The sequence below is a fragment of the Rattus norvegicus genome, chromosome 4 (assembly GCF_036323735.1).
Source record: "Rattus norvegicus strain BN/NHsdMcwi chromosome 4, GRCr8, whole genome shotgun sequence".
Taxonomy (NCBI): Eukaryota; Metazoa; Chordata; class Mammalia; order Rodentia; family Muridae; genus Rattus; species Rattus norvegicus.
The window spans coordinates 96189970-96262058 of record NC_086022.1 but is presented as its reverse complement, the minus strand read 5'-3'; the positions used below and the strand labels follow the sequence as shown (position 1 = coordinate 96262058).

The following is a 72089-nucleotide window of genomic DNA, read 5'->3' as shown; positions in this document are numbered from 1 at the left end:
ATGGTATCTGTCTTATGGTTTTACTACTGTGAACAGTCACCATGACCAAGGCAATTCTTATAAGGACAACATTTCATTGGGGCTGGCTTACAGGTTCAGAGGTTCAGTTCATTATTAGCACACCTTGTGTTTTTAAAGACCCTCCATGGGGTAAACTGTTGCCCTAGCTACCTGACCAGAAAGGATCAGTAGAGCAGCAGCTATAGCTTAACTTGGCTATCACTTATTAATTCCTGAGCATGGAATTAATGAATATAACAGTACTTCACTGAACACTCCTATTGACACATCAGAAGCATAGAAAAAGCTGACAGTGTCAACATTTCACTAGTAACAGAAAGTCCCCAAGTCTGCCTAAAGCAAAAAAGAAATAATTTGTTTTAAACTTTATTTCTACTTTGGAAAGTGTCCTTTATTTATTTTATGTTTATGAGCTCTGTGTGATGTGTTTCTGCATTGCCGGCTCTGTTAGAATTTTCTGGTAATGGGTGGATGGAGGAGGAATGAGGCTGGAGGAAGGAGGAGCATATTCCTTCCATTGGATTCTTGAATCTGTTTTTACTTCCTGCTGCCATCTGCCTCTCTATATCGATGGCTTTTCAGGCAGTGGCAATATTTTGTGGACACAGTAGTTGGCTACAGTTGATACTTTTTGTTTGTTGTTTGCTTCCCAGCCTCCTGGGAGTTCCTCAGAGACTTCAATAACAAATGACCAGTGCCCTCTCCTCAGAGGCCCAATGTTCTTTCCAAGGTCAGAGATAACAGAGATAGATAAACAATGCCCTAGCCTTGAAAATCAGAGCTGCACCTCACAGGGTCTCCATCTCTCTCTCTCTCTAAGACTCTGGGTTCTGGCATTTTCTCTCCTTCATCACACAAGTTGCAACTGCTTTCCTAGGGTCACCCTGTGTGGCTATGTAGTGACCACCTTTTTCTTTTTAATTCTGCTAACAAATCCTGTCTTAAAAATGGTTATGCCTTCTGTCTTAAGATTGGAGTCCAATAGATATGTATTATTTACTATATGAACTATGTTGTTAATAAAACAGAGTACAGTAAGGCATTAAGACATAAAAATGCAGAGGTGAGAAAGGCACATATCTGACTGATCTTCAACCAAAAATGCCAAGGTTACATGGTAGAAAATAGCTTTATTAAATAGTATTGGGAAAATACATATGGGAGAATAAAATTTGACTCATATGTCATATCATATACTAAAAACCTGTAACTAAAGTTGATTGAAAATACAAACAGAAATCTTGACACTTTTTTGTAGATATATTTATTTTCATTTTATTTGCATAGGTGTTTTGGCTGCCTGCTTATCTGCATACCACCTGTATACAGTGTCTATAGGGAAGACATTGGAGACCGTGGAACTGCAGTTACAGATGGATGCTAGCTGCCGTGTTGGTACTGGGGATTGAACTCAGGTTCTCTAGAAGAGCAACTAGTGCTTAACTACTGAGCCATAGCTCCATACCCCAGTCTTGAAACTTTAATGGTACTATAAAAATATAAAAGGACAAATTTTGACATTGATATGATCAATGATGTGGGGGATATGACCTTTCCAAAGAAGGGCAACAATAGCTAAATTGAATTGCAGCCAATCATTTGAAAAACCAAGTAAAAACATTCTGTATAAAGGGAGAAAAATGTACAACTGATAAGGAGTCAACCTTCAAAATATGCCAGGAACTCAAAAATCTCAATAGCAAGATGATATGTGACCCTATTAAACATGGTCAAGGGGCTTGATGTTTCTCAGAAGAGTGGGACCGTACATGATCAACAGACAAGCAAAGATCTGAACAGAATTAATCACTGAAAGAAAGTCCTGAGCTCAAGAAGATACCATCTAATACTCTTTAAAATATCTACTATGAAAAGCAGACAGTAATAACCATTGGCAAAAACATGGGACAAAGGAACCTCACAAAATTTAGCACTCTCACTTTTGTAGCACCACTATTTACAAACAGTCAAGACATGGCACCAAGACACAAATAAAGTAAATGTGAACACACAAATGCCCCCCACAATAAAATACCATGCAGCTGCAAAAATGAAATCTAGCCAGTCATTCACAGCAGCCTGGATGATCCTCTGCTGTTGTTCTAGGTAGTGATGTGAGCCTGGGGGAACGGGGTCTAGAAATGAGACAGACTGAATTCTCATGCAATAGCCAACTTTATTCAGAGCATCAGACATTTTATACTCTGAGAGTTAAGAATCTTCACCTGAATAAATTTTAAGATCACAAGGACAAGGCCACAGGTGACAAAAACATGCCCCCCGCAGAGGCACATGAATAATAAATATGAATAATAACTGGAGTAAGCTCCTATCTGCTACATCTATAAGGAGCATGGATGTACATTCCGAGAACAGCTCTGCAGTTTGAAGAACCTGAGGTCACAAGACTCTATCTAGTCTTGTGTTCTTGGAGTTCCCTCATAAGCTCTCAGAATACTCCTCACACAGCTTCATACATGGGCCATGTTCTAACAATCCCCCAGAACATTCTACTAATTGAAATAAGCCAGAGATGATCTCACTCATATGGAGCCTGTAAGAACACCAATGTTTCAATGAGAGAGAAGTTGTAATAAAATAGTAGAATGGCTGCTCCCTGGGACTTGGGTTATGGTGGGAAGGAGGAAAGGCTGGCAAAGGATACAGAGTTTTAGTTCAGTGGAATGAATTTGTTCTGGAGCTCAGTGCATGCATTGCAAAAAAACGATACACAACTTAAAAGGAGCTAACATAGGAGATCTTAAATATTCTCAACACAAAATATTTGAGATAATATGTGTAATGAAATGAGTCTTGTGTAGTGATTTCACAATGTAGAAGCACATTAAAACCTGATGTTATACTTTGGTGAACTTTTTTTATTTGGTAACCATACACAGTTAAAGGGAAAGCAATGAGACTAAAAAAATTCTAAAAGTGTTTTATGATTAGATACACTGTAATATTATAGTCACACACAAAACATAAGGGTAGACTGCAAATCTGCTTATTACTCTCATGAATATGATGTGAAATAAATAGGATCCCATAAACCAGGACTGTAACTTTAATTTTTTTTCAAAGGCCTATTTTTAATGATGGTTCTTAAAACTTTTAACAACCCTTTTAGCCCACCACCCACCAGAGGAAGTGGAAAAGAAAGAATATGGGGGCAGGGGAGTGGAATTCTTTAGAAAGGTTCTTTGGAGCAACTCCCATCTGTGTTGTCTGGAAATTCAAAGCTCAGTTCACAGGTTAGCCGTGGCAACTTGGTTCACTTGCAAACACTTCACAGATATACAAGCAGTCCAGTTCAGTAGAATTGAGATGTCAAACACGAACTAGCAGTGGTGGTGTTACCTAGCAAATACAGCCAGGCCTTAGCCTCAGCATAAGTCTGCAGAAGGGACCAACAGAAATGCCAGGAGAAGTTCTCAGCTGTGCCTCTCTCAGTAAAGTGAAGATCGATGGAGATGTGAGACCAACAAGTGTTGCATAGTGAGCTCTATAAGCAAGCCTGGCACAGCCTCTGTCACTGCCCACCAAGCCCTTCTTATACCCTCCAAACACCACATGTTCTCTGCAGGTCTTCCCTCAGTCTGTCTGTCTCAGCTGACATCACTCTGTCAATCATCTTGAGTACTAGAAGAGGCAAGGAACTGCAGCACACGACCACAAGTTTTTTGGTATGTTTCTCTCTATGGAGTCCCGACAAATGCAGCTCAGCTGCACAACATAAGGTAGATCAGTACATGCATGTAGTTAGCAAGGAATCCTTCATCACATATCCTTCATCATCATGTGCTTGCTTTAGTAGGACATTCTTTCTCATGTGTCTACTTCAGTGAAACATTCCTTCATGTGTCTCCCTACATCTTGTGTCCACTTCAGCTAAAAGTCAATTCATATGTTTGCGCAGTAAAACATCCTCCAACTGACTTTTCAAAGAAACCTTAAGTTTCGACTTCACAGGACAATATTAAAATATAGTTTCAAAAATGTTTTGTTTCAAGCAAGTATAGCAGGAAATACAAATATATAATTTTTATATTCAACTAAGTCAAGCAAGGGCATATTGAAGAAAAGAGTCTGACTTCTGGAGACTAAGGTTCACTCACCACTGGAGTGTGTGGGGGAGAGAGACACAGCTTAGTTATAGTTCCAAGCAGAAGAGATCCACCGTGTTGGGTTTTCTTGACCCAGTTTCCTGTGAGGTTGGGGATCCTGTGTGTATTGAATAATGTCTTTTGCAGACAGATTCTGTCTTCTTGACTGAAAAGCTCTTAACAATAAATGAGTTGACCATGTAAGAAGACCAGCTGTGGGTGTCAGCCATGGGTGTCACCCTTTAAAATTTGGAAGAAGAGCCCCAGGCTGGAGAAAGATGGAGGGGGCATTAGAAGTGTTTTATGAAGAATTCCATAGTAACTTGCATATATGTAGCCCTATGGGAGGACAAACAAGAACATTATCACTTGTCTTGTCCCAAGAGAGCCTATCTGAATGGCTCAGAACTCACAGGAGAGACTTGCCTACTATTTGGTTTTATTCTGCAAACCTGGAAGTTTATGCAGCATTAATGTGTGTGTGTTATCTCCTAAAAGTAAAATAAACCATATGTTCAATTCATATTTGGGTTGCTTTTTACAGTTTCTAAAAGCCTTTCATACCCATAATTCCCTCTGGGACTAATAAGAAGCCTATGAAACAAACACCGCAGGCACTGGGTTTTATATATATTTTGCAGATGGAGAAATTGAGGTTCAGAAATGTCATATAACCAGTGTGTTAGGTTAAAACAGGTAAAGCATGCCTCAGTGAAAGTATATTTTGCTTGCCTCAGTGAAAGTATATTTTGTTATATCAGTCAATTTTGTGCCCAAGGGTAGCACTTGACTGGTTGGGTAACAGAATCCAGAATGTCTGTGAGCAGATAGCCTCTTCTCTAACTCTCTATTTTCAGAATTTTCTCCTTAAATATCTGGGTCCTTTGGAAGCGCATTGAGTGAAGCTGTACTAACAAAGAAGATTTATATTTCCTGAAAAAAATCTGCTCATTGACATTCTATTTTATATTGCAGTTCAATATAACACTTCATTATCTTTGTTTGTCTGCTTACGACCCCACAAAATATATATTAAAAACATCCATGTTGTCACAGAAATTGTAACATGAGGGGCCAGCAAAGGTTGTCTCACAGACTATGGGAAGGGAGTAGTCAGGAAAGCAACAGGGTGTAATGGACATCACACAAGGGAGTATGAGTGACAAATGACACTGCACATGCTAGATGGGGAATCTACTACTGAGCTGGGAAATACTTTAAAGTGCTACTTACCTCTCTTGGACCTCTCTTGGCCTTATGAGTAAAACCGGGAAGTGGAAGAGATGACCCTGTGTCTAGCTCTTGTCCAGGTTAGGACAGACACTTTCAGTAAGTTGCCAAACTGCTGTTCATTGATTTGTATTATGTGGTTAATTATTTCAGATAATTGAGATGTGTTCCATTTGATGTGTGTCTTTAGGCTGAACCACAATGACCACTTTAACTTGTGAATGATGAGAGCAGTTCAGCAGGGAGTAAAGGGATTTCTCCAAGAGTTCCATTTAACCAATGAGAAATGCATATTCTTAATGTAAGCGTTAAGATATGTTAATACATGTGGGCCAATGCACAGACTTTTTCTGGGCCAGTGCATCTATTCTATCACTTCTAGAATCACTGTTGGTTACCTGAGAATGACATAAATGTCACGATATGACAATCAGCATAGATACACCATCTGTGCACTTACAGAAACAAAATGTGAAAGAATTGGTCTACACATGCGACTTATTACTGAATTGCTTACATGGCATTATAATTGGTTTACAGCAATAGAGTATAAAATAAGAAACCATCTAGACAACCATGGAATTTCTTTTCTCCAAAAAGCTAATAAATGTGATCACTATAAGTATTTATTAAATATTATGTACATGTGCATATATAATATATACATATTATATCCCCACAGAGTTTTTAAGTATGTGTTTTTTGCTGTGTTCAAAACAGTTTGATAGTTGCTGAACATGAGATAGACACAGTCTTTAAAAACAAATTTATTAGCAGATGGGGAGGAAATGGATAAAACCAATTACAGTCTATAAAGTGTGGGATGCTTCTGGAAGGATACAGAACATTCTGGACAAAGATACAATGCTAGTAGCTGTGGAAGATGTGCAGGCTCAAAATTCTGATAAATGAGAACTTAGTCATGCTTAGCATTGAGAACTGTGACTAAGGGTGGTTGATATGTAAAGACCCAGGGCTGCCGAAGTCCACTGTAAGTTGAGGAAAGTCAAGCTAAACACACATGAATATTGAGCTGAAAATGGCTGAGGGTAATGGGTTTTGGTCATATTATGCTCACTCTTAAGAACCAGCTGAAGGCATTTGAATTTAGTCCTTTAAATCATTAGAGTAATTAATGTGTTCAATCAAGGAATAGTTAGAGTAGTATTTATCAAGCTCATTTCCTTTATTGTGGAAACTAGACTATTTGCAATTGTTACTCAGTTTTCTTTCTGTGGATGTGATAGACACCATGACCAAAACAACTTGAGGAAAAAAGGAGTCATGTGGCTTACATGGCCATCTTGTCACAGTGCATCATCAGTGGGAAGTCAAGGTAGGAGGACAGGAAGAAGCCTGGAAGCAGGAAGTAAAGCAGAGGCATGAGACAGTGCTGCTAACTGGCCTGCTCCTCATGGATTACTCAGTTTGCTTCTCTATACAGCCCAAAATTGCCCACAGTTAGCTGGGTCCTCCTACTATTTTTAGTTTTAAAAATGCCCAGAAATAGACCAAAGGCCAATCTGGTGGAGATCATTCTTCAACTGAGTTTCCCTCTTCCTAGGTGACTCCAGTTTGTGTCTAGTTGAACTCTCACTAACAGCTCAAATAGAACCAATAAGTGATCTGAAAGGCAACTCAAAGCTGCCAAAGATAAAGACTGGAAAGGTGTTCCTGACTAGAAATTGAGTTGAACTTTATTAAGAAGATGGGATCTAGCCAGGTAAGGTGAAGCAAAGCTGTAATGTTAACATTTGGGATGATGCAGATTCCAGGCCAGGATTGGCTACATGGTGAATACCAAGAAAGCCAGGCCTGTGATTCAAGATCTTATCTCAGATAGATGGATAGATAGATAGATAGATAAATAGATAGATAGATAAATAGATAGATGATAGATAGATTGATAGATAGATTGACAGATATGATAAACGGATAGATAGATATAATAAATAGAACAAGGCAAAGAAATACAAGGAGAAAGAAAGACAGAAAGAAAGAAACTTTTGAAAAGTTTTAAAAGATATGATGTTATACTAAAAATAAAAACATAGAAATGTTGAGTGTTTATAAAGCCATAAATAATTGAATAGAAATGATTAATAACTGGTGAGGCAGCTGGATGGGTGAGAAAGTGAGTATCGTACTCTGCCTGCTGTGGCAGAGGCCTATATCCTTTATGTCCTCGGTGCTGGGGACTCCAGCCAGGACCTGCTGTCTGCATTCACAGCAATGCTGTTCTCAGGAGTAACACACTGGCCTCTGAGTTCTTAGGACACCAACATCTAACCCAGAACGTGAGCTTCTAGTTTTTTCAAAGCACAGAATGGATAGAGAAGTTTACTGAGTGCCATTATTTTTGTTTTTGTGTATAAAACAACAAATGAAAATCTTATGTTCAAAATTCCATTTTGACAAGTGATTTAAAGGGAGACTGGAGAATCCCTGTTAGTTTTTAAGAATTTTAGGTTAAACTGGGCAAACTATTTTGACTGCAAGTGTAAAGGAGACTATACCTTCAAACTTAAAATATAAGAGCTTTAAAAATGTTAAATATTGTCAAGTATTTCAATTTAATTTACTGCCAAATCTGGTAAATTTTAGTAAGGGAGAGGTTTTCATATTCAGGACAGAAACTAAAAATAGGAACGAAATGCACTCTGCAACTTCGCTGTTTGCCCTTTGCATTAAGTAAGATGCACAATTTAAGTAACTTGTGCACTGGGTACGAGTGTGTGAATGAACGCACAATGGTATTTTGTGAGGATTTGACAGACATGGGACAGACACTAGAATTTGCTCTTCTGGGTATGTTTCCAGTCTTGAGGACTTCCTCAACTTTTTGGTTGGTACTTCGTATTTCTATTTACATGTCTGTGAGCCTTTGATTACTGTCTTATTAAGGAAGTTGCCAAAATTCTAGTTTTAAGGTATAGTTTCTAAGCAAAGTACTTTTTATTTTTTATTATTAAACCTAAGAAACACAGTAGTGCCATGAAGCGTTGAGCATTGGGTCATCTTAACCGAGGTCTTCATAGAGGTGCAGTTCTGACTATCAGCTGTCCGACGGCATGCATTCTAAATGCTAATGTTGCTTATATTTAAAAAAAAGAAAGGAAAGGAAATAACCCTTTAGATTTTATGCCCTAACAACAGGGAAAGTTGGAAATGGTTTTTCTAGTCTCATTCGTTTGAGACAATAGTTCCACCTAGTGGACATTTGACGTAGAAACAAACTTTTCAATCCAAATGTTTTCTCTTTGATGAAATCAATATGAAAGGAAACTAATACAGAGAATATTAGATATATAATTAATGAAAAGTCAAAGGTATTAACAGAAAAACAAAATGATTTACCTATAAATAAGAAGTTCACATATTTAGGAATAAACCGATACTTAGTATAGATTTGTATAATTTGTGACTAAAAATAGTCAAACCCACACAAAGGCCCAGTGGGACTGTGACCAGAAACAAAGGAACTTGTTTAAAATGTGTCTTGTCTAAAAACTTCAGGACAAGATTGTTTCTTCATTACTCACTTGGACAGTGTTTACTGTTACTGTGTGGATACTAAAGTGTGCTCTAGCAGAGTGGTTCAAGTGTGGCTCTTTATGCTGAAACTTGACTCTGGTCCAAAGTGAACCATGGAGAAGCATACAAAAGAAAAAAAGAAGAAAGCTCTTCGCCTCAAATAATCACTGTTCTTCGAAACCGTCAATTGGTTCAGATGTTTAAATCAAACACCAGCCATGCCAATGACTCTAAATTACTAACCTACTTGAAAAACTTAGGTTGGTTCTGGTGAATGTTGGTTGTCTCTAACTACTCTAAAAGTCAACTGAAGTCCTGTAGTATAACTAGAATGCTGGGAGTATAGAACCCTGCAGCAACAGGAATTTTTTCTTTATTTCCCCCTGTCTTAACCCACTGTCAGTGAACATAAAACCTAAACTCTGGAAGAGTGATTCAATGAAACAGATACAGAATTAATTCTATTCTGAAAGTTCAAATGGTTAGTTAGATTATTATTTACTTCTATTTTGTTTCAAAATAGAACAATAGAAATAGATTGTACAAACCTGAGTTCTCTTGGCAAGATCTGGAGGAGACATGATGTTTCTTGACTCCGTTGCTGGACAAAGATGACTCAAGCCACAGCCTGAAACCTGACCAGAAGGGCCACCCCAGTTTAAGGGAAAAGTTATGGCATCTGTTTTTTATGTACTGAGAACAATTATAGCCTAGGTTTAGGCTTATTGAGCCACTGTTTCTCTAAGGATCCCTCTATCTGCAGGCTAACAAAAAAAACCCTGCAAACTTACATTCCTAATGATATGGTCCTTGGATATCTTTTCTATAAGCTTCAAGAGTTCAGCCCAGTCCTTTCACTGGAATGGACAATATGTAGCTAGATGGATGTCTTTGTTACTGGTTGGTACCTTTCCACATATGAGTTGCAAAGAAACCGTCATGAATACTTCTGAATCCTGAAAACATCTCATTAAGTGATGCCATTAGAAGAGAACTTTGAGGGAAATGCTACAGATTAGTGAATTGGAGGGAGATGTGGAGGCACATGTAAGTAAATAAAATAAAATCCCCAAGAACCAGCAAAACGAAGAAAAGAATAAAATCCAGATGTGACAACAGAGTGAAGAAAACAAGTTGATTCATAGGAAAATCTAGTGGTTTAAGTAAGTGGTTTGAGAAATACTAGTTACCACCACTGCTAATGCATAGAAATTGCTCTTCTACAGACCAAAGAGGGTACTCAGGATCAAATCCCAGAGCCTCACACAGACTACTGAAGTATTCTACCATAAAGCTTACCCTGTCCCTAAAAACCCAGCTTTTTATTTTATTTTTTAATGGTTATCTGAACTGTTTTGAAGAACAAAGGTTGTTTTGAGACAAGGTCTTTCACTATGTACCTTTGGCTAATCTGGAACTCACAGGCCTCCTGCCTCAGCTCCCGAATGCCAGAATTAATTGTAGGTATGAATCAGCATATCCAGTGTACTGGATAGCATTATGTAAAGTTCACACAAGCTAGAGACATCTCAAAGGAGGAAACCTCAATTAAGAACAATCCTTTATGAGATCCAGCTGTAGGAAATTTTCACAATTAGTGATTGATGATGGAGCTTAGCCCATTGTGGGTGGTACCACCCCTGGGCTGGAGGTTGTGGGCTCTGTAAGGAAGCAGGCTGAGCAAGCCATGAGGAGAAGGCCAGGAAGCATCACTCCTCCATGACCGCTGTATCAGCTCCTACTTCCAGGTTCTTGCCCTGTTTGAGTTTCTGTCTTGACTTCCTCCAACAATAAACAGTGACGTGGAAGCATAATCCAAATAAATCCTTTCCTCTCCCACTTGGTTTGTGCCATGGTATTACACTACAACAACAGTTACTCGAGCTATGATTCCCGTCTGGGATTTGATTTAATTTTATTTTTTATTATTATAGGTCAGACCTTCTGTTGTGGCACACATGTGGAGATCAGACAAGAATTTGTGTATAATCAGTTTCTTCTTCCACTTGTCCATGGGCTCCCAGGTTGATCTCACCTGTCCAGACTTTCTTAGTAAGAAACTCTGCTGAGCGTTTTTGCCTCCCCATCGTTTGTTTGCTTGCCTGCTTGTTTTTCTATTATGAGTAAGATTCTTCTCTTAGCTTTCTTTCGAATGGCTCATGTTTCATACCCAGAAATACCCTGGTTTTCATTCTTCCAACTTCGTACTTGGCCACTTTATTGAATCTATTTTTTAGTTCTATGCTGTTTCATTGTTTATGATGAGGGTTTAGGGTTTTTACATAAGCAAGGCTATTTCTTTGCTCTTTCCAATTCAAAAGACTTTTATTTCTTTGTCCTGTCCTTACCTCTGGTATGTGGTGAACAGAAGCAGTCCACATGGGCACCTTGCTTGGTAGAACCCTCACTTTGGACCAGGTAACGTTTCGGCTGCCCCAGTAAAAACAATGTTTCCTGTGATCTTCTGGATGTCGAGCCTATCTGGCATTTTCTCTGTGTGTTAAGGTGATCATGAATTTTTATCTCCTCTTTTGTACCATAGTGTGCGGATTTACTTGTGATCAAGGAGTAAGGAGCAGTACCTATTTAGGACAGTCTCTTGGCCTGGGCTTTTGAACTGACGGGTAGGCGGGTCTCCTTTGGCTTGTTTGCTTGTTTCTGCATCTTCCCTCTTTGCTTCCTTCCATATGCATTGCAGTCTCTATTTTGGCCCGGGCACTCCTCGCTGTCAACAGAAATGAAGTCTAGTAACAAGTTCCTGTGCCGGTGTTAAGCCACGGAAGAGCCAGACGAGCTAAGGATTTTACACAGTGGTTAAATCTCACCACACGGTAGTCCAGAGCCCCGTGAACAGAGTAAAGGGTGGAGGCAAACATGTAGTGAAGGGACGGTTCAGAGGGAAAGCATACTCAAGCTTGGTTTCTTTGAAGGAGGAATGTACTTATATATTCATATTTACTGAGGACCTGCCCTGTACCCGAAGACCCTCATGCAGCCAGCACAGTCTTCTTTGCAGGATGTGGTTACAGACTGCTGCTTCCTGAGTCAAGTCGATAGCAGATCAAAGTTTTTTGTTTTTGTTTTAACATGTCTCTAGCTCACAGTACAACTGGACCAAGAATGTTGCTTTAAGGGACATAGCTTTGGATTCAGCAGAAAGCAGCAGGGCGCTGTGGATCAGCTTATACAAGAGCTGGGCATGAGAAAAGGCACTGGAGTGGGCTGTGGCACGAGAATAGGGCTTTCAGGTCAGCCCACCTCATACTCAGTCAGATCCAAAGCTAAACCTCCCCAAGGAGGGGGCACCAACATATCCATATTCTGTATCATATCCATCCAGAGGGGTAGGTAGGTGACACTGTCTATGTATGGCCTCTGGTTTGTATCATCTTATCCTTAATCTGGCCAAGAGCATCCACTTCTAACTTGGATAAAGACATGAGTTATGCCAGAGACAGGAAGATATATGCAAAGATGACAAGCAAACAGAATCAGAAATGGCGAATCAGTATGTTAAAAGCAAACTCTCCCAGATCTGTTGACACACTCTTCTATGAAGAGAACCTTTGCTAAAGGTTTTCCTTCACAAGGGGGGTCTGATGACTTATCTTGATTGTCTACCTAACAGGATCTGGAGTCATTCAAGTGTCACACTTCTAGTCTGATCTGCAGGGCCATTTACAGAAAGGATTAACTCAGGAGAATTTTTGAGTTAACAGTGCCTTCCTCTATTTGGTCTGGATTACAAAGAGATCTGAGAAAAGGACAGCGCTTCCTGCCTGCCTGTCTTTGCTTCCAACTGAGTGAGATTATCTATCCCTCCTTTTGTGGCTCCTACTTTTACCTCTGCTGACTTCAGCCACCACCTAGCACCTTGGACATTCCAACCTGAAGAATAGTGGCTATCTAGGAATCTTCCAGGCATTTTTCACGGGGTTTCGATCCTGGCCATCCAGCTTCATGGACTGAGCAGTAACTGGGGTCTCAGCTTCTTTAGCATGCAAGGCTCATTCTAGTGAATCCCCTTTTATAATGCTCTTCCCACATCTCTTACTGCTCTTCTAGACTCTGAATCTAGAGAGTTGTGACTAACAGAAGAAAAGAGATACTATCAGATATTAAATAGATGCAGAAACAGACAAAGAGACATGAATTATAGGACAGACTGAAAACTGTACAGGACCAAAAGGCTCAGTCAAGGTGACTGGAGAATGTAAAAGTAGCAAAACCAATGTGAGAAGAAAGCCAGTTAGAGAGGCCGTGGAAACTTTGCCATTTGAGATACCATTCAAAGAAGTGCTTTAGCTTAGAAATGCAGAAGTAAAAAATTCTCACAGGTGAAGATTCTTATGACTAAACATTTAAAACACGTACAGGTTTTAAGTTGAGAGGCACCTGAGGAAGGATGCCTGCCATACACAGCATGGCCTTACTGCTTCGTCACTGGTCCCTCCCTTTCAACAGCACTCCCTTTCCAGAAAGAAGATTATGATTAATGTGATGAAATGGATTCGACTGTGAACAATATAATATTAAAATTCAGCATGTTTCTACTAACGACAAAGGTTTTAAGAAAAGATTATTTATATGTCCTGTACTGTCTGGCTACTGTGATTTTTCTTTTCTTTCTTTTATTTTTAAGCTGTGAGTTATATACAGTAAGTGGAAGATGTCTTTGTGAATACTTCCTTGGTTAAGGAGCAGGTAAGCTCTGCTCTGCTAAATGTGTCAATGAAGCTTTGACCAGTCAGGGTTCTCCCGAGAAACAGAATTGATAGGATGAATATATTCTAAAAGAATTTAATAAATAAACTTACATTAAAATAGTAGCTCACCGAGAGGCTTCTAAATAGTGCTCACCTACCTGTTTCAAGGGGATGGGGGTGCCTCAGCAGTCCTGATCTGAAACTGAAAAGCTGAGAAGTTCCTGGGAGCCACTGGCCTCAGTCAAGAATGGGAGTCTAAAACACTGGTTCTGTTATGAACAAAGGAATTAGCAGCAGAACAACTCTATAAAAATCAGCAGTAGGAAAAAAAGTCCAAACAACGAAGAGGGAATAGCAATGGGGAGAAGGCAAATAATCTTCTTTCTGCCCCAATCTGTTTTTATCTGGACTGCTACCAAATGGTGCTGCCACACTTGGGGGCTGGGGCTCTTTTCAAAACCATTAAGGCAATTAGAACAGTTCTGGTGAGCCTCCCTGCTCAAGTACTTCTATTTTGGGGAAAGTTGGCATTATACCAACCATCACAGAGAGATGTTGTCAAAACAGGTTGGTAAACTGCTCAAACTGAGTTTGTATTCAAATTCTGTGCTATGGCCTAAGAGTTTGTAATTCTAGAAAGCCCCTAGGTGGGTCTGCTACTGCTGGTGATCATTTTGAGAACAGCATTTGTAAACTTGAATGATGTGCTTCGTTACAGTGACAAAATTATTATTGAAATGGCAAAGTTTTACAGCTTGTGATGAAGTCCCTGAGTTAATCATGTGGACCTCTAAAGATGTCTGATGCAGAACAGGTTAGCGGCAGCAGCGTTTAAGCCCTGTCTTGCAGAGGCAGAAGTTTGACTGTTAGTGTTAAGCAAGCCTGACTGGACTGTGCCAAGTAAAGGAAAGATGTGGAAATGTGGACTGGTTTCACTTTTCCATTTAATAATAACAAGATTCTTGATGGTGAGTTTGAAGACTGTCATGTGCCCCAACATGAATCACTGTGAAATTTGCCTGTACACATCACTGAACAAAACACTCTATATTTGAAGAAAATATAAGACAGGAACGAGGACAAAAAGAACAGGAAGAATAGACTTCCCGGTGATGTCACAACTCACTCGTCTGAGAGCCATATGGATTCTTTTCAAATCAAAAGAATTAGCACCACAAGTCAGCAAGCTACCCTGGGCCACACTTTATTTAAATACCTCTTGGTTAAATGGCTTATATAGTTCCAAATGAATCACTGAGTTCAATGGAAACACAACTAACTCCTACAGCTGTTCCTCCTTTTTTGACTGCCAAACATACCTCTTCAGTAAATAAGCTTTACCCAATGAAGTAATAGTCAGTCCAGGACTTAGTAGAAGAAGCTGGTTGGTTGAAGGGGTTTCTAATATTTGACTCAGAGTGACCACTATTTCCAGCAGTATATATTACTCATAGGTTGTTATAATAATATAAATCCACAAGCTATTTTGGGAAAGCAGTAAGGGATGGGTCCTACTTCAAATGGAATAAGTTTCTTATAACACAGTTATTCTGAAAAGGAGAACAGTGGTTCTGAAAATAAAACTGTGTAGGCACTGCATAAATACCATAGGGAAACATTACAGAATCTTATTAGGAATGCTGTTGGATGTAGCTGTGCTGGGAGGGTGGAGTTCACCCTTCAAGTTTCTTTAAGAGGAAGGTTGGAACTATTGAGTTAGTGCTCAGCTCCTCTCATTAAAAGGGACTTAAATGAAGACTCCTGACTGAGAAAGGGAGGCTAGGCAGGCTGGGTGAAGGAGGCTTCTGCTAACAAGCCTGGTATGGGGGCTCACACAGAGAAACAGCACAATTGACTCCCTTTGTTGTTTTCACGTGGACGGATGTATAGGGGAGAAGGCCCTGATGAGTTAGTTAAGGATATCCCTAGAAAAGGAGCCAGATGGTATAATAAAGCCTAGCCCAGATCAATGTGACATGGCCTCTGCAGCACCCTTTAGTATGGCTCTCACTGGGAGAAAAAAGAAACCTATTTGTTCCCCCTTGCAGTTATATGCTAGGTTCATGTGGTGTGAATGTCTTGAATGTGCCCATATAAATGCAAAAGGCTAAGACCAGTGCAAAGCATTATTTGACTGTACACCCACAAAAAGACTTCAATTAGCCCTCCTCCAGGATGTCAGGATTTTGATGGTGCCATTGTTTACTCTGCATATAAGGCCAATCTAGGTAGCCACAGATAATCTGATGAAGAAAGATTGACTAGAGTTCTTTTATGCCTGTACTGTGAGTTAGACAGCTTTGAGCTCTTAGCAGCTGTGTTTTCTAAACATGGAGGGTCAGCTGGTCCCAGTGGTTAGTTTCCTGTTTACTTTGTCTTTAGAGGGTACACTCACTGGTCCTTGTAGTTTAGCACAAGGAGAAGGTCAGATTCAAACATGAATGCCCCTGATTACAGGACCATTCTCAAGAGGCTTAGGACATCTTACCCAGACTTGATTCTTAGTTTTAGAGCATATACCATCTTGGAAATGCTTCAGCACCAGAAGAACTGAACCTAGAGACAAGAGTGCAGCAGAGTAAGGGTCTCATGACCAGAAGTCACACCAACAGTAATGAGATTGGCAGATTACCTTTGTAACCTCTTAGTGTCTGTGGCCTTGAAGACATTCCTTAAGGGTTTTTTTAAGTGTAATAAAGCAGGACAGATAACTTCTCAAAATATTAGTTATCTACAGTAAAACTTCATCAATTCTTCAAATTTTTCAAAGAAATCATTTCGGCACAAATTTGACCTCTCTACTACAATGTGTCTTCCAAACATCAGTGTCTAATGGTCACAGAGTCAATGCCAATTTATTTATGGGGTCCTGGTGGATTTGTTGTGTAGTATTTTGTTCAATCTTTCAATATATTTCTCTTGTGCTTTTAAATACATTCCAATTGTATTTAAGTGCAAAACTGACTATGGTTATTATTGATTTAAATATGTTTTAGAGTTGTCAAAATGTGTTGTTAGTCTTGGGATGCCTGCATGCTTCTTTTTATAGAAGACACATTGAGTCATACAAGTTATGGACCCATGCTCAGTTAGTCTGTTTCTCAATACCAGTAACTAATACCAATCTTTTTCTAAGTCTACACCAACCTAATTGCCTATAGCAGTGAATCTATGACCATCATCATTAACAAGAAAATACAACCCAAAAGATGAGATTTCAAAATACTGAGGTACAAGAAGTAAGATATTGCATAGATAAGATATTGTAAAGAATCAAAAAAAGAAATAAAAAGCAGAATGATCTTTGAAAATAAAACCTGACTCTGTCTGATGGTGTGGATCCAAGGTCCCCAAAGATCTTTTCTTCTACTCCCCTCAGCCTTCTTGTCCTCTCCATTCCTTTGCCACACTTCCCTTCCTGTCTTCTGTTCTGGCCTCTTCTGATTTACTTCAAGTACTGCAGCAGCCTGCCTGGAGCATCCTCTCCTCTCCTCTACCCCCTTTCCCTGGGACGCAATCACTTGGTACAGATCCAGAGCATCCCCCTTTGGTCCCCCACCCCCAAACTTTCTTCAAATGCCCCTCTCAGCCTTTTCTCCAATCCCATCTCTATTCTTTTAGGTCATTCACCTCCAGTGTAGGCACATGAACACTTTTCTATCACACTGGCCTAGGATGTCAACGACAACCAAGGAGTGGAACAACAATTCAACAAAGACAAAACCAGACACTGATTACACTAAACATCCCAAACATTGTAACTCCAGATGCCTTGATCCCAGAGCAAAAGCCCAAACATAACCGTCAAAGAAAATATGCCACCTCTAGAAGCCAGAAACTACTTCAATAGAACCTTAGAAATGGAATTTAGTTGAAGTACAAGATAAGGTATTAAAAATAGCAATTACAAGTAAGAAATTTTTACAGAAGATATAAACAAATGCCTTAATAAAGACTATGAAAATACAGTGTAATAAAATAATAAAAATGTTTCAAGACATGAACATAGAAATAGAATCACTAGAAATGCAATAGAAATGCAAATTGAAATAAAAGTGGAAATGAAAAACTCAAGATGTCAAACAAAATTCTCACCAACATATCAGAGAGAATTTCAGGACTTAAAGATCAGATAGAAATGGGTAGCTCACTCACTAAAAATGCTAAACCTAAAAGAAGTCCAGGCATAAAACATCAAGGAAATCTGGCATGCTATGAAAAGTTCAAACCTACAAATAACAGACATAGAAGAATGAGAAGAAACACACAACAAAGGCATTGAAAATATTTTTAACAAAATTATAGAATAAAAATTCCCCAATCTAAAGAAACAGGTACCTATCAGAGTACAAGAAGCATATATAACATCAAATGAACAAGACCAGAAAAACATTCCCAACTACACATAATAATGAAAGCACTAAATGAATAGAACAACAACAACAACAACACACAAGACAAAACAAACCAAAACAAAGCAGAAACCTAAAAGCTACATCAGGAAAAGACCGAGTCACATATAAAGGCACGACTATTAGAATAACTCCTGACTTTTGAATGAAAACTCTGAAAGTCAGAAGAGCCTGAACAGTTGTTATACAAGCTCTGAGAGACCAGAGATGACAGCCCACAAGACCTAGTAAAATTAGTAATCAAAATTGATGGAAAAAGAAAATTGTTCAGGAATAAAAACAAATTTAAGCAACTTGTACTTACAAATGCAGCTCTATAGAATGCCTTAGAAGGAAAATTTTAGTCTAAAGAGATTAACTAGACCAATAAAGACACAAGGAATAAATAATCCAAAAACACCAAATCAAAAGAAGGGGAAATAATATCTACATCAGAGCAACAAAATAACAGGACTAATAATAATAAAAGAAACCACTGCTTACTAATAACTTTCCATGTTAATAGTCTCAATTTCTCCAATAAAAAGACATAGAGCAACATGGTGGGGTAGAAAACAGAATTCACTTTTCTGTGGCATCCAAGAAACACATCTCACTATGATCTTGATTTAAAAGTATGGCAAAAGATATTCCAAATAAATAAACCTAAGAAACAAATATAGTTATTTTAATATCTGAAATATAGACTTCAAATAAAACTAATCAAAAGAGATAGGAAGGATACCATATACTCATTAAATGAAAAATATCTACCAAAAGGATATTATAATTCTAAACATTTATGTACAAAACACAAGAGTACCCAAGTTCATAAAAGAAAACTGCTACAGTTAAAATCACACATTGACCCTCCCCTGATAGTGGGAGATGTTAGTGTACTACTCTTGCCAATAGATAGGTCCTCTAAACAAAAACTAAATAGAGAAAAATGCTGGAGCTAAATGATGTCATAAATCAAATGGACCTGGCTGATATCTACAGAATATTTTGTGAAAACGCTAAAGAATATACTTTCTTCTCAGCATCTCATGGAACTTTCTCCAATATTGAGCACATATTAGGATATAAAGTAGTCTCAATAGATAAAAGAAAATTGAAATAATACCCTGTATCCTGTCTGACCACCATGGATTAAAGCTAATATCAACAATAATAGAAACATCAAAAAGTATACAAACTCATGGAACTGACCAACTTACAACTAAATAAAAATTGGGTCAAGACAAACATCAAGAAGGAAATTAAAGACTTTTAGACTTGAATAAGAGAAAATATACAACATACTTGAACCTATAAGACAAAGTGAAGATAATTCTAAACAGTAAGTTCATTATACTAAGTGCCTACAACAAAAAGACTGGAGTAATATAGTATTAGTAACTTAAGGATCTGAAAATTCTAGAAAAACAAGAATAAATAGTACCCAAAAGAATAGACAGAAAGAAATAATCAAGTTTAGCACTGACAGTAATGAAACAATGACAACAAACATAGTGAAACAAAGATTTAATTCTTTGAGAATATTAATAAGATTAACGAACTCTAATCCAAATTAACCTAAAGACACAGAGAGAAAATATGATTAATAAGATGAGAGATGAATAGGGGAACATTACAAAAGACACAAGGAAATTCAGGAAACCAAAGGGTATACTTTGAAAATTTATATTCTAACTAAATGGAAAAACAAACAGAAGTGAATGAATTTCTTGATATATACAACTTAATGAAGTTAAATCAAGACAAAATAGGCAATTTACACAGACCTATGGCCCCTAGCAAAATAGAAGCAGTAATTACAAATCTCCCAACCAAAGGAAGTCCAGGGCTTGAAGGATTCAGTATAGAATTATATCAGACCATCAAAAAGGAGTTAATGTCAGTACTCCTCAAATGATTCTGCAAAATAGAAATCAAAGTAATATTTTATAATTCTTTTTACCAAGCCACTACTTCTCTGATACTAAAACCACACAAAGACCTAACCAAAAAAGAAAGGTATACATCAACATTCCTTCTTAACAAAGATGCAGAAATTCTTAATAAAATAGTTGCAATCCAAATCTAAGAACACATCAAAAAGACGATTAACTTGGCTCTTTTCCAAAGACAAAGGGATGCTGAGTCCAGCTTGGCTATGGAAAGGACCATGTGACATAGTTCCTGCCCCTAAACAGGGCCAGCAGGGTGTGGGCTTCCACAAGTGTCAATGGTTGCTGTGGCATGTAAACAAGGCATAAGGCTTGTTTGTATATGGGAAATATTCTCCCTGCCACGATTATAAAAAAATATTCTCCCAGCCTAGGTTAATGATTGCATTATAATTAGAATCAGCATAGTCTAGGATTTGAGGGTATGTCTATATTTTAGCAAAATAGTAAATACTGAGACCCTCAGCACAGCCCTTAAGGCTGTGAGAAAGAACTCTGAAAACATTAGTTCAAAAATATGTAATTTTTCAGTTCTGTAAATTATAAAGATGCAGTATGAATTGTATAAGGAGCTTCACAAATTTAAAAGGATAGAGACTACTATACCATGAGTAAACTAGTCAGGAAGATACTAAGAATGGAGGTTTAGGGAGTGGTGATCACAGGGTAAGATTCCACCCAGCTAAGTTTTTTGCTTGTGTTTAAAAAGGCAGGCAGATTTCTGAGTTCAAAGTCAGCCTGAGACAGAGGGAGTTTAGGTTCAGGCCAGCCCACATGTGATAGGAATGGTAATTTCAGTGCAGGGTCCCACCCAGCTATCTTATTGCTTGTGCTTGTGCAATATTAAAAACAAATGTACTTGCTGTCTCCTTCTGAGAATTAAGGAGCTGGGGTGATAATCAAAAGAAAGCCTTGGGTAATGACTCTAAAATAAAAGATTAGGTTTTTGGTCTGCAAGAAATGAACTATCCAAAGAAATTTTAGAATTTCAAAAGAACAAAACAAAACAACCCCAACAACCAACCAACCGAACAAATGAACAAACAAAAACATGACTTGAGCAGAGTGCTGTCTGGAAACCCTCAGAGAAACCTGACGAGAAAGAGAGAGAGAGAGAGAGAGAGAGAGAGAGAGAGAGAGAGAGAGAGAGAGAGAGAGAGAGAGAGAGAGAGAACTGGAAAGCTGTCCCTCTAGCAGAACATAGGCTGTCAGTTTGTAACCTAGGATTTGACTTCAAGTCTGTTTTTCACAGCTCCCAGAGATTCCTTTCTCAGAACCACTCTCCAAGGCAAGCCGAGGCTGATCTTTGGCAAAAGAATAGTTCAATATATGTAAATCAATAATCAATAAAGTTAATCTGCCAAATAAACATATTAAAAGACAAAAACCAATGACCATCTCATTAGATGAAGAGAAGGCCTTCCACAATGCAACATCCTTTTATAATAAAAATCCTGGAGAAATGGATCAGAGATTAAGAGCATGAGCTGCTCTTCCAGATGCCCTGGGTTCAATTCCCAGCATGGTGGCTCATAAATATCTATAACAGATCTGGTGCCCTCTTCTGGCCTTCAGGCATACGTGCAAGTTGAATGCTTTGTGTATAATAAATAAATAAATCTTCAAAAAAAATTCCTGGAAAAACAAGGAATACAAGAAACATACCTCAACATAATAAAGGAAATTTGTAAGCCCAAAGCCCAAATCAAATTAAACAGGAAAACTCATTTCCACCAAACTCAGAAAAAAGACAAAGATGTCCATTCTCTCCATAACTATTTGATACAGTTCTTAAAGTGGTTGGCATACAAGATTGATGAGGGGGAGTTACAGAGTGTTCTTTGCTTCATGTATGTGTCTGTGATTATCATGGGGAATGTGGAGTGTGAATGTATGTTGTAATATATATATGTATATATATATATATATTTATATATTTATATATTTCCTCTACTGTGGAATCACAAAGAGAAGAAGTGTAATTGCCTATGCTGCTTTAGTTTTTGTCAATTTGACACAAACTTGAGTCACCTGGGAAGAAGGAACCTCAAATCAGAAAGTGCCTCCCTCAAATTGGCTTGTGGGCATGGATTTGGGAGGTTTTCTTGATTACTGATTTCTGTTGGAGTCCACAGCCTACTGTGAATAGTTCTACATGACTGGATGGCCTTGGATTACATAAGAAGGAAACTGAGGTGGCCATGGGGAGCACAGCAGTAATTAGTGTTTCTCCATGCTCCCTATTCAGTTTCTGCATCTAATTCTTGGTCTGGAGATCTTGCTCTGGCTTCCCTGAATGGACTATTACCTGTAAATGTAATAAAACCATTTCCTCTTCAAATCGCTTTTGGTGAGTGCTTTATCACTGCAAGACAGAAGCAAACTTAATATAGTATTCTTTATACTTTGTACAAGAGCTTCCTCTCTTGGAGCAGAAAATGGGAAAATTAATACTGTGAATGAGAAATATAGGCATGTATATGTAACTGGGACACAAGCAGTTGGGTAGAGAAAAAACTCAATACAGCAGCTTTTAGTGCTACAGAATCTAGAGACTCTAACCATGAGGATTTCAGCAGGATAAGAAATGACAAAAACAAAATAGACAGAAAAGCAAAAATGGGACCCTCAAGTTGCAGAGGTCTTGGGCTGGCAACTGCCGTGTAGCTTCCGAATGTGGATCTACCCACATGCAGTGCAAGAGGGCAGCCATTTAAAAGAAATAAAACATGCCCATACTTGGACTATCTCATACACTTTGTGCACATTTCTTTCCTCACATATTCTAAATAAGATATTTCTCTTAACTCGGGATGTAACAATAATTCTACATAACATGCAGTACTTTTTCTAAATAATTTTTTCAAAACTATGCTCCTCTGATAGAACTTAATGAAAACCAAACGGATCATCACAAGGAACAGAACTTTCTGGGGGGACCTAGAAAGCAGAGCTGTGACATCCACATATCTGGGCTGCCCCTCTGAGGAAATTTTGAACCTTGGCTCTGTCACCTAAAGGGAAGATGCCTGAGCCTCTGTAGGCTTCAGATCAATCACCCATCACAAGAACATAATTATACTTTTTTTTGCTGGTATCTGAGCTCAGTGAACACACCACAAAACAGAAAATAAAGCCTGAAGCCAATAAAACAAAGTAAAGCTAGTAAGGAGGAGGCATGGCTGACCTATGCCCCGGATGTTACCAGACCTGCAGTTTTCTTCTAAACTGTTGTAGCTACCAAAACAAAGTGAACACATGTTTCTCTTCATGTGATATCTTCAAGTCAAAGATCAAATTCTCCATGATCACCCTGACTCTTGAAGTATGCCTGCTTTCAAGTTTCCTTCCTCAAACAGGCGTCATGACCTCTTTTCCTTTCAAAGCAACACTGCTATTGCTCACAAATGCCCACAAACTCTGTGTGAAAAATAAAATAGACCCACAGATGAGGGTCTGAACCTTATTATGAACCTGGGCAGAGAAGTCTCCAGACATGTTACAGGGAAAGGGGCATAAGACGAATGAGGGATTGAAATCTTTCTGGTAACAGTTGAGTCTGAATGAAAAACAGAGTCCTGGATGAAAAATGGAATTAGTTCTTATTAGTAGACTATTCTCCACCTAGGTTACATTTATGCATTCTTGCCAGTGTCTGGCACCTTGTTGACAGTGTAGAGGCAGTTTGAATAATTAAACTATGTTTTATTGCTGCAGACGTTACCGATCTGTAAAGAGTGTTTTCCTGTGTGTACTTTAAAAAAATTCTATAACCATATTTTGTTTCATACTTAATTCAGCAGGAGAAACAGGCATTACAATGATCTTGTTAACAGTCTGAAGAAACGGAAAATTCCAATATGCAGGATGCCTTTCTAGAGCTGACAGTTGTTTTTCTGACTTGAAGTGATACCCAACCATGACTTATCTTTCTGATAAACAGTTGTGTAAGCAAAAGGAGCTAATGTGGCCGGGTCATTCTGCTTCTCTTAAGTTACAGCATAGATAAAGACCAAAGGGGAAATGCTTAGTTTCCGGGGACTTTTTTACCTCCTCATTATGCAGTGTGTACCCACAAATTAAAACAAAAATAGTTTGAGTTAGACAAGCCGCATAATTTTGGAAGCGAAGCTAGAGAGATCCGGTAGTTTTCTTTGCACACGCCCTGTATGTCCGTGGTCTATTTAGGTTCGTCTAGAAGTGTTAGCTGTTTGCAGTTCTCACACTCTTGTCACGAACATTCATCCTTACAAACAGGAGCTCAAGTTGACACTAGGAAAACCTTACAGAGGAAGACGTGCTTAATGCCTTTAAAACCGCTGGCTTTTAGCAATCTGCTAGGTCACATTGTAATTCAACTGCAATAAAATGTATGTATGCGTTATTTTTAGGCTAACTAGTTCAAAAAGTCATAGTCAAGTTTCTTAAACCATGGTTCAAACCCACAGGCAAAGAGACATGTATTTGGCAATTCTTGCTAACTACATATAGACAGAGGGTGGAGACATCAGGACAGTAGCCTTTCAGAATGTCTTTTACCTAGAGATGAAAGGGGCTTATACCCTATGACAAGCTTAAAAGCTGGAAGGAGAGTTTCATGCTTGTCATTTTATTTAGTTTGATTCACTCTTTTTTGTCAGAGGAGTCTATGGGTCTTTCAACTGTCTATTAAAATTCATGTAGTTTCAAGTTCAATAATAACGAACATTTCACCTAGTTCAGCTGTCAGCCACTGAAGAACTAAGTTAGCCATTATGGAAATAGGTTTTTCTCCTAGGGACTACACAGTTTATTATTACTTTTTTTTAAGATGCAGAAATTGGCTTCTGTGGCATTTGTGTGGTAACCCAGGCTGGCCTTGAAATCACTGCAATCCTCCTGTGGCAACTTCCCATGGAATTAGCAGATGGGCCACTGTGTCTGGCTTAAGATCTGCATGTTCTGAATAAGTATACAGTGTCATGGCACCAGAGCTGGACTCATGTTAATCCTGGAGTCATCTTTGCAAATGCATCAGTAGTTAGTTGAAGAGAGTTGTGAACAGTGTGTAATCATCTGTCCTGTGTCACTTGAGGAGAGAAGCTTGATTTGTCTGTGGAGTTGTACTGTGTCCCGCTGGTCCTGACTTTTCCTCTTTAAGGGCCACAGTGAAGGTAACTGGGAGCAGATCTCGAAGGAGAATGTTCACAGCTGTCCTGAAGAAGCAAAGCGGTCACAACCGAGAGCTCACAGCCTTCTTCTCTTCTCTGCTAATGTAATTCTACAGGTTGAATTTGCTTTCTGAGGAGAAACCTATGAAAGAAAATGATTCAGGTTAAATTTTTAAATTTCACTTTTCTGATTTAGGAATAATAACGTAAATTTCTGAGTTGGCAAAAGGGGGAGATATTTTACTCGCGAGTTTCTCACATGCTTTCAAAGGTGGAAAACAGATAGTCATTGTTTCAAGTACCAACATATGCTTACCATTAGGGGGTAATCCGTACTGGTCGAATCCTAGTTATGAATGGGGAAAATGTTCTATATTGGAATTCTCATTCTCAACAGCATTCCAATGGCTTAGGCTTTGACTTGTAAAACTAAGTCACTTTTACTGTTACAAATCAGGCTCACCCCACCCCTCAAAGAAAGAGCACTTGCCAAGTGAACACAAAAGCTAATGCTTAAATGCCATGTACATGCCAGTAATCCAGTGATGGAGATGCTAAGGGAGGAGGAGGACCAGTTTTAGACTAGCTGGCACTACACAGTAGTAGTATCCTGTTTCAAAAAACAAACAAAACAAAACAAAAAAAAATAAAAGAAGGATAAAATGGTACTAGCTGTATTGTAAAGCCATGGAAAATTACCATATTCTTAAGATTTGTTAGTGCGGTATGAAGGCTAAGATGAAAGTTTTGACATATTTTTATAGGCTTTGGGTAGAACTCAGTGAGTAAGAATGACAAAGAAGACAGAATCAGATGCTTACACATGGCAACAGGAAACCGGCATAAAGTATGTCAGAAAGAAACTGTCTTGTGATGATACCATAAAGATATATTGAATATTTATATTTAATATCCTGAATTTAGGATACCTAAAACATGGGAAACTAACATCATGGTTAAGAACAAATGAAAAACCATGAAGAAGATGTTTTCTCTAATGAACCATCCCTTTGCACAATATAATGACCATTCCAGAAAACCACAACCAATCAAAATGAAGAGAACAAGGGATAATGCAGATAAATCCACAGCACAACGCCTGCAAGTAAAATGGAGGGATCCTAGCAGGAGAAAGGCTAGAAGGCTTAGGAGAGCCAGAGGAACAGGGAGTTTGCTGTGAGCCTGTGTCACCTAAAATGTTATAAATTACATTAAGTCCCATCGGATGCCTGCTTAAAATACCCTGAACAAAGACGACAGCAATGAGCATGCTACCATGGCAGAGGGAAAGCTTGTTGTCCTGCAACTCTACACGAAGAGCCATAGGCAAGCGAAGTATACCAAGAGCGGGAGAAGTAATATTCGCCAGGGCCCAATTTGTTATCCAATACCAAATGGTCAGTCCTGAAATTATATATAAACAAGTAATATTATATAGACTCAGCAGATTATAATTATGTATTTAGGAATATATATTCATATATATTTATGTATATAAGTGTATAAATATAATTAGGAATAAATAAACATATATATAATATATTATAAATACACTTATATATTTACAAGTTTCTATTATGAGTATAAACACACAGATATGTAACAACAATTAAAAATATAGGCCATGAACTTGAAAGAGAGTGAGGGTGTGCATGGGAAGAGTTTATGGGAGGAAAAAGAGAGTAAACACAATGTAACTATATTTTATTTTTAAAAAGATAAAAAAGTATGTTTCAAAAAGTGTGGCCATCATAAAAAGGCCATCTAAAGACGTGCCGTGACAGTGAGAGGAGTGCTCACACACTCCCTCAGAAACAAGATGCAGGAATGTTATCTAGTACGTGTCTTAACAAGAAACAAGAGGCATGTGATCACGTCGTATGGCACACCACTTATTCAAGTAAGTCATAGTGGAGAAACCCAAACTAGAAGCTCTCCATACATTCAGAAGATAAATTTAACCCTGAAGTATCATTTACTGATATAACCAAGGGCAGTTAGGACTAAGCACTAATGGCCCCTGTCTACAGGCATCTTTAAATAGTCCACCTGCCATTTGGCCAGTGCTTTTATGAGATAGGCAAAGCTGAGATCTTTATTAGCTTGCGTTGGAAAGAGTTGTGGCCATTAAATAATCTATAGCAGGATGCAAATTTGAAGGGAAGGCAGAGTTTTTCTAATACTTAGGCAAGCAACCACCTTTCTTTTGTTTGTTTGTTTTTTTTCCTTTTCTTTTTTTCGGGGCTGGGTACCGAACCCAGGACCTTGCGCTTCCTAGGCAAGCGCTCTACCACTGAGCCAAATCCCCAACCCCAGCAACCACCTTTCCAGTTGACATACAATATTATACAGCTTGTTTTCCTTCCTAAAAGTGTTTAGTTTCTATTTGATCAAATATAAAAAATTTACTATATAAGTAACTGATAATATATCATACTTGTTCATCCATCTATCATCTATCTGTATGCTGTCTGTACGTTTATCTATTGTCTGTCACCTGTTTATATAATGTTATCTATTGTCTAAATATTATCAACTAGCACTTATCAACTATAATCATTATATCTCTGTTATTTATATATCACATATAATCTACTTATTATCTATTTTCAACCATCTACCAAGCACCTGTCACCTATATATCTATCATCTATTACCTATCATCAAGCTGTCTAACCCAATCTGTCTGTTTTTCTGTCTATGTACCTATCTATCAACATATTTGTCACCTGCCCCTCTTCATCTTTATAGATATTTAAAGTCTATCATCTATCTGTATATTATCTATTTATATATCATCTCACTATGAATTATCTTTCTAATATCTATCTTTCATCTATCTGCTTATATCATCTATTTATCCATCTACTATCCATCAACCCAGCATCTGTCAATCCATCTGACATCTACCTAATATCTATATATCCTCTATCATTTATCCATGCGCCTATCTTCTATCAACCCACTCTTTATCCATCTATCATCAATCATTTCTCTATTATTTACCCACCTATTCATCATTGATCTATCATGTATATATATAAAAATTATCTACTGGGTACATCTATGTAGTTTCTAATTAAAGTGTTTTACATTTGCTTACAAATCAATGCTTAAATAGTAATATATTTATCACTGTTATGCATGTGTATGTACATGTAAAGTATATGCATATACTTTTATGTTTATATATGTATACCTTATTTCTTTAGCAAAATTGCTGCATTAACTGATAAGCAATTTCGTATAGTAAGTACTAGTAGAATAATAAAAATATATTTAATAAGGAAAACTTTATAATTATTTGTTTTGGATATTATACTAAGTATAATTGTAAACATCCTGTTTCTTATATCTCAAAGTAAGCCTTGTTATTCATAGTAGAGCCCTTGTTTTTGCATATTGATAGGAATAAAAAATATCCAAGTAAGCTAGACTTTCACTAGCAAAAGCATTATCTGTAGTGATGAAATATAATTGCAGTTATAAAAACATAGAAACTTAAAATGACACATTCTGGCTTTCAGAATAAGATCATTATAATTTATTTGAATAAAAAGCCTTCATGTTTGATTCTTTTTTATCTACGGTGTAGCTCAGGACCATTCATGTTTTTGGTGGTCCTAATATGGAATTTGCTCTCAGGCTACATGAGCTTTCCTATGTGGTAGCCAGTAACCAGCTGTAAGCATGTTAAGAAGTTATGTTATCATCTTTGCCTCAATTGTCTACTTAAAAAAACATAGACAATAATGGTGTTTACTGAACAGACTATGAAGCTTCGACAAAATTGTGTATGTATATATAAAACCCTTAGAATAATGTTTGCCACACGGTCAGTATTATGGGTTTAACTATACCCTTGAGAAGATATGTTTAATTCCCAAAGCTTGAAACTATGTGACAAGTTCTGGAAATATCATGGGGTCTTTGATTATGTGGCTGGGTAGAGAAAAGGCAGCACTCCTTAGGGTGACCCCTCACTCCATAGAACCAATATTTTTAATGCAAGAGGGAATTTGAGTATGAGCACAGAGAAAGTTGGTCAGGCAAAGTGAAGGTGAAAACAGATACTTTGGCCACAATGGCTGTTCTAGTGTTTGCTTGACTATATATTTCTTCACTCAATAGGCAATCTCTTGGGCATGTCTATGATGGTACAACCAGAAAGATACAATTGAGCTAGGAAGATCTACCTGAATATGGTTAGGGCCATCCCATGAGCTAGGGTTCTGGACTGAAGAAAACCGATAGTGTGTGGAACCTCAGCATTCACCTCTTTCTGCTCGCTAACTGCTGGCACAAGAAAATCAGCTGCCTCATGTTCCCTAGACCATGTGCTCTCTGCCATTGTGGATCAAACTCTAAGTCAAAATAAACCCTTTAATTTTGCTTTTTGTTAGCTATTTTGTTACAGTGATAAAAAAAGCAATTAATATTCAGAATACCAGGAACTACCCCAAGTTGAAAGAGGAAAGGAAAGAACCTCTCTTAAAGTTTTTAAGGAAGTGTGAGCTTGTCAATACGCCAATTTTAAACCACTATGAAGAATGTTTCTTTCCTTTCCACCTAGTTTTGGGTGTATGTATTTCTATTCCTACAAAACAAATCCAGTCAGTGCTAAGTACTCAGCGCATGGTCAGTCATGATGTTCAGGCTCCGTTCTTCTCCACTTCTAGCACATTCTCAGAGTTCCTTATTCCATAACTCAACGCATTAAGCAAACTTTAATTCTGCACCACCTGAGAAGTTGGCAATGCACTCAAGTGCCAGGCGTGCAGTGCAGTCAGCCGGAGCTCCTTCATTTGAAGAAAGCAAACAAACAGCATGTTTCCAAGATGTACTCATTCTGTTATGCCATAGTCATTTTTGAAATATGGAAGCAATTTTGCATCCCACCCCAACAGCACATGAAAGGAGATAGAAATGTGCTTTGTAAAATCACCTTTGTAAACAGGAGCTGTCACTCATTAACATCTGTGGATTCCCACACATGAAAAGGCTCATTGTTTTGGGATGTTTGGTCAGGAGGCAGGAAATTCTCCAGTGCTTTTGAAAGGTTCATTGACTTCAATGTGCCTCGAAAGCATTCAAAAATAACCAGACAGTAGATGAGATCAAGGCTGGAAGTTAGGTGACCAGAAGATGATGCAGGTGGTACTGTGCTCCACTCCAGCTATGACCACCACCCCACTGTGTGAGCAATTTTTCTTCCCAAACTAATTTCTGGTATGCAAGTGTTGACTCCAAAATTCCTACCCAAATGTCCCTAAACTTTCTTCCGGGAAAAACCCAGTCTCTGCATAACTCGGGGTCCTGCAGGAGACATTTTGTGGGATGGCGGTGGGTGGAGATAGAATCAGATTGTGTGAGCTGTGCTGTCTCTAAGCCCATGGAAAATAGCCCTATAGAGCAGAGAAGGGGGGAAAGAGCACACCTGTGGGCAAGAAGCTAGGGTTCATGCTAATACTGAGAACTGACTTAGAAAGACCATTCACATATGGTATGTACTCATTGATAAGTGGCTATTAGCCCAAATGCTTGAATTACCCTAGATGCACAGAACACATGAAACTCAAGAAGGATGACCAAAATGCGAATACTTCGCTCCTTCTTTAAAAGGGGAACAAGAAAACCCTAGGAAGGGAATAGGGAGGCAAAGTTTAGAATTGAGGCTGAAGGAACACCTATTCAGAGCCTGCCCCACATGTGGCCCATACATATACAGCCACCAAACTAGATAAGATGGATGAAGCAAAGAAGTGCAGGCTGACAGGAACTGGATGTAGATCTGTCCTGAGAGACACAGCCAGAATATGGTAAATACATAGGCGAATGCCAGCAGCAAGTCACTGAACTGAGAACAGGATACCCATTGAAGAAATCAGAGAAAGGACTGACAGAGCTTGAAGGGGCTTGAGACTCCATATGAACAACAATGCCAACCAACCAGAGCTTCCAGGGACTAAGCCACTACCCAAAGACTCTACATGGACTGACCCTGGGCTCCAACTGCATAGGTAGCAATGAATAGCCCTTGGTCCTGCCAAGACTGAACCCCCAGTGAACATGATTGTTGGGGGGAGGATGGTAATGGGAGGAGGATGGGGAGGGAAACACCCATATAGAATGGGAAGGGGAGGGGTTAGGGGGATGTTGGCCTGGAAACCGGAAAATGGAATAACAATTGAAATGTAAATAAGAAATACCCAATTTAATAAAGATGGAGAAAAAAAAAGAGCATTCTAAATCCACTCTGGCCTATCTCGGAGATGCTAATTAAGGTAAAGAATGGTCTATAACAGTTTCCAAGTGTGATTTAAAAAATTTTTCATAATGTGCAACTTTGCATTTATTCTTGCACCCATCGATGAATGTTTAAGAATTATAATGCTATTAAAATTTCACCATTCATCTCTTGTTTATCTTTTACACTGTATGAAGTATTTCCATGTAAGGTGGCACCCTACATGAATCTCTGTGTGACCCAGTGACAGGAAAGAATCAGAAAAAAAAATTGACTGATTTAAAAACAGAGAGTTGGAAGTTCAAAAAGGTAATGATAGGGTATTATAAAAGAAAAAAGATAGAATATTTTAAAAGTAAAAGACAAGAGGCAAGACTTGTGGGGGCAAGTCAGCCATAGTTTCAGCCTTGTGGCTCCCCATAGCAGAACCTCCTTCATAAGGTCAGCCAGGAGAGTTCTGTAAAAAGAGACTGGCAGTTCTGTTCTACAGGCAAGCCATGGGCCTCAGCAACATCAAAGCCAGTTGCAGGTTCTGGTGTGACAGAGATTCCTGCAATGTGTAGGGATCTCATTTTTTAATGCAGTATGGCTTGGTAGACAAAGGCCTGGTGCCATTTACAGCAACAACCTATTGTTGAAAGCAGCTGCCCCAGTGACCTTAGACCCCAGACACCTAAATATAATTTGCCACAGGACAATAGACTGGTTCTGAAGGCAGTTTTGATGCCCTGGCTGGCAAACGATGCCAAGACTAAGTACCAAGCTCTGCGATGGACTACCAGGAGCGGATCTCACGAACGAAAATAACCTGGTGTCTGATAGCCCTGAGGATTAGGTCAGGCAACCTCTGGAGCCACCTATTTCTGATCACTGCTGTAGAACCTGAAAATTCTGAAATCCTGCAGTCTACTTGACACCCACAGCTGCATCTTTTCATCTGGGTGACTACACCCCTTAGGAGGCCTTGAAAGTACGAACACAAGTCCCTTCAACAATGACAGCATAGGAAAGAATAAATGTCATAAGAAGAGTAGCTAAACAAAGGAGAACTAGCAGGAAATTTATCACACCCCAAGCAGCAAACCAGTCTTTGATCCAGACAGGCCAGAAGGAACAGATCAAGCAGTAATCTAAACAGGCAGAAATAACCAATAGCGCTTCAGAAATTGGCAAATATCTCTCACGGATAACCTTAAATGAAAATGGTCTCGCTTCACCAATCGAGAGACCAGTCCGGATGACTGAATTACAGAACTAGATCCAATCATCCGTTGTCTCCAGGAAATACAGCTTACTGGTAAGACCACCTACAGATTATGACTCAAAGGATGAAAGATAATATATCAAGCTGTAGAAGTGGAAAGCAAGACAAAACTGTATACAAATTAAACAAAAGCAGTACAGAGAAGGCCCAAATCAAAAAAATTATACATAAAAGGGAGAATATTGCATCAGATGACAGTGAAATCTAGAGGATCATAAGGAAAAAAATTATACTTAAGAAAAGCAGAAAACTCTAGAAAAAAATAGGTACATTTTCAGACACATATGATCTACCAAAATGACTTCAAGGATATATTTTTAAAAACCTAAAAGATCCAAACAAACCACAGGTTTAAAAAAGGAATAAAAGGTCTACCAATGATGAGAAACTCAGGACTGCATGCATTAACAGCAAATCCTACACAGCATATAATAAGGAACTAGCACTAATATTTCTCGCACTGTTCTACAAATAGACAGGGAAGAAACAACACCAAAGTCACTCAGGGAAGCCCATATTACCCCAACACCTAAACAGAATAAAGACATTACAGATGCATAAGCTATAGTCATATTTCATTCATGAACATATATGCACAAATTCTCAATATTTTTGTGGATTCAATGACACATTAGTAAGATTATCCACCACGATCAATAAGTCTTAATTTTGGGGATTCATTTCATTTGCTGCACAAGTCAATAAGTGTAAATAAACTTCAAGACTGAAATCACACAATATTATCAAATAAACCCAGAAAATGCAATCGACATTCCTTTATAACAAAAGTCCCAAAGACATGATGACTGGGGGAATAAAACTCAATATAATAAAGGCATTTTCCACAAACCTATTGTCTTCAAAAAGTAAGGAAAGGGGAAGAGAGAACAGCAGAGTACAAGTGCCACATGAGGAGAAGGGAGAACAAGAAGATATAGGTCGGAACAAGGGAAGGAACGAATAAGAATGAAACATAATGAACCATAGTTTTTAAAATGTCACAATGAAACCCACTACTGTTTATACTAACTTTAAAAATAAATTTTTAAATGTAGCCTTGCTTGTAAAATATGAAATAAAATACATGGAGTAATTTACAAATAAATATCCAAGGTATAAAAACCCCTGTAACTTTAGCTTTAATTTTCATGACATGAATAATTACAATGGAAGATACTAGATAAGTAATGAATAAAACCTATTATTTAACTTATTAATTTATTATTAATAACTTATTAAATAACTTAATAATTTATTAAATAACGTATTATTTATTTTTTACTTCTATTAATCTTCTGTTAATTAGAAGTAAAAAATAAATTTGTCAGCAACCAGGAAACTAATAGCAACATTATTGTCTGATCTTTAAAGCACATGTGTCAATTAATGGCACATGAAAATTTTTTTTCTATATCTGCCATATGGTCAAATCTTCATACTTCTAACAATATACCTGGGCAGGATCAGGAGGTATAGTAGGAGACGGGGATGATATAGAGTGGGTCAGGAATTTGAACAGAGGTGTGTAGTAAAGGGGGATGAGGAACTGGGGGTAGCCACCAACATGTCCCACATACCAGGAAAGCAAGAGGCTCCCAGAACACAACAGGGATGAGATTAACTGAAATGCTCAATGAAGGGGAGGGAGGACCTGTAGAAACCATATCCAAAGGTTAGGCAAGGCCTCCGGTTGGGGATGGGGCCACCCACTCATCTCCAAATCTTTAACCCAGAATGGCTCCTGTCTACAGAAAATACTGGACAAAGTGTGGAGCAGAGACTGAAGGATGGAACTACCCCATCTGGAGTTCCATCCCATGTACAGACACCAAACCCAGACATTATTGTAGATGCTAAGAAGTGCTTGCTGACAGGAGTCTGTTATAGCTGTCTCCTGAGAGGCTCTGCAAGAGCCTGACAAACACAGAAACAGATGCTCACAGCCAACCATTAGACTGAGAATGGGGTCTCCAATGGAGGAGTTAGATAAAGGACTGAAAGAGCTGAAGGGGTTTGCAATCCCATAGGAAGAACAACAAAATCAACCAACCTGACCCCCCCCGCCCCGTAGCTCCCAGAGACTAAACCAGCAACCAAAGAATATACATGAAGGGACCCATGGCTCCAGCCACATATGTAGCAGAGGATGGCATTGTCTAGCATCAATAGGAGGAGTGGCCTTCGGTCCTGTGAAGGCTCCATTCCCCAATGTAGGGGAATGCCAGGGCAGTGAGGTGGGAATGGGTGTGTGTGAGGGGTAACACCCTCAGAGAAGCAGGGGGAGTGGGATGAGACAGGGGGAGGGGTTCCAGAAGGAAAACTGAGAAAGGGGATAACATTTGAAATGTAAATACATAAAATATCCAATTAAAAATGGAAAAAATTCAGTTTCATTTTTCTAATTTGGGACAACTTTGTATAATCAAAAAATGCAGATGATTGAAATCACTTCATACACTGTAAATATACCTAGGGAACAAATTGGTGTAGTACAAAGACACCTCAGTATCAAAACCTACAGAGGATTCAACCTATGTACCTATTAACACACAAATATATAAAGAAAATGTGGATTATGTACATGATAGAATATTATTCAGTCACAACATAACGAAACCTGTCATCTACAGCAGAATGAATAGAACTGAAGGTTGCTATATTAAGTGAAATGAGCAAGACACAAGACAAACACCAGATGTTCTCTTCTACATCAGAAAACTAAACTCTTTTATCTCAGAACATAAGGGTGTATGATAGTAATCACTAGATGGTAGGAAATATGGCTACCCTACACCGAATGCCCACCCTACACTCCACAGACCCAAAGAAGTTAAACAAGAAGGATGGCTCATGCAAGGATGCTTGAATATCACTTAGAATGGGGAATAAAATAATCATAGGAGGCAGATGGGGGTGGGGACTGAGTAGGAGAAAAAAATGGGGAGAGGAATTGGGGCAGTTGGGATCAGGTGTGGGGAAAGGCAGGAAAGAGGGCCAGAGGGCCAGGAGAACGAATGGAAAGCTGCAGCTGCTGGGGGTGGCAGGGTTTGGAGCATCTGGAGGACTTGCCAGGGACCTGAGATGGGGGAGGCTCCCATCATCAATGGTGATGACCTTTGCTGAGACACAGCAGTGGGGGTATGAAAACTGAAGAGGCCACCTCCTGGAGACAGGCAGGGATGCCAATGAAGTGATAGGGACACGAATCCACCCATAAAACTTCCTACTGAAAATTATCCTCTCTACAAAGAAATGCAGGGACTGGAGATGGAGCAGAGAGTGAGAGAATGGACAACCAGTAACTGCCCCAACTTGAGATGGCCCATAAGCAAGCACCAACCCCTGACAATATTAATGATTCTCTGTTATGCTTGCAGACATGAGTCTAGCATGGCTGTCCTCTGAGACAAACTACATTGTTGGCCAGTAAATAAATTTGTTATCATGTACTAAAACAAGGACTACTGTCATTAAACTATGAGATGTATGTGAGGGTCACTTTAAGTTGTCGTTTAACACAATCTAGAATCAACTGGAGCGGTCAACAGTAGGTTGAGCTCTAGGCATCACTGTGAGGGATTTTTATATTAGGTTAATGACGTGGGAAGAGGCACTCTGAATGTGGACAGTACCATTTCATGGGCTGGATTGTGGACAGAATGAAAAGGAGAGATAATGCATGCTGTGAGCTCAAAGGAAGACAGAATTATTGAAAATTAAATATCACCCAGCTAATTATCCAAATTAGAGACCATTTTTAATATTTTAATATAGTAATGGAAATCGAAATCCCAAGGCTTGCAAACCTTTGTATAAAAGAATCTAAATTGAGTGTTAAATTGCACTGTGAAATTTAAAATGTTACTGCAATTTTCTAAGGCTCAGTTTCTTCACATATGAGCTGGCATAAAATAAGCATACATTATAATTTTTCTGAGAAGATTAAAATAAACAATGTTCTAAAACTACCTGAGTTGGTACATTACAGGTATATTTCTTCTTTTGTTCTCATTATGGATGTATAGATTACTGACTAGTGAATTAGTAATTTTATTTTCTAATCACTAAAACTGTAGCACATGGAGATAATACCTTATTTTCCTCGAGTAGAAAGTGGAAAATTATACCATGTAGCAATTCAATGGGTTTCAAAACTACAAACATTATACAATAGCCTAGGTTAACAAGATGCCTTTCTAAAGCACTTCTTCATTATGGGGGGAAACCAAAAACTTACTAGTTATATTTGCAGTCTATCTGTAGTAGAAAGCAAATCAAAGCAAGTATAGTATGTGTCTAAAATACATCTGGACATTTTATTATAGATTATTCATTTTTATGTATCTTTATGTCATTTTTATGTTTCTTTATGATGCTCATATAACCTACATCCTTTATTACTCTCAGTAATGATATATGATGCCTAGTGTTAAAATCTTGAATCACCTGGGAGATAAGCCTCTAGGTATGGCTGGGGAAATTCTTTTGGTTACATTAATTGAGATAGGGAGAACTCCCCAATGTGGGTAGCATCATTCCCTGGTTGGGATATTGTACAAAAATGGAGACAAAGAACTGAGGGGCAGCATGGCTTCATTTCTGTTTCTGCTTATTGACTGTGCATGCAACATGAGAAGCTGTCCCACACTCTTACTACTGTGGCTTCTCCACAATCATACAGTATAACCTCAAACTCTGAGCTCAAATAAACCCTTCCTTCTAAATTTTCTTTTGTCAGATCATTTTATCACAACCGAAGAGAAACTAAGACAAAAATTAGTACCTAAAAAAGAAGTGGGACAATTGCAATATAAACACACTAATGAGGTTCTTCAGTCCTTTGAGCAATGTTATCACTGAAACATTCAAGTTCAGTGCTTTGGAAGAGAGTTTAATAGCCATTTTCTGGGACCCTTTTTTTCTGGGGTCTTGAGAAAGAAAAATGCTATGAAGACAATGTGGACCTGGCTCATGAGGTCTCAAAGTGGAATGGGAGCTCTATTAGAAAAAGACTAGGAGGCACTCATGTGACGTTTTGGCAAAGAATCTGACTACATTCTGCCCATGTCCCGAGAACTTCCATAAAGATCAACTTAAAGATAATGAACTAATTTGTTTAGTCCGGGGAGGGAATGGGAACAGTTTCACAGAGTACAGACAACAAAACAGCCGTAATTGTTCTTGAGAATAGCTTCACAGAAGCAAACAAAGGAACAATATAAAAGATGACTTTTAGATAAAAACCCACTCACTAAGGGCTCCATAAAAATGCAAATTTACATGAAAGGAGAAAGTCTAAACTGAGAAAGCAGCTGAGGGAGTTTCCTGCTCAAAAGCAGGAGCTTAGGAGAGACCTTTCTCAAGGTCAGCACACAGAAGCTTATGCAACTTGGGTCCAAGCATCCTAGGAAATGGTGAGAACAGAACTTGACAGTGTCACTCACATGGTGTTAGGTTAGAAGCATGAAAGACAAGGTTGCAAGTGTCATGGAGTCCTGGTCCATTCACGGTTATAGAAAGCAGCTGAGCCCAGACAACGTGTGGCAGGTCCAACTCCCTGCAATGGAGTCTTCAAGAGGACATTGTGTGAAGTCGCAAAGGTAGAGCTAGGTGGCAGGAGAGACTCCGGGATATTAGAGATGCCAAGAACATGGGATATTTGCTGTGCAGACCTGTAGCCATGGATTGTTGCCAGGTTGAGAAAGAGGCTCTGTCCACTGCAAGTGATAGAGTTGGAAGTGTGGAACATCATTATCTCAGCTTTGCATTAAATGTGTTAACATTTCAAATCCACGTTGAAGCTACAGAGACTATACTGAAGTTTCTAGAAAAAGTCCCATGTCTGAAAATGAACCAAGTGGAGTAAGTGTATGTCATGTGAGACTGTAAATGGCTAAGAGAAGAAGAATAACTTAGTTCATACTACCTATCCCTGGATGGCCTCAAGGCACTGAACAAACAAGCAGAAAGTAAGGTTAATTCCACAGAAAGAGGGGAAGAATAGTAAACCAAAGGAAAATAAGACTTACAGGCGCTTTCGGTTGTGAGTATTTTACAGATGGCATTTAGTATTTTTCCAGCACCATGTGAGGAGGTTGCTGTAAACAGCTCTGAATGAACAGAACTGTTCCTTAGAGTCTGGCATCAAATCCCAAGGGAAAGCAGTTCTGAGCTTTGGGGTTCTGCCAATGACATTAGAAACATCTGCTTTGCTGGGCTTGGTGGTCCAGCCCTGTAAGTCTGGTTCTTAAGACATCACAGCAGGATTAGGAGCTCAAGTTCATCCTTAGCTACACAATGAGACAGAGGCTATTGTTCTATGTGAGACCATGTCTCAAAACGGAACAAACAATAGTCTGCCTTGGAGCCTCTGGGATTGTGGGTTTGCACCTGTCCTTCAGGGCACAATCAGAGCGCTGTAGCTGTTACTCAGTGCTATAAATGATTGTATTTAAAGGATCCTCTCTAAGTCTCTGAGGCTGAACCTAAAATAGGAGCAGAACTCACATTTTGGCATCTCAACATTGTCTGAAGGAGTTCACTCCAGACCACAAATTAGTGTTGTGTGTGCAACCCAACTTCATAGCAAGTTCTTCCCTGGTACAAATGAATGTTGCATAGGCATTCCCTAAAGATCCCTTTTGTATGTAAACATGAAGGAATGTCCATTAAAGCTGTGGTCTTACCATGTGCCTTATGCTGTACATGTGGAGGAAGCTGGTTGAGAGCATTCCACTGATAGTCTGGCTGTGGGGAAAAATAAAGCACTGTTATAGAAATATGGACTTCAAAAAAGCATGGAGGCACAGTGAAATATAATTATTCTTGGTGGGTTTTGTTAAGTAGCCAATGAACAAAAATGTTTTGATAGAAATCTTTTGCCAATCTTCCTCATTTCACCCCCTTACCTCAGCCCCTCTGCATGTGCCTAGCTAGGATTGTATGACTTGGGAGTTGTACATTTTCTGTCTACTTCCTCCACCCAACATCCTGATTCCTTTTCTTCTCTCTCTTCTTTTCTCTTTCCTCCCCCCAACTTCTCTATTTTCTTATCATTTTTGTCAATTTGACATGAAGTAGAATCATAGAGAAGAGAAAGCCTCAACTGAGGCATTGCTTCCATCAAATTGACGTATTCCCACATGTGTGGGGCATTTTTTGATTAACGATTGATGTGGGAAGGCCTCGTTTACTGTGGGCAGTGCCACTCCTGAGCAGATGGTCCTGGGTTGTATAAAAAAGCAGGCTGTGGAAGCCATGGGGAGCAAGTACCATTCCTTAACGATCTTGGCTTTAGCTCCTGCCTCTAGGCCCCTGCCTTGTGATCCTACTGTGGCTTCCTTCAGTGATGATGTGTGATGCCGACGAGTGAGCCACACAAACCCTGTCAGCCCTAAGTTGGTTTCAGTCAGTGTTTTATCGTAGCATCAGGTAGTAATTAGAACGTGCCCTTCCCTCCCTCTCTGTCTCCACCTCTTCTCTCTCTCTGTCTTAAAATGGTGTTTTTGAATCTCTGAAGAAGTAGAAACAACTCTGAAAACCTACTATCACCTGCAAATCAAATGAAGCACATTGCTGTCAGTAAATGTTATTTTTAAGACCTTCACTTGCAGGCAATAACAACGCCAGAACAAAATATAAGTTTAACATTTTCTAGTGGATTGAGAAAGAACCCACAGGTATCGTGGGACTACAGTGAGCACAAGTTCAGGAGGCAAAGCTGGAGGAAACTTCCTTCTGTTGGTATTCTGTCTAAGCTCCACCCTCACAGCTACCTGGGAACAGCCAGGTATGCTCCACCCCACAGTTGCCTGGCAACAGCCAGCTCTGCCTGACACTGTAAAGGGGGCTGCTTGCCCCCTCCTCTCCCTCTTGCTTGCTCTTTGCTCTTCCCTTCCCTCTCTTCCCCTCTTCCCTGTCCCTTCTCTATACCCATCCCCCCCCCCCCCCCCGTGCCCATGGCTGGCCTCCTTTACTTATCCCCACTTCTACTCTTCTTCTCTCATTAAACCTCTCCACATGGAACCATGTTGGCTTGGTGTGCTTTGTCCAGGCGTGAACCAAGATTTAAACACCACCACCTCCCTGCTGAGGTTCCAGAGAAGGTCAGCTACACATTGCACAACAGGTACAGTAAATGGAATACATTGTTTTTTACTTGAAATTTCCTCCTAAGTTTCCACTTACCAGTTATCAGGGAACAAATGAGCCGCATTAAATAAACGAAACTTTAGTGTGCTGGCAAGTTTTTTTTTATCAACTTGGCACAAGCTATTGTCCTCTAACAGGAGGAAGCCTCAATTTGGAAAATGCTTGCTTAAGAGCTGGCTGTAGACAAGCCTGTATACAGGGCATCTTAATTAGCCTATTGTACATGGTGCTACCCTGGGCTGGGGTTCCTACATTCTATAAAGAAAGCAGGCTGAATAAATGATGGAGAGCAAATCAATAACCAGCTTCATTCCTGCCTCTCCTCTGTGGTCTCTGCATTAGTTCCTGCCTCCATGTTCCTGTCAAGTTTGAGTTCCTGCCTTGGCTTCCCTCAGTGAGCTATGATTCAGAATATATAAGCAAATAATCTCTTTCCTTTCCAATTTGTTTTTGATCATTTTGTGCCATCACAGCCATAGTAGCCCCAACTAAGACACTAATCATCCTAAACTGCCAAGAAAAATTTAAGCCACTGGCTTGGTATTTAACCTCTTGGAATAAAGGTTAGTCAGCTCCTTCAGTTCACAGCAGACTGACCCACTTCACCCCTCAGACACCTAGGCTCTTGACTCTTTGGCTCATGAAAGAACTACAAGAGGAAATGAGATCAGCTCTGTTTCTTTATCTCCTTGTTTATTTTTAGATGACTCAAGTAACACATGGCACACCTAAGTGATGTAAGGCCTGGCGTTATATTCCAGGAGAGCTGCCAACAGGAGGTAAGAAAGTATAATCTTACCAACATTATTAGCTATGATTTAATTCAGGTGTAGATGTAAAGAAATATGAATTATTCTTTTAAAGTTCTTCTCGAGGTTGGGTTACACTGATTTCATTCATAAAATACTGTTTTAAATAAAAACTTTTATTTTGCTTTCATCAAATACTGGCTTTTTGGGTGATAACGTTATGATCTGAAATTCCTCACCTCTGGGAGTTTGCTACATCATCGGTCATGAATTCCTTCCTTCTTCCTGTTAATGAAGGTTTACAGAAGCAGCCAACCATCTCTATTCCAACATAAAGTTGAGTTATTCATGTACCTTGAATTTCACAAGACTATTAAGTTTCTCAAACTGTAGGCATGATTCTTTTTCCTTATGTTTCCCACAAACTTAATTTACTTCTGTATCCTTGAGAGAAAATTTGTAAGGCGTGATGGTGATGGTGGGAGAGGTCCAGAAGTGTCTCTAGTGAAGACTGAAAAAGCAGGAAAACCAGTAACAAAGATGGAGAATAGATGTGACTAGCAACTGGTCACATCAGGAAGAGAAGAAGGGCCAAAGGGACCTCACTAAGTTCCAGTGCTGTTCTGCTTCCCAACGGATAGCATCTGCTCCTAAAGGAGGAGGGTTTAAGTTATGCTCTCACACAAAAGTATCAGGGTTCCAGACAACCTGGAGAAATGCATTTTTCTAAGTGCTTTGCTAGGAAAACCCCACTTCACAGTCTCAGAGCTGAAGCATGATTACATTGTTCATAAAACCTAAAGGCAGAAGGAGTTGTATGCTCATTCCAAGATGTAGAAAATGTATGACCATTCCACCTGAATAAGCTTTCCACCCAGACTGGCAAAACAGAGTAGAATCAAACACAGTGGTCATAGGGGGGCAAGAAATATTTCTCCTCGGAAAGACAGCAAAGGTTCTCAGGTTCTGACTTATTCAGGTTCATGGTCCAAATCAATTCTGCTTGCAAATAATTATTCAATTGTACTGGCAGACACAGCTACAAAAATAATTTTAGTGAGCTACTTTTTTCTTGTGTCTTCTAAGAAAACCCCTTTTTAACTGGAAAAGATCAAAACTTCTGCATGTACCTAGCAATATTCTTGGTCATTCAACAGCACTTTATAACTGAAGAAAACATCATAGTTATTTGGTTTGACTATATTTACTTTGTTCTTCTTACATGTAAAAATGTTCTTTGGGCAGTGTCATATGTGATAATTGAGACTGGACCATGTAAAAATATATTTGTTCAAGAAATTAGAGCTCAATTTGATATCTTTTACGTAATCTATTCATACCAATATGTCCTTTGGATTCAGTGTCTCAAGGATAATTATAATGGAGATGGACCAGGAGAACATTGCAAATTGGAGGATAGATGAAAACTAGTGAAATTCTCACAAACCGAATCCAAGAACATATCAAAACAATCATCCATCATGATCAGGTGGACTTCATCCCAGGGATGCAGGAATGGTTCAACATACAGAAATCCATAAAAGTAATTCACTATATGGACAAACTCAAAGGAAAAAAACACGCATGATCATCTTATTAGATGCTGAAAAGGCATTTGACAAAATTCAACAACCCCTTCATGTTGAGGGTTTTGGAAAGATCAGAATTTCAAGGCCCATAGTGAAAGCAATATAAAGCAAACCAGTGGCTAACATTAAACTAAATGGAGAGAAACTTGAAGCAATCCCACTAAAATCAGGAACTAGACAAGGTTGCCCACTCTCTTCCTACCTGTTCAATATAATGCTTGAGGTCCTGGCTGGTGCAATCAGACAACAGGAGGGGATGGCGGGGGGACACAAATTGGAAAAGAAGAAGTTAAGATGTCACTATTTGCAGTTGATATGATGGTATGCTTATGTAACCTCAGAGGTTCCACCAGAGAACTACTAAACCTGGTGGGCAGCTTCAGCAAAGTGGCTGAATATAAAATTCACTGGGGCAAATCGGTAGCCTTCCTCTGCTCCAAGGATGAACAGGCTGAGAAAAAAATTAGGGAAATGATACCCTTCACAATAGCCACAAATAATATAAAATACTTGGGTGTGACTCTAACCCAAGCAAGTGAAATATCTGTATGACAAAAACTTCAAGTTTCTGAAGAAAGAAAGTCAAGAAGATCTCAGAAGTGTAAATATCTCTCATGCTCATGGATTGGCAGGATTAATAAGGTAAAAATGGCCATTTACCAAAAGCAATCGACAGATTCAATGCAATCCCCATCAAAATTCCAACTCAATTCTTTATAGAGTTGGGAAGAGCAATTTGCAAATTCATTTGGAATAACAAAAAACCCAGGATAGCAAAAATTATTCTCAACAATAAGAAAATTTCTGGGGGAATCACCATCCCAGACCTCAAACAGTATTACAGAGCAATAGTGATGAAAAACTGTATGGTATTGGTACAGAGACAGGCAGGTGGATCAATGGAATAGAATTGAAGACCCAGAAATTAACCTACACACCTATGGTCACTTGATCTTTGACAAAGGAGCTAAAAGTATCCAGTAGAAAACAGACAGCATTTTCTTAACAACTGGTGCTGGTTCAACTGGAAGTCAGCAGGTAGAAGAATGCAAATTGAACCATTCTTATAGCCAAGTGGATCAAGGACCTTCACTCAACCAGATGCACTCAAACTAATAAAAGAAAAAGTGGAGAAGAACCTCTAACACATGGGCACTGGAGAAAATTTCTGAACAAACACCAATGGCTTATGCTCTAAGATCAAGAACCAACAAATGAGACCTCATAAAATTGCAAAGCTTCTGTAAGGCAAAGGACATGGTCATTAGGACAAAATGGCAACCAACAGATTGGGAAAAGATCTTTATCAATCCTACAAACTACATTCGATAGAGGGCTAATATCCAATATATACAAAGAACTCAAGAAGTTAAACTCCAGAGAATCAAACAACCCTATTAAAAATGGGGTATAAAGCTAAACAAAGAATTCTCAACTAAGGAATATCAAATGGTGAGAAGAACCCAAAGAAATCTTCAACATCTTTAGTCATCAGGGAAATGGAAATCAAAACAACCCTGAGATTCCACCTCATACCAGTCAGAATGGTTAAGAGAACAAACTCAGGTGACAACAGATGCTGGCGAGAAGAGGAACATTCCTCTCTGTTGGTGGGATTGCAAGGTGGTACAACCACTCTGGTAATCAATCTAGAGGTTCCTCAGAAAATTGGACATAGTAGTACCTGAGGACCCAGCTATACCACTTCTGGGCATATAACCAAAAGATGCTTCAATATATAGCAAGGACGCATGCTCCACTATGTTCACAGCAGCCTTACTTATAATAGCCAGAAGCTGGAAAGAACCCAGATGCCCTCAACAGAAGAATGGATACAGAAAATGTGGTACATTTACACAATGGAGTACTATTCAGCTATTAAAAACAATGACTTCATGAAATTCTTAGGCAGATGGATGGAACTAGAAAATATCATCCTGGTGGATATTAGTCCAAAAGCTTGGATTACTTAAGATACAATCCACAGACCACATGAAGCCCAAGAAAGACCACATGAAGCCCAAGAAAGACCACATGAAGCCCAAGAAAGTGTGGATGCTTCAGTCCTTCTTAGAAAGGGGAACAAAAATATTCATAGGAGGAAATATAGAGGCAAAGTTTGGAGCAGAGTCTGAAGAAAAGGCCATCCAGACACTTCCCCACCTAGGGATCTAGCCCATATACATACAGCCACTAAACCCAGACAATATTGCTATTGCCAAGAAGTGCATGCTGACAGGAGCCTGATATAGTTGTCTCCTGAAAGGTTCTGCAAGAGCATGACAAATACAGAGGCAAAAGCTCACAGTCAACCATTGAACTGAGAAAGGGGTCCTCATTGGAGGAATTAGAGAAAAGATTGAAGGAGCTGAAGGGGTTAGCAACCCCATAAGAACAACAATACCAACCAACCAGAGCTCCCAGAGACTAAACCATCATCCAAAGAATACACATGGACAGACCCATGGCTCCAGCTGCATATGTGGCAGAGGATGGCCTGGTTGGGAACCAATGGGAGGAGAAGCCCTTGGTCCTGCTAAGGCTCGACATCCCAGTGTTGGGGAATGTCAGAGCGGGAAGGCAGGAACAGGTATGAGGATGGGTGGGGTGCACCCTCATAGGTGAAGGGGGAGGGAGGATGGGATAGGGAGTTTATTGACAGGAAACCAGGATATTTTATTTATTTACATTTCAAATGTAAATAAATAAAATATCCAATAAAAATGAAATGTAAAGCTGTTACCTACTTGAAATAAAATTGTGACCTGGAATGAATATTGACATAGAAAATCTGGTTGTGTATCATCAACAACGTGAAGATGTAAGATTGTGTCCCTCATGAATGCAGGAGTTGATTAGTGGGTAAAGTGATTGCTGTGAAAGCTTAAAGACCCGATTTCTGATTTTAGAACTCTAGCAAAAGCAGGCATGCTAATATACTTAGTTATAAGAGAGGGCACTCAAATGTGTATATGAGGAGGATGATGGTCAAGAAAATCACCCACCTTTGATCTTTGGCCTCCATTTGCCTCCATGTGCTTTTCCTATTTCCTTGGAAATTCTTCTTATGAAGGTTCAAGTGATATTATTTTGAATAAGCATAATGGACTTTGGAAATCATTCTTTCCACTGCCATTGTTTTGTTACTAACACCCCCACAGAGATAGATGGATCAGATAGATAGATAGATAGATAGATAGATAGATAGATAGATAGATAGATAGATAGATAGAAGATAGGGAATGCACTAAAATCTAGTGCATTCTAAAAAACTAGACAAGGCTGCCCACTCTCTCCCTACTTATTCAATATAGTTCTTGAAGTTCTAGCCAGAGCAATCAGACAACAAAAGGAGGTCAAGGGTATACAGATCAGAAAAGAAGAAGTCAAAATATCACTATTTGCAGATGATATGATAGTATATTTAAGTGATCCCAAAAGTTCCACCAGAGAACTACTAAAGCTGTGGCTGGGTATAAAATTAACTCAAATAAATCAGTAGCCTTCCTCTACACAAAAGAGAAACAAGCCAAGAAAGAAATTAGGGAAATGACACCCTTCATAATAGACCCAAATAATATATAGAGTACCTCGGTGTGACTTTAACCAAGCAAGTAAAAGATCTGTACAATAAGAACTTCAAGACTCTGAAGAAAGAAATTGAAGAAGACCTCAGAAGATGGAAAGATCTTCCATGCTCATGGATTGGCAGGATTAATATAGTCAAAATGGCCATTTTACCAAAAGCGATCTACAGATTCAATGCAATCCCCATCAAAATACCAATCCATTTCTTCAAAGAGTTAGACAGAACAATTTGCAAATTCATCTGGAATAACAAAAAACCCAGGATAGCTAAAACTATCCTCAACAATAAAAAGACTTCAGGGGGAATCACTATGCCTGAACTCAAGCAGTATTACAGAGCAATAGTGATAAAAACTGCATGGTATTGGTACAGAGAAAGACAGATAGACCAATGGAACAGAATTGAAGACCCAGAAATGAACCCACACACCTATGGGCACTTGATTTTTGACAAAGGAGCCAAAACCATCAAATGGAAAAAAGATAGCACTTTCAGCAAATGGTGCTCGTTCAACTGGAGGTCAACATGTAGAAGAATGCAGATCGATCCATCCTTATCACCCTGTACAAAGCTTAAGTCCAAGTGGATCAAGGACCTCCACATCAAACCAGACACACTCAAACTAATAGAAGAAAAACTAGGGCAGCATCTCGAAAACATGGGCACTGGAAAAAATTTCCTGAACAAAACACCAATGGCTTATGCTCTAAGATCAAGAATCGACAAATGGGATCTCATAAAACTGCAAAGCTTCTGTAAGGCAAAGGACACTGTGGTTAGGACAAAACGGCAACTAACAGATTGGGAAAAGATCTTTACCAATCCTACAACAGATAGAGGCCTTATATCCAAAATATACAAAGAACTCAAGAAGTTAGACCGCAGGGAGACAAATAACCCTATTAAAAAATGGGGTTCAGAGCTAAACAAAGAATTCACAGCTGAGGAATGTCGAATGGCTGAGAAACACCTAAACAAATGTTCAACATCTTTAGTCATAAGGGAAATGCAAATCAAAACAACCCTGAGATTTCACCTCACACCAGTGAGAATGGCTAAGATCAAAAACTCAGGAGACAGCAAATGCTGGCAAGGATGTGGAGAAAGAGGAACACTCCTCCATTGTTGGTGGGATTGCAGACTGGTACAACCATTCTGGAAATCAGTCTGGAGGTTCCTCAGAAAATTGGACATTGAACTGCCTGAGGATCCAGCTATACCTCTCTTGGGCATATACCCAAAAGATGCCCCAACATATAAAAAAGACACGTGCTCCACTATGTTCATAGCAGCCTTATTTATAATAACCAGAAGCTGGAAAGAACCCAGATGCCCTTCAACAGAGGAATGGATACAGAAAATGTGGTACATCTACACAATGGAATATTACTCAGCTATCAAAAACAACGAGTTTATGAAATTCGTAGGCAAATGGTTGGAACTGGAAAATATCATCCTGAGTGAGCTAACCCAATCACAGAAAAACACACATGGTATGCACTCATTGATAAGTGGCTATTAGCCCAAATGCTTGAATTACCCTAGATGCCTAGAACAAATGAAACTCAAGACGGATGATCAAAATGTGAATGCTTCACTCCTTCTTTAAAAGGGGAACAAGAATACCCTTGGCAGGAAATAGAGAGGCAAAGATTAAAACAGAGACAGAAGGAACACCCATTCAGAGCCTGCCCCACATGTGGCCCATACATATACAGCCACCCAATTAGACAAGATGGATGAAGCAAAGAAGTGCAGGCCGACAGGAGCCGGATGTAGATCTCTCCTGAGAGACACAGCCAGAATACAGCAAATACAGAGGCGAATGCCAGCAGCAAACCACTGAACTAAGAATAGGACCCCCGTTGAAGGAATCAGAGAAAAAACTGGAAGAGCTTGAAGGGGCTCGTGACCCCATATGTACAACAATGCCAAGCAACCAGAGCTTCCAGGGACTAAGCCACTACCTAAAGACTATACACGGACTGACCCTGGACTCTGACCTCATAGGTAGCAAAGAATATCCTAGTAAGATCACCAGTGGAAGGGGAAGCCCTTGGTCCTGCTAAGACTGAACCCCCAGTGAACTAGATTGTTGGGGGGAGGGTGGCAGTGGGGGGAGGATGGGGAGGGCAACACCCATAGAGAAGGGGACCAGGAAGGGTTAGGGGGATGTTGGCCCGTAAACCGGGAAAAGGAATAACACTCGAAATGTAAATACTCAATAAGAAATAAGAAATACTCAAGTTAATAAAAAAAAAAAGAAGATAGGGAATGAAAAATGATTAGGCTGTCATGGCTTGAAAATTTCTAATATATTTGAGATATTAGATCTGAAGGTATTTTTTAGCTTATATACACAATTTTTCTATATTGTGCTTAGACAGTTGATTTATTGATAAAAGTTAAAAATTTCAGATGCCATCTGAATAAAAGTTACTTGTGAGTCTTTCTGTACAAGGTCAAACGTGAATATATGTTACAGAGCTCCATAACAGGAAGTACACTGCCAAACCTCAGCACGAAGTTATCAGTAAGTGAATTTAATACAGTAGGAATGAAAAGTGTTAGGAAATAAAATAATTTCTGCTCAAATAAATGAATTAAAGAAGCTTCACATGTAAGAAATAAATGAGAGGGTAATTTGTTCACCAGAAACAATTAGAACTTTTTGCCTATTGTTATGTTACTTATTAGATTGAATAAATTTTCACAAAATTACCTAATTGCATTTTAATCCCCTTTAACTTAAATTTTTATTACATAAAATAATTTATTTTTTAGAAATGATTCTGCCAAAATAACTCACATGTAAATTTTTGAATTTCATGTCAATCCTAGAAAAAGAGTCAAGAAAATAAAATTTAATTCACAATCTACTGTGAATTAAGAAGGAAAGAAGGATAATTAATACTTTACTGTTTCCTGAAATGCTGAAGATTTTGAAGCTAAATGACCAATCAAGCAGGTCCCATGCTAATTCCCTTCTTATTGAAAAATCTGACACAGCTTTCGAGTAGAATGTTCTCATTCTTTACATTATAAACCACATTATTTAAGAGGTGTGTGTGTGTGTGTGTGTGTGTGTATTTGTGTGTGTGTTTGTGTGTGTCTGTGTATGTGTGTGTGTATGTATCTGTGTGTGTTTGTGTGTGTCTGTGTATGTGTGTGTATGTATCTGTGTGTATCTGTGTGTGTGTTTGTGTGTGTCTGTGTATGTGTGTGTGTGTGTGTGTGTGTGTGTGTGTGTGTGATATAAAAATAGAAGGTCATGAGAGGAGAGGAAGAAATCTTAAGGGAAAAATGGTGGAGGTTAAAAATCATATGAGACGAATACATGTGACATAAAATGAATGCAGTGTCTGAGAGGAGGAGAGAATTTGAGGAGAGTCTCTGAGAAGAGGGACGTGTCTGAGAGGAAGAAGAACACCAGGAATAGTGAGACAGGCAAAAGAGTGGCAGACATGAATATATGTACGAAAATGACACAATGGAATCCTTCACACTGTATGTTAACTTCAGAACTAATAGAAAGGGACGTTAGTTACGCTTTCCTTAATTAACTTCAGTATTTACTTAGCATAGTAATTTCCTGAGTGTACTTTTAATATATTCTACTACACTCAACTTGCTTATATTTAATATACTCTACCTCCTGAAACTGGCTTCCTTGAAAGTGTACCAGTTCCATTAAATCTGGAAATTCACTGATCAAAACCAGGGATTTCACTCGGCATGTGCATGGCATTTAGAAATATGTATGCCTTGGAAGGCAGGGACATTCCAGCACAGCCCTTCAAAGAAAACGGCTTCTAAACAACTTGCCTGTATTTGAGTAGTAGGTAGTTAAACTCTCATTCCACCAAGATAAACATCATAAGAAAAAGATCAGAAGAACTCTTATTTCACAAATAGTCTCTGGGACCCAGTGTTGGGTAACTCTTTAATATACTTAAGTTAAAAGGAATTTCTAGTGGTTTCTATCTCCTTATAAGAATGTATGGGGATGATTTCATTCCCAGTAATAACCTCCTAAAAGCCAAGTGTCAATCACCAGAATTCAAAAGGGCCGAAGCTTAAAAAAACAAAAAAAAATTAACAATAGAACATGCATATATTTGGCAAAAGTTCTTTTACTAGCCTAGACTAATTGAGAGTTCAGTCTGTCCAACCAGGATTGAGAAGTTGTTTTACCTGTTAATTATTTAAATTATTTCCAAAAAAGCTATTGCTTGTGCTTTTCCAAACTAAAGTATTCTTCACCTCTCTTCATGAATTATAGAGATCATGGTAGAATATATCATGGTAGAACATAGAGATACCTATGATTATAACATTATATTTGGTTGTTTGGTGAGCCAATTTTTTTTCTTTTTTAATTTTGAGCACACATGAGCAGCTCAGAAGCAAAGCAGCATGGATAATTTTTAAAACATGTCTATACCTATTTTAAATTTTGTTATGCTATTATTATTTTTTCTATCCCCCATTGTAGAGCACTGATCACTGAAGTTTAATATCGACACTATTTCAAGTTCTAAACTGGAGCTAACTAGCAAAAGCTGCTAAGTGAAGTCACTGAGTTCCGCGCACTGCAGTATTTCATGCAGCACCTGGTGGTGTGATCATTATAGTTGTGCAGCTATAAAAAAGCAATGGTTAAAATGTAAATTAAGGATGTTGGCAATGGAGCCATTAAGATACAGAGGAGACGGGTTTTAATTGTCTCTTCGCTGTTACACACCAGGGTACACTTGCTAGTATATGCATTAAACCTGAACTTAACCATTTACCCAGAAACCTGTCCTTGATGGGAAAGAAGATCACACTTTACCATTTAATTTTGCAGATCATCTATTTCCTGTGATGTAGTAACAAAGTCCACTCAGTGAGCTTTAGAGAGGATGGAGTAGTGAGAGGAGGGAGCTGATGTCCAGAAGCAAACTTGGTCCTCTACTAATGGACGGGAGGAACTGAGCTAACCTGATTGTCATCAGGATTCTTTTAAAAAACTACACTGACTGGAACCTGCAAGGCAACTCAGTCAGAGATATCATACTGAGCCCCATGCTTGCCCCATGCTCACACCACTTGTGGCCTCTTACCTGCTGTTTGTGACATTCCACCTCTGTTCTCATCTCTGCATGGCTGCCCCTGCATTTACACTTCCCTAAGTCCTCAGAATGCAAAGAGCTCCCGATTGTCAAGGCATCCTGAAGAACCTGTATTAAAAATGAAGCACACTGTCGATAAGAGATTTACAGTCATCTTAGTAATTCTTTCATAATTGCTAAAACCTCCTCCAATACAAGAGGAGGCATTTTTTTATGCTCTCCACATGCCTGCCTCGCTTTTCTCTTTCTTGTTTTCTGCATGTGTGCCTATTTTCCAAGTCTCTGTGTTCCCTGTGATGATGTGTATAGTACTCAGCCTCTATTATTTGAAGGGGGATCACTCATGTTGACCTCCCTGTCCCCTTAGCTAAGAAAAGACAAGAGGAAAAGCCTTCTACAGAGGCTCTGATTTCCTCCAGTGTGTTTGCTCTCTGTGCTTTTCACATTTTGGTGGCACCTAGAAGAGCAGACTCCCTGGGAGTCCACAGGGTCTGAAACTATAGGTCTAATGGGGACTCCAAGAACACTACTGTATTGCATATTCTCCAAGGAACTCTACACCACTTCTAGGCAATAACAATAATGTTGAACATTAACAGCTCTATGAACCATAGTAGAGGGAGTCCTGGGAGGGGACACAAATGGGTGACAGCAATCAAACATGCCAATGGAATAGCCAGGACCAAGGACAAGACTCCTTCTGGAGATCATCTGACTTTAATTACCTGGTAACCTCTCAGTTCTATTCTGAAAATTTAAAAATGAGTCATGAATGAAATGAGTTGAATCAACATTTGTTTCATCTTGGTACTTTCCGATTTCCTTGAACCTGTCCTAGATTAGTCCTTTCCACTATCACTTCTGACACACTAAACAATCCATCCATTCCCAAAATGATGAGGTTGCAGACAATTGAGTTTGGCCTGGATGGCGCCGGCTGATTACGTTCAATTCTCACTCCCCTTAAATATCTATCATTCCTGTAAGAACCTGATACTGGCAAAATCCTAGGATATTTTCTTCAAAGCAAATGAACTGAATTAAGAACATGAATACATTTGTAAAGCTCATATTAATTATTTGTGTTACTATCTGCTCCTGTTGTTATTTTTAACCCTTGTTTCTCTGGGTTAGCAGGCAGCAAAAGGTTGCTCCCAAATTCATGTTCTGAGGTATACTCAAAATATCACCATATTTATTGCAATAGTTTTAAAAAAAGAAATAAGAAAAGAATAATATTCATCATAAAAATCCAAGCATTTGAACACTTAAGAGCTTTGGAGTTTAGTTCTTAGAACTCACATCAGGCTATTCCCAACCACCTGTAACTTCAGTTCCAGGAGGTCTAGTGCCCTCCTCTGAAATCTGAGGGGAGTTTACACACATGATACACAAAAAAGACAGACAGGCACACACATATAAATAAAAATAAACAAATAAATTTAAGCCTATTACTACTAATAATAATATTAACTTGTGCACCTCATTATCACTTCACATCTAGGCTTTTAAGAGACACTTTCAGTTGAGCAGAGTGGGTTGAAATCTTTTGGGGTTTTAAGCATATTGGGGATTTTATTTAATTTTATGTTCCTTATCATGAATCATGAATCAGGAGCAATAAATTCTGGGTTATGTTAACGTGATATCTTTTAAATGATGATGCTCAGATCAGAAATTGGTTATTACATATGTTGTGGGTTTTGCTCCATGAAGATACATAATAAAACTTATTTTACAGCCACTGTTATGTGAATAAATACTAACATAATATGTTTTTATCCTACAACTTTATTTTTCTTCTGCTTAAAGAGAAACAAGGCATAGTTATAAGCCCTCACATGCACTGTGGCCACATACTCTATTTGTGAACCGCACTGTGGTAACCAGGGCTTGTACCATGCCCAAGCCTACCTCAAGGAACTCACAATTAACAGTGGACCACTAAATAAGGGTTGATAAATGTTAGACATCATTCTGTACATGGTGACATTCAGAAATGCCAGGAAAAAAATTAAAGGAGATTGTATCTGGGGTGAGGGTGTATAATTTTAATCGAGGTAAGAAGGAAAAATATTTGTTGAAAATATTTTCATGTCTAAAGATGTGAATTTTGTTAGGATTATTTTTTTCTGGATGAGCTTTTGTGTTTCTATGTATCAAATTGTAAAATCTACTTTTTTTGGAGACACACCTGATTCACCTGGAGCTTGCTATGGAGACCAGGCTGGCCTGAAGTTACAATAGATCCTCCTGCCTTTGCCACCCAAGTGTTGAAGTTATAGTTGTGCAAGGCAGTGCCTATGTCTCTGAATTTAAATAGGTTCTGTCAGCCACAATCACTAATTGCAGGAAAACAGCACGTGCGCTTGGAAATGAAATGAACCCAAATACAAAACTCTTGGCTACTTACATGTTTTTGTTGTTTGGGTTTTTGTTTTGTTTTGTTTTGTTTTTTGTTGGTTGGTTTTTTTTTTTGTTGTTTTTTTTTTTGTTTTTTTTTTTTTTTTTTTTTTTTGCCTTCATGTGGTAAAACAAGCCAGAGCTCAGATGTGATGACAGTTACTGTACATTCTCTGATTTCTGTAGAGTAATCTTTCCAGTAGAGGATAAAAAGGAAAAGACATATATTTTCCTTGAACATTTTCTATCTCTCTGAAGGATGAAGTCTTTCTTTACCTTCTTTACCTCCTGTTTTCTCTTGAAGAATGACTTGTGCTGCAAGCAGACTTAATGCCAAGTCTGGTTAGTAAACATCCTGTCAAAGACACCAGCACACAGCTCACTGGGGTCTTTAAATGGGGTCTCTGAGTATGAGCTGGCATGCAGTCCATGTATAACACATTTAAACACATTTTAGAGGTCAGGCTGCTACTTTCTTTTGCTGTAGGTCATTTCTGTTAATTTGGTCATAAAATACCTAATTAAGTGATGCATATCTTAACTTATCCACAGTCTTCAATATGCCTGTGTTTACACTTGGCTTAGCTCTTGGAAAAACAGCAGTATAGGATTTATGATTTTATGCTAAATTAGTTTTCTCATTCCCCAGAATATTACATTAGTACATGAAACAAAACACATACAAATATACATGCACTCATATACACAAATGTATACACACATATACACATGTACTTGTACATGTATATATATGCACATACTTATATACATACACATATATACACACATATACATACATGCACATGCCCACATCACAATATACATACACAAACACACACACACATATAATACATATATACCACATGTATAGACATATATACACATATATACATATCATGCATATACATAAACACACATACATCCACATATCATACATATCTACTACACACATATATCTACACATACATGCCCACATATATACACAGACACACATATATACATATGCACACATATACAAACATATGCCCACATTCACACACTCATCGTCATCCTCTTATAGAGATTCAGTTCTCCTCTGAGCTTAGCTATTGAGTCTCTTGTGGGCCCCCAAAGCCTCTTTCTGTGGCCGGTTCCTATTCACAGTGGATTCAGGTTTGCTCCCCAGACAGCAGACGTCTCAGTCTTGAGTTTGGCCCTGAGCAACCTCCCATACATCTCGCATGCATCATGCCCAGTTCCGGAGCTATCACTTTAAAGGACAGCTTGCTTCCCCAGGAAGCTTTTGTGGTTGACCAAAATATGCGTTATTGTTCACAAGCACCCCGTGCAGTTATGTGGTTCTTTAAAATAAAGTTCTTCCTGACAACTATTATTTCTCTTGTTCTCTTGTTCCTTGGCAGGAACAAAAATTCCCTAAAGCATCCTAGCCTATTATGGCTCCATGCTGTGGCTAGGTGCTCTGTGTAAACTGGAAAGTTCATCCTCAGCAGAGGCAAGCAGAACTTCACTGTGGCCCTGGCTCTGTTGTAATTCAGAAGAACTACTGCTGGGCCTTTCACTTGGACCCTCCTTGCTTCACCTGATCTGGTACCTTATTGAGGCGTTTGATTTCACAGGCATAGTGCTCTTTCTTCCGATTGGCCACAGCATTGTTTTCCTTCAACAGCTTGTTCTCCTTCTTCAGTGCTTGTAATTCTTTCCTTAAGATGTCTTTTTCCTTCTGAAGAAAAGAACAAGAAAACAAGATCCAAATCAAAAATTACCAAAGTGACAGAAATCCTCAGAGACTGGCTGCTTCTGGCAGATAGTCATCCCCCAAACATAAGCAAACCAGACCTTCAAGGTTTGCTCTAACATTCCTTTTGAGCAATATTCTCTGGATGGGGGACAGGTTACTGAATGTATCAAAACTTGATGCTTTTGTGGTGATCCTCCAGGTAAAAATTTAAGACCTTAATCCTCATATGCAATAGTCAAATCAGTGGGTGTGGTGCATAATCTACTTCCTATTCCTAAGGAACTGGTTTAAAACATTTAAAAGGCCTAAAACAAGGGGAAGGGTATCACTGTAATAAACTGATATTAAAAAGCTCAAGGCCAATCCTGCACAATTCATACCAGAAACAAGGACAATAAATTTTAGACAAGTAAGGAACTCTGTTACAGATTCAGAGTATAGCACTGTCGTTGCTGTAATGAAAAGGCAAAAATCCAGCCTCTGACTGCCAGCGCCTCAGACAATCTCCAAGAAGTTCACTGTTTTACACAACTGAGGATCCTGACTCATGTCTCTTAGTCCTCCATTTCATACCGTAGATCACAAAGTTCTATGGAGAAAATCGGACCATTAATGAACTCAGTCTAGAAAAATAAATATTGCAGAATATAGATAACTCAAGATGAGAAGTAATAATGAGATGACCACTAATTTGGCAGTCACAATCTCAAGCAACTTACTTTCTTTAAAAGGGAAACATCTCATTAGCACTTCAAGGGCCTGGGCCTATGTACTTAGATGAGTTAATCATTTTCTATTTAACTGAGGTTAAGAGAGATTATTGTATTACATCTAGAAAAGGTTCCCAAGTACATAAAGAAAAAATTACTGAAATTCCTAGCTAGGGTGTATCTGGAGAAGGAAGTGAGTGTGTGCTGCGTGGCAGAAAGGGAATTGTCACAGCCTTGTTTCCTGGTTCACACTGACAGTAACCTGACCAAGGTGGGCAAACCTGGGCTACGGCATGGTAAGTATTGTTCCTGGCAGGAGTGAAGATACTCAGAGAGACATACAAGCCCTCCCTTTGACTGTCAGACTACTGAGATAAGGTTCCTAAGGATGCCAGCCAAAGAGATTTCACAGGGATGTGTGTGTGTGTGTGTGTGTGTGTGTGTGTGTGTGTGTGTGTGTGTATTTCTCAGATTCACAAGGTAGACTAGAGGAGGGCAATGAATCAGTAAGTATCCGGCAACAGACACAGGACTAAGATAACCAGGACTGCTTAGTGGTGAACACCTCTTGACCTTTGTTTAAAACCGATTGTCATGTCAGAATTCAGAACTTGAACTTGAAGGTCACTGAACCTCTTTCTTGTGTTCTTCTCAATGTGGGTACACACACTGAATACATTTCCTTTCTCAGGTTTTCACAATGAATTGTTACTTTGATTTTCCTATTGAGAATAGTGTCAGGGACACCAGGACACAGACTTCACTTTAGACATTCTGCTAACAATACTGTTGGACTTCTGCACTTAAGTGGATGGTCGTGAGAAGCTTTCCTTGCAAATACTTAAGCCTGTTTTTATTCTTACTATAGCTTCAGTCCGCCTTTCATAAACCGTATCGTATCATAAAGTCCAACGACAGGAGACAAAGCTTGCCTCAGGAGAAACCCCTCTCATTGCAGTCAGAAGTCTGGGTTCAGAAGCCCCGTGTTCTTAAGGCTGACTTCTATAACCACGGCACTTGAGACCCTTAGGCAGGAAGGCTCAAGGCCAGCCTGGCGTGAGTAAACAATTCTGGACAAGAGAGTTAAGACTGCTAGACTTAGGGATACTTTGTCTTTAGCAAAAAAAAAAGAAAGAAAAAAAGAAAGAAAGAAAGGAAGAAAGAAAGGAAGGAAGGAAGGAAGGAAGGAAGGAAGAAAGAAAGAAGGAAAGAAGGAAAGAAGGAAAGAGAAAGAAAGAAAGAAAGAAAGAAAGAAAGAAAGAAAGAAAGAAAGAAAGAAAGAAAGAAAGAAAAAAAGGGGGAGGGGGCAGTGAGGGGAGTCAAAGAAGAGGTTGCAAAGCCCTGTAAGGTTCTCATCCAATCAACTACCTTCTCATTTCCTGGTCACTGGAGGCGCGCCTTCCTCCCTCCCAAATTCCCCACCCCCATCCCCACCCACACCCCCACCCCATCCATTCTGGGGCACTGTGCCTGTCTGTGGTTCCTTAGGGAGCCAGTTTTCAAAATCCGACCTTGCTCAACCAGAGGCCACCCACCTCGAGCTGCCTGTCGCCCTCTGTCACACTTTGCTTCGGTTTCTTCTCCAGGGTGTGAGTATTTTCTGCGGCCGCCAGTTTAGATTTTAGCTCCAGGACCTTAAGGGATCATCAGAGACAATTGCAGACAATCACACCAGGTGTCAGGCCCAGTGCACTTAGGATCAAAAGCGCCTCGCCCCAAGCAATTCAGGAGGACCCTGGGGAAGAGCTTTTCCCTACAGTTTGCATTTTCAAGGGGGCTTGCTCTGCAGAGAAAGCACACAATTTATCCCCAAAAGAAGGTCCTGCTCATCTATCCTTTCTCCAAGCCACCCCTACTTCCTGACCTGGAGGAGCTAGAACACAGAAGGCAGGGCTCTCAGTTCTCCAGATGTACGTGGCCTCTAGAAGGTAAGGGGTGAGAAAAAGCCGCAGGTGGCCAGGAAACAGGTAGAACCATCCAGGCCTGGGATCTGCCTCTCTGCCTCCTGACAAATTTAATCTCTGAAAGAGAACCTTAGACATGGTTCTTCCTCCAATTTGAGAACTGCACTTGTTATAACCTCTGGGTTCACTGGTCACTCTGGGAAGTTCTTTCTGGGAACACTGTTGTTACAATTTGGAGCCAGCATGGATAGAACTAGGTCGCCAGATAACTGTAGTGTGACTCCATCTTCCTGTTTCTAAATTTAACTCTCAAATGGGGAAGAAAACGCAAGGACTGTTGTATTACTGTGGTCAGTTTTCTTCGTTCTCAACTATTTAGGGGAATTTACTTTCTTCTGCCTTTTAGAAAATGGAGTGCTATCAAATAACAACGACTTTAACTTATCTTTAAGAAATTCCCCAAAAAGTTCCGTTCTGGCTAAAAAGCTTCTCCACTGCATATGCTTTAGAGAAAGCAGAAGAGGGCATTTCCCTTCCACTCTGTCTCTTACCGCTGCTTCTCTATGTGTAGAAGGTAGCTCATTTCTCATGGACTTCTCACTGACAAGACCTCAGCCTTCACTTGGTAATAACAACTCAGAGCTGGGAGCCCACAGGAGAACTCTTGGGACAGAACCTATGCTACCTTTTCAGCAATTATCTGACACTGAATCGTCATAATGAAGAGACCAATCATGATGGTAGAGCTCAGTTCCTTGTTTGCCAGTAGTTAAGGATTCACAAAATTCTCTTCTGGCCCTACCAAAATTAAATAATTTCTTACCTTTCTTTCATATAACTCTTTCATATTTCGAAATTGCTGGTCCCATTGTTGATTGACATCCAGGAGCTGAAATTATTAAAGATTGGTGATGCAACAAAAGATTTCAGTCTATTTGGAAGTTTAGAAAACATGAGATCACTATTTGAACTTATACGGATTTTCAAAGCCGTGGATAAAGGCAGCTCCAGAAGGAAGCTCTGGTTGGACTGGGATAGTTCTGAGGTCAGGTTAGAAAGAGTGGGTTGTGAGGACCTGGGTAGAGAAGCGGCCTCTCACCTAGAGTCTGGTGGGAGGCTTTCAAGAGCTAAATCATGAACCAAGAACTGCAACATCTACTGTAAGACTGAAAAAGACAAATTTCCTTTTAAAGAGGTTTCAAGTAAGATTATTCAAAGGACCATACTCAAGGCCTGAGCATGAATGGATTTTTGTTTTCCCAGCTGAAAGCCTACAGTTATCTAGGAATCTCATTAGAAACTCCATTTACAGCGGAAACAAAGGTGTGTCTTAACTTCTTTCTTGCAAACTTTATGACCCCCTATTTATTTTATCAGTGTACAGTCCTGCCCAAGGCACCTGAAGAGCCATCCTATAACCTGTCTCCTCAAATCAAGTAAAGGAAAGAATGTTTCAATGCAGATCTGTGGGTTGTAACTTGAGTCACCAAAATAGTTTACATAGCTACTGTTTGGAAAGTAAGCACAGCTCTCTTATGAGGAGCCTACACCCACATTCTGGAGTGTAGCTTACTCTTTCCCTTAAAACTTCTTTTCTTATTGTTTAAGTCTATGTTCAACTTCTTTTGTCATAAACTCAATTCAACTTCATCCTGCCTAACCCGGAATTTCTTTTCTGTGGTGAAGTCAAGGATCTGGCTTCCTCTGAATGATGGCCCCCACAAGCCAAGGGAACGCCTCAAACTGTAGGTAGCAGTGCTGGGCTGTGTCCTCCATAACACCCCTGCTGGGAATTTGGAGGGACACATTCTCATATCTCAATAACTGGTTCATGAATTAAAAGAAAAATAAGTATTAAGCCATGTCTTGACAAGTCAGCTGAGATGGTCATTAGAAATTTTCTACTTTAGTTACTTTTCCATCTTTGTTTAATGCAACCAGAATCTGGTGAAACTTTGTAGGCATTTATATTCTGTAAGAATTATTATCAGATGAAGGCTCTCCATATTTTTCTTGTTTGTTTACTATATCTATCAGAATGAATTCTTGTTATAGCTTTTCAAAGAATTTATCTTGAAGTACAAACTCTACTAATTGTGTCATTTGCCTGCAGTGACATACTTTAGGATACAGACATATTTTTGATTCCTTTTGGATGAATGTAAAATAAAATCATTCTGAAAGTTTGGATTTTTGGGGAGTAATTTTTGTTATAAGACAGTATTCAGAAATACATTTAAAACTTTTTGCTTACTAAAGAAAAAACATCTTGGTATGTGTTTCATTTTCTGGTAAGAAAAGTTTATAATTCTGTGTTGAAAAAAAATTCTACAGTTAGCAATATGAAGTAGATATCAAGAAGATAGCCACAATGTCCAAAAATATGTAAAGTCAAATTTAAATAATTAAAAATCCAAAATTTCCACTTAAATAAAAACAAACCCAAAAACCCTAATCCAGAGTGACAATCACTAGATAATCCTTGTCCTGAAAGCTCTTAGTTACTTAGTATATAGCTGTAGAGTAGACTATGAAGATACTTGGTACATTGCCATGCAAGTGACATTCTGCAATAGCTTAGTGATTTTCCAGAAGGACACAGAATTACCCAGCATCAAAGGGGAGAAGAAGGTTCTAAAGAAGAAAACAAGGAAGCTGAAATGCACAGAATGAGTCAGCAAAAGAGCCACAGAACTCATGTGTGATGTATCTACTTTGCTTTTTACCTCCTCTGTCAGGAAGCGTTCTAACACCCATTAAATTGGGAACATACCAACAATACAACTAAAGACATTTGTTAATTCCCAGCAGTGTGTTAGAAATCACATTTCTTCTAATGCATTGTACTTTATGTACTTTTTTTTAAAGATTAACATTCAATTGCTATTTTATCCATTTGGGTATTTAGCCTACATGTATGTATGTGAACCAGGCATCAGACATCAGAAGAACCATAAGATCCTTTGGAATTGGAGTTATAGATGGTTAAGAACCATCATGTGGTTCTGGGAATTGAACCTGAGTCATCTATCGTATCAACAAGTATGTGAACTACTGAGCTCTTTCTCCAGCCCCTGACAGGTATCTATAACTCACATTCCTTAAGGTGATCAATACAGGAAGTCATTGAACTTAAATCCACTGTGCTTAAGCTTTTAATAAATCTAATTTCTTCATGTGCCAGTTTATAAGGTCATTGGCAATAAGCTCCCATGATGCACATGGTGAAAATATCAACAGTTGCAAAAGCTGGGTTTTAACCACCACATTCATAACATCAATACTTTTTCAGTTGTCATAGTACAAACATAATTTCTAAAAGCTTTTTCTTTTAAAATAGTGTAGACCAGTATTCTAGACATAAGTACTGTCATTTAATGACAGAAATAAGACATTAAGGAAACCTTATTTTACTCTCAGTCTTAATACATTGCTAGGTGACTTTATCTAATATTTCTACATTACCTCTTGTCTCTGTTTTTCCAAGCACTTTATCTTTTGTTCAAGAGAATTTGTCAAGTCCTTTCTTCTTGGTGCAGCACACTTTAATAATAATGAAAAGTTGAGATTAAGCAGTCAATAAAATAAAGAGAAGCGGTTCTGATCTTCAAAAACCTAACTGATTTAGCCTAATCCTGTGTTCTGTTAAAATATTTGCTAAAAGGGTTGCCAATATATATTTTTGTGGTATATGCTCAGCATGCACAAGGCCCTGAGTTTGATTCCCAAAATACACAAAAACATCATCACAGGGACAAGCTGATGGACCAATCTAATATCCTATATATCTACTGTCATTTATTTTAATTAGGTACTGAAATAGTTTACTAATAAATTGTAAGCAAGCAAGACCAACACATACAGCTAAAATGCATCAAATTGATTGCAAATTATGAATGAATTAACTGCTGTTATGACCATTACATAAGTATGTTATAGAAGTGGGTAGAGATTATCTGACCCTATGCACTTTAGCCAGCCTTTTTAGGTGGAACATTAGAACACAAGTTTAGACTGATAAGTTATTGGCATAATGAGAGCTAAAATCCCTGTCTTCAGTTACTTTCTACCTAGGGATTGAGATAATCATTCAAAGGGGCTAAAGTTTTAGAAACTGCCTGCCATCTAGCAAAATGGACCACCTCCAGGAAAGCTTACAGAAAAGAATGCTTTCTTGATGTAATTCAAATAGCCTACATACAACCTATCCAAGTCATTAAGTGATTCAATAAACTGGGTGATCAGAGCAGCCCTGAATTCTGTGCTCAGTTTCCATGATCAGTGTTTAAATACCATAAGCCACACCCTGAAAGCCATTCATGAACAACCAAGAAACATTGTTCAGACTTCATTGGTCTTCACCAAAAGTAGTTGGAGGAAATGACTGGCAATCAGCATGGGGTTTCAAGGACTCCTTTTCACTAGAAACGATTAATAAATTGATTTTGCCAACTTATTTATGTCTCAGTGTTTCAGGGTTTGATAACATTTTACAAAGGACATGTCTGTCCTTTGTTCTTAAACTCCACCTAATTTAGAGTCATGTTCTCATCAGACCACATTCTAAGGACAGTCTTCTGCTGGAGAATAAACAGAATGGTTAATAGTAGCTCATTACCACAAGAGGCCATTTGACTAAACTGAAAGTATGACATCAAAAACCAAGTGCCTGGCATTATTATTGAACTTTCTCTTTTGGGGACTGATTCTAAGAAACCGGACCCATACTGGATTAGAACTGAGTAAGCACAAAATGTCCATGGTCTGAAAAATGCTATGAGTTGTTCCTACCCAGCATGCTCTGAGTTCAGCAAGGTAGAGACGCCCTGAGGTTGATTCTAAACTAGTGATTCTCCTCAATAGCATTATCATGTCCCAAGGGAGACTGTGAGGGGTAAAGCACCCTGAGCACTAGACCACTTTTGGGGATTCACAATCCCCCCCCCATGATAAGTATCCTAACATCCTAACACGCAACATCATGCTTGGAAATGTAAACTGTGGGTCCTCACTAATTTTCCTATTTGTGATACAAAACTTGTAAGTAGCAAACTTCCCACGATCTTGGATCTGGTGTCCAATGCACCCTCCAACCTCCCAGCAATGTTCTCTATGCATAAAAAGAATAATAATAAGAATTAAAAATTAAAACACATTAACTCTTGGTGTAAGGTTTCTCTATAAATCTTTAAGAAAGTCTACTTGTAACCATAGGAGTACCTATGTACAGGATTCTGAAATAGTAGTTATAACTGGAGACGTTGAGAAGAGAAGATAGAGCACAGGGCTAGAAAGAGTTTTTGAAAGAACCCTATCACCAGGCATTTCTAGATAGATCACTCAGCATTGAACCATGGTTTTTATGCCTCAGGTACTTATTAAAACCAAGCAGAGTCAAACAAACACAAAGGTGTTCATATTTGGAGTAAGTTTTTGTGTGTGATTTTTCTTTTCAGTTTTTCTTCAGCTAGTCATCTGATATCATAGTAAATACAAAGATATTTAATCATTGGGTTCTAGGAAAGGCCTACTTATGAAACAAGTAATCCTTATAAACAATTCCTTATTCTCATTTTCTCTGAAGTCTGTGTTGAAAAGCTCTGGCTATTCCTTCTTCTACTAAAATATTTGAGTCAACTGCTAAGATATTCAAGTTGTGACACAGTAAATTAAATATCCAAACGAATAAATGAATTCCACTTAGTTTCTCATTATGTCTTGGATAACTCTTTAAGAAGAATTTAAGATAATGCAGCAAATTGGCAGAGTGGGTAATTCACAGGCCACTGAGACAAATAACTGACTTTGATCTCTGGGACAGGCCTCCATAGTCACTCTGTGGCATATGTGTATGCACACATTCAAAATAAATGAATAAAAATATGATAAAACTAAGAAAGCATAATAATCAATTTATTTAAATAGTGAATGTTTTTTAAGTAACGAACAAATTATAGTAGCAGTTGAATATATTAATACTATAAGTCTCTTACTGCTAAATATTTTATTTCTAATCACATCTTTACAGTACTTATTTTAAACTGACCTCTTCTATGCAGATGTGGTCTTGTCATTTAGTAGAAGCAGCCCAGTCCATTGAGTTCAAAGGCAGCACAGGGTCACCAGTGACCTTTTATATGTCAAATAATACTCGTTCAAATTCTGAGCAGGACTAAGTTGAAGAAGGCAGCTCAGCTACTGATGCTCTCTACTCCTCGAATCCTCTACCATTGTTTTCTTCACTCTGGGTATGGCTACCTTAACCTGACACATGTTCTTACCTCTGTGTACTCCATGTAAGCTCCAGCACCACTCAGTCCAGCCATGTCCTAGGAAGACAAGGAAGCTGTTTTTCTGAGAGTCTTGTAAAGCAGAAGAAAAAGGAGAAAAAGAAAATCTCTGGAAAGCCTATGTCTCTGTAGACTTGTGGCAGTAAAGTCCTCGTTAGACTCCCAACAGAAGTGACTGTTAAGCACACTGAGTAAGGATGTACAAGGAGAAATGTGATTTTAACTTTTATTGGCTTCCATGTAACTGGGATTTTCCAGGATGTCTCAAGCAGGCAGGCTGTGACTAAGATGTAGGGCAGATTGGCCTTGCTGTGTAGATAAATTGCCCTTCTTCCTTTTAGAGCAGTTTCTCCCACTAGATGAGGAAGTTCCTATCCGCAGAATCCCTGGGGCCAGCCTAGTCTTTCTTCTGGCCTAACTGCCAGAAATTTATTGTATTTACCCAAGTAGTTAGGTCACTGTTGATTTTTTTGACAGCTTGATTTCTTGTTTCCTATGGGTATGGTTTTCCAGCAATGTCTCCTAAACATGAGCTTAGCTGTGTAGGCCATGGTGAATCATGCCTGCCTGTGAGTGCTATGAACTCTCACAGAAGCAAAAAAAAAAAAGAAATAATTCTTAACAAAATAAAATGTGTGTTGCTTATGCATTAAGCAGTCTGTAATAGCATAAAGGACAATCTGACTTTCAGATCGAATACTCATAGGCTAAATTCAATTTTTTTTTGCCAAGGCATTTGTTTAAATCATTAAATCAGTTTTTCTTCCAGAACTTTGGTCTGCCTTATTTGGCGGGCTCCTTCCTGTCTTGCTACAGACCTTTCAGTTAATGTTGTACTGGAGATATGCTGCATAGGGGTCTGTGAACATGGAGGCATTGAAGCTGTGCTTTACATGGAATGTTCTGAAATAGAAACAAGTAAAGAAGGGGTTGCTGAAAGGAAAAACAAAACTTCTTTCAGTTCAGTAACATGAGGAGACTTTCATAGAGACACTCCCACACAAGTAGGCTAAGGCAAAAAACAAAACAAACAAACAAAAAACAAAAACAAAAAACAAACAAAAGACTCTGGAACCAGAAAACTTTTGAAAGGAAGTGTTTACAGGTCTGGTCTTTATTTTCCATCTATGATATAGATAGTCTGTCTCTCACTTTTCTCTACTCTATTCCATGTTTCTGTCATATTAAATTATCTCAACAACATGGAATGAGGCTTTCCCCTCTCCCTTGTGATGTTGAACATGCCCTTTTGCTGCCCCACCCCCTGTCCATATACCTGGTGAGCACAGAACCTCTCTTGTCCTCTGACTTTACCCTGTTTCTTCTTCTTAGCCAGAGGGAACGCTTTTCTCCATTTTTAACCATGTGTTCTTTGTTACTGTATTCATCTCTGTATCTACACTGCTCTAGCAATATTTAATGTGTTTCATTAAATGAGTAGATTGGTGAATATCCATTATATTATACTCCAAATGTGCAGATTTTTGTAAGCACATTTGCTTACTTCCTGCTATTTGGGGGGCGGGGAGTTGAAGACACGTAAGAGTGAAAGAAAGTTGTGTTGCTTTAGAGCAATACACAAAAATACAAGTTGGGGTTTAAATTGCTCCTCTAGAGTTCTGAAGATAAAAAGTTATCACACACACACTTGCTCCGAGTATAGAGGATAAAAACAGAGGTTTTCTAGATACTGACATGTTATTCACACTGAGACATGCTCATCAAAAATAAAGAAAAATCTTTATCGGGAAAGTAGTTTTATTCCAACACACACTCATGTATCCTCAATCCTGTCCCGCAAATACACATGTTCAAAGTGAGGTGTATATAGTTCAAAGTTCCTTATGCTTTTCTGTGTTAGGTTGTACTGCATAGTGGAAGCGTCAATGTGAACCCTCAAAAATGGTCTAAAAGAACATTCTTTTCAAATGCTATTCTCGGTATGTCTGTCTCTAGAGTCTTCCCTGCTATGGATCCTGACACATGCTCCTCATGTGAGGTATGATAGTGTCTGTCATGTCAAATCCTACAGCTTCACAATTCTCATCACAACTCCTCTGTCTCTTCTGCTGAACAGATTGATAGCATAGTGAGTTTCTGTGAGTTCTCGGTCCTAAGATGTATGAATTAACAAGATTTCCTGAGGAAAATGGGAATATCAGTTGACCCATCCCCAAAACAGAAAGAGAGGCTCTACAGTCCTTGGTACATTGGTTTCATTCCCTTTTGAGGGTGACCCTCAGTCACCCTTTCTCTCTGGAGAAATCTCACCAGTTGAGGTGATTTTGAGAGAAACTGAAGTCTCACCTACACATCTCCAAAACAATTTTAAAGCCTTCTCAATGATGAATTGACAAAGTAATATTTTACATTAGGAGAAAATTAACCTAAGGATTTTAAGGCCCTGATCAGTGACTCTTGTTGGTTATAGTGACTGTACTTATCTCACAACTAATCTAAGAAGAAAGCATGGCATGTCTGCTAAAGCCTGAAGGCTTTCTTTGGCAGGCATCTGAGTTGATGCGTGCCATGCACTATCTCAGTAGAGACAGAGGATCTGGAAGGGACGTGTTCTAGTTGTGGGATTAGGTCTGGCTTCATACTTCAGCTCTATCACTCAAGGCTTGTGACTGGGTAAGATCTTTCAGCAATTAAAGGGTCAACTCCAACATTATGCAGTGGAATAGTGGTAACGTCTTTCCTAGAGTGTCAATCTGTGATAGTAAAGATAAAAGCTTGGTTAATAATCATAATGTGATATTTAAAGTGAGCTAAACAAGCAGATTGCATAACAAATGAAAAGGGCTATCCCTTTTCGGGGTATGATTCACTATGCATTTGGAAATGAGTGAGTTCCAAAGGAAAACAAGCAAAAGTCCCTGCCTACAATGAACATTCAGTATTCATGTGTGCCTGTCTATAGATATTGACAAGAATATGTAGATGTACTTATGTACACATATGTGTGATGCTGTGTGTATGCACATATGTAAACTGGATAATACATGGAAGCCAGCAAATAAGTACTAATGCCAGTAAAGCAAGTAGCAGGTCAGAACACAATGCTTCTTCTCCCCCATTAAGAGTCATGGGAGCACTTAATGTCCAGGGCTATACAGACGGTTAAAGCTGAGAGGTATGCGATAAAAGGACACTCTGTCTTTGGATGGACAGCAAAACATTGTTGAACTGAAAGACCCTAAGACTGTCCTTGGCAACTTCCTGCCACTCTCTCCCTATGTCAGCACAGTAGCTACTGTGAGATTTTAATGTCCATGTTCCTCATCACATTTATGTGGAAACAATATTTGATCTTAGTCAGAAGGCCAAGAAAAGATTACATGTAGAAATTATCAGTTAGAAAAATCCATTTAAGGGTACAAGGTGCACAGAATCCTGCAAAGAATTTTTATAAAAGAATTTGGGGACTTGATATTTCAACTGATTGGTCCCTTAGATCAGAAAGAGTCAACCCTTATTTTTATAGTGATCATTACATCTGTGTCTTCTCTAGTAATGACTTCATTAAGCAAATTTAGATAGGTCTTTTTTTCATGGAAGGATTTCCAAACAACTAGGGTATTTGTTGGCACAGGACAGTATCATACAAAGATTGTGCTTCTTGGCAGATTCTATGAAGAACTTGCAGGATCCTGTGTGCTTTGTACCTTTAAATGGGCTTTGAAAACTGATAATTTCTACACATCATCTTTTCTTGGCCTTCTGGCTAAGATCAAGTTTCATTTCCACATAAAAGTGATACTTGATTCTCACTTAGGCAATTATTTTTCTGTTCCTTAAAAGTGCCCTTGGTCCAGCAGCATCATCTTTCCAAGGCTCTACTATAACAGTATAGTCTGTTTTTATGCTGCGAGGCTGTTTTGCATGCTTCTCACCACTTTCCCATTTCCTCCACACAGCGAGTCAGTCTTTTGCAGTTCTCTAATCTCTTTATTTATTTTTTTTGGCAATAGATGCCAAGGAAAAGGAGAGCATTTCATTCATTTCAGAGCCTTTAATAAAACTATACTTCTTCTATTCCATTATCTTAAACTCGTCAAGTCATAAACTTCTGTTCCTGCACCAAGCATCTACCTACCATTCAAATGATGACTTCATTCAAAGTGAAACCAGAGCTGCCTTCCCCAGTTCCCTGGACATTGGCCCACTCCTGTCTGCTCAAATAGAAATGTTCCGATCCTTTTCATTCTGTCATTATCACAGTGAAAACTACGAGAGTGTTTGCTTTGTTCTGAGTAGAGAATTGCCTTCTTCAGAGTGTTACTGCATAAAGCCCAGTTCAGCCACTCATCCTGGAGACCAAGCTATTTACTCAAGGGATCAAATATTTGAAGACACATTCAGAGGACAGTCTGGAGCGTGAAGAATGAAGACTCCCTCCCAAGGCTATTCTTATGAGAAAGAGAGGAAGGGGTGTATTGGTTGAACTAAGTATAGTGCTGTGGCCAGGAGGAGAAGCTGCTTCTTAGAGGCTGCAATCACTCCTGACACCAACCTGAGCACAGTTCTCAGATGACTGATAGAAGGGAAGGGAGAATAAAAGCAAAACTATAAAATGGTGGCTTTAATTTTATAGATTTAAGCCAAGGTATTGATTCCAAGTCCTATGAGCTGTCAGATAATGCAAAAATTATTTCACATTATTAAATCTTTTCCCATCTGGACTGGGGTAAGGATTAAATAGGCTAACATAGAGAAATGCTTTGCAAATTGCTGGCTCAGAATAGCTCCTAACTAGATACCATCCAGAACCCAAACAGAAGGAAGCTGATAGATAGTAATCTCTGGAAAGTATTGGAAGTGCAAGATGGCATAGGGTGTTTGAATAACTAATGCTGAAGAAAACATTTCTTATCCTCAAAGGTGGAAGTCACAGTGTGCAGCTGTGACGTCAGAGGACATACCCTAGCTGGGGAGTGCTTGTACAAGGATGATTACCTGACAGTGCTCCTGAAGCAGGCATCTAGGTAAAAGGTAGATGTATAAAAACAATTAGCAGACTGTGGGAGACAGACATAAGAAAGATCACATGGCATTTTTCATGTGAGAACAGGGAGATTGCTTCTGTGAGTGGGATGGTTCAGGTATAAAGTTTTCTTCCAAGTCCTCAGGTGTTAAAAGTTGATGGGCTTTAGAATTGATTGAGTCCTGAGGACTTAACTGTAATTGATGGATAGATTAATCCTTGGATATATTTACAATATGACAAGATTATTAGGAAGTGCTGGAAAAGAAGGTGGTATGTAGATGGAAAAAAATAGGTTAGTAGGTGCATGGCCTGGAAAGGTACCTTGTCCCAGGCTACCTCTGTTCTGCAGCTTTCTTTTCCTGGACACCATAGGTAAGCAACATTGCTCTTCTGGAACCTTCTGCCATGTTGTTCTTTCTCATAACAACTTCAGAAAATGAAGCTCTAAAAAATGAGTCAAACAAATGTTTTCTCCTTTAAATTCTCTCAGACATTTTTCACAATGATAAAAATAAACCTTGATTCCCATAAGTACACAGTACATTAGTTTCACCTGTGGATTCTGAGAATGATTTTCAAGGAAATTCTAGAGGCCATTATTCTAAATCTCACTCTATTATAGCCCATGTTATTGAAAGGTTGTTTATTGCTGACATCTTTTAGGGAGATCTCCATTGTGGAATATTTTTGTATGATTCTAAACAACTTACTTTATAAAAACCTATGAACAACCAGTGATATGGCTCACTGGGTAAAGATGTGTGTCAACAAGTCTGATGACCTTAATTTCTAAAAGTAACATAGTAGAAGGATAGAACAACTCTTTCAAGTTGTCCTCTTATCTCCACAAATCACGGCATGGCTTGTGTGTACCAGATATATGCACACATATACACAAAATTTAAAAAGATTAAATGTGACAAATAAAAATTCCAAAATAACAAATAAATATTTCATGATTAGCAGAGAATATAAGGTTCTTCATTTATGACCCTAGAACTAAAGTAATAACATGTATGAATGAAGTATAAAGAAGGCAGATGTTTACACCAAAGCAGGAGGGACTCATAATGTATAGGGACATGAACATGGCTATAGGTTTGTAATGATCTGAACAAGGACAAACTAGCTCATCCAGTAGGCAAATATACAGGACTTCTGTTGGGGATTGGTTCTAATGGTCTGTTTTATTTTGGCTACCAAAAAGCTGCGCTTCCAGATATGAGGTTCTCTGCCCCTAGCTGGCTTTGATTGATAATAAAAAATTTCCAAACAGCCAATGGCTGGGCAAAAAGATGGAGGGAGGACTTTTAGATTGCACAGACAAGGCGCGCGCACACACACACACACACACACACACACACACACACACACACACACACACACAGAGAGAGAGAGAGAGAGAGAGAGAGAGAGAGAGAGAGAGAGAGAGAAAATAGATAGAGACCATGAGGGAGAAGGATCAGATGTAAGAGTAGCAACAAAGAAAGCAACCAGCCATGTAACAATCCAGGGAAAATGTCCCTAAGGGCCACTCCCCTTACTGAATCTGGGGTAGATGAAATGTTGATTTAGCAAGTTGACTAAGGAAAGTTGGAGGGGAGAATGTATGCTAGGCTCAGGGAAGATTAGAAGTGCCCAGTCATTGAGCTAGTAGTCAAAGCATATCAAAATTTAGCTGGCATATTTATGTTTTTCATTCGCAAATCTAGTGAGCTCTTGGGAGGGTGCACATGTACATTGTGCAGGAAGCCAAAGCCGTTTAACTAATTCACAGCTAGAGGCTTCCAGAAATAAAGATGCAGTATATGAAATCTTACAGCCCACTGGAGGATTGTGGAGTGACTTTTGAGAAGTGGAAGAACATGCATATTTTAAGAGGTAGAAGACTATGCAGACTGCAGCAATATATTATGGGAAAAATACTCATGAGGGATTTTACACCCTTGGTACTTTATAATTTTGTAGATTTTGGCAATGATTTAACATATTTCAAGAGCTAATTTTTTATTAATGAAACAAAGATAAAGATGGCCCTGGTTGTCGTTATAGATATTAAAGTGGCTATAAACAAATATTAGATCCTTCCTTCAATATATGCAGAGGAATTTCTGCATCATGAAAATACTTTACTTTCTGCTGCAGGTGGAGGGAAACAGCTTTCAAACTTCAAGGGCTCATAGTTTATCAAAATGAATGCATAATGAAAAGGCAGTACATTTCCACAATGGAATATTCATTATTCCGCTGTTAAAGAGGAG

At 38.8% G+C, this 72089-nt stretch overlaps 1 protein-coding gene across 4 annotated transcripts; it reads right to left on the bottom strand.

Annotated features, from left to right (window-relative positions):
• Positions 1-24701: 24701 nt before the first annotated feature.
• On the bottom strand, positions 24702-65040 carry Tnip3 (TNFAIP3 interacting protein 3). 4 transcript variants are annotated; one of them, XM_008763001.4, is made up of 8 exons: positions 64830-65039; positions 62014-62091; positions 59372-59437; positions 58180-58278; positions 55788-55916; positions 51785-51901; positions 39288-39348; positions 24702-25232 (listed from the first exon to the last, which is right to left on the bottom strand). In XM_008763001.4, the coding sequence occupies exons 1-8, from the start codon at positions 64872-64874 to the stop codon at positions 25201-25203; spliced, it is 627 nt and encodes a 208-aa protein (XP_008761223.1). In that variant the 5' UTR covers positions 64875-65039; the 3' UTR covers positions 24702-25200. The 4 variants fall into 4 exon arrangements, with proteins under 4 accessions (XP_008761223.1, XP_038964619.1, XP_038964620.1 ...); XM_039108691.2 differs by lacking the exon at positions 39288-39348 and having other exon boundaries at positions 64830-65040; XM_039108692.2 differs by lacking the exons at positions 59372-59437; positions 62014-62091; positions 64830-65039 and adding an exon at positions 59100-59214.
• Between the last annotated feature and the right edge of the window lie 7049 nt (positions 65041-72089).

Excerpts from the sequence above, each read along its gene's own strand:
- Tnip3 (XM_008763001.4), bottom strand. The coding sequence starts at position 64,874 with ATGGCTGGACTGAGTGGTGCTGGAGCTTACATGGAGTACACAGAG. Across the intron at positions 58,279-59,371 it reads AAGAGTTATATGAAAGAAAG|GTCCTGGAGCTAAAATCTAA; the intron begins GTAAGAAATTAT and ends TGATCCCTTAAG. Across the intron at positions 39,349-51,784 it reads TGGAATGTCACAAACAGCAG|CCAGACTATCAGTGGAATGC; the intron begins GTAAGAGGCCAC and ends TTTTCCCCACAG.